Source organism: Castor canadensis, chromosome 10 (genome assembly GCF_047511655.1).
Source record: "Castor canadensis chromosome 10, mCasCan1.hap1v2, whole genome shotgun sequence".
Taxonomy (NCBI): domain Eukaryota; kingdom Metazoa; phylum Chordata; class Mammalia; order Rodentia; family Castoridae; genus Castor; species Castor canadensis.
The window spans coordinates 129343358-129415446 of NC_133395.1; positions in this window are offsets into that span (position 1 = coordinate 129343358).

The following is a 72089-nucleotide window of genomic DNA, read 5'->3' on the forward strand; positions in this document are numbered from 1 at the left end:
CTCTTGTTGCTGGGAATTGGAAGGTGAACACATTTTAGCCAAAGGCATAGGTTAGATCAGGATCAGCCCACTCCAGCAGTGAGAGTCCTTTCTGCCAATACAGAAGGCTCTAGAGCTCTCTTTGTAGCAAAAGTTCCTCACTGCCTGGTAACCAAGGCCCTCTGTTGTCCCATCTTCTAAAAACACTACCAGTGTCTTCTGCCACTTTTCTCTCTGAAGCAGTCAGCTCTGGGCTTTGGAAGAGTGTCCAAGCCTTCTCTCCCTCTCTTTTTGGCTCACTCTCTCTCTCTTCTTCCCCCCCTTCTTTTCCCTCTCCCTCTTCTCCTCCCTGCCTACCTCCTTCCGTTGTTCATCCATGTACAGGATTAGGTGAACTTCATGCTTCACTCCATCATCCCCACTTGGCACTTTCAGAAGAAAGAGCTTTCTCTCCTCTGGCACTCAGATGAAACAAAGAGGATTCTGGCAGCCTGCACTGGGTGCCTCAGAGCCCTGTCAGGGACTGGAGAATGGGACACTAATATTGGCAGGTCCTCCATCCCATGGCCACCTATGGCCAGAAGAGAAGCAGAGGAGCTTGGCCTAGCAAATCACACCTGGACCTCAACAGCAGCAAGCGATGACCCTAAGAAAGACAAGGGAAAATTGCAGGCTCATGTATAAAAGGGGAAGGAATGTTGATGGAAGGAACAGCAAATGTTCACCTTAGGATCCTCAGAAAAACAAGATGAAAGCCTGTCTCGTGCCTACTCTCACACACTCTGAACGAACCTGCAGGTGCCGCTGACCTTGCCAGCAGTGTCTGTGACAGCACCTTGCCACAAGTCTCAGCCATTATAGCAACTCATTCCAGACAGTTGCCCTTGAACTAGAAATCCACGCTCTGAGAAGGCAGGAAAGCCCTGTTTCTCCAACTCTCAAATCTACTTGCTTTATTAGAAAGGGGTTTTTCAAGTTTCCTAGCAAGAATGCATTACCCTTAAAATAAAACAAAAATAAACAAAAAACCCCAGCATCATGATGGCTTTCCCATGTCTGGAGCATGTACTGCTGACATCAGCCCTCTTCCCCTACAGTGTGGAGGGAACATTTGCACAACATGTATTCTGCTGCCAGCTGAGTCAAAAGTCATGCTAGTCTGTCTGTCTCTCTCTGTGTCTACCCCTCTTTCTCCCTCTTTTGATGTGTGGCCCCTGGACCAGTTGCACCCACATCTCTGGGAAAGTATTTGAAATGCATAGTTCCTTGGCAGATGCATGAATCTGAAAGAGGATGGGGCTCTGACAAGCCCTGCAGGAGCCCGGGATGTGCTCAAGTTCACTGCCTCCTGCCTCCTCCCTTACCTCAGAACTGTGCACACTGCTGCTTCCTCTTATTTCGCCACCATTTAGACAATGAATTTCATACTCAAGTTGGCCCTACACAGACCTTAGCAATCTCACCTTCTGAACTTATTTCCTATTAATGTGTTCACTGTTCATTTATTTATTGGGCACTTAACAATGACCCAAGCCCTATGGAAGGGCCCTAATATACATTGTGTATCAGTCTGCTCTGCTCAGACTGCAGTAACAAAATGCCACAGGCTGGTGGCTAAAAGAAGAGACATTTATTTTCTCATCTTTCTATAGGTGTGAAGCCTAAGATCAAGGTGCTGGCTGAGTTAGATTCTGGGGAAGGCCCTCTTCTTGGATTGCAGATAGCTGTCTTCTTGCTTTGTCCTTACATGTTAGAGGCAGCTCTCTCCCCTTCTTCCTTTCCTTATGATACCACTAATCCTACCCAGGGATTAGCCCTCCCCCATGGCCTCATCTAACCCTAACTCCCTCTCATGGGCTCTGTCCTCAAATTATCACCTTGGTGGTTAGGTTTTCAGCATAGGAATTTTGGCCAGGACACAATTCAGCTTATTAGCACGCTGACTCACATTAACTTTTCAACAAGCTGAGAGATAAATATTGAGCCTGTTGACAGATGAGGAAATGGAGGCATCACATCACTTTGTAGTTTCTCCTGTGGACGGCTCAGCCTCTCTCTAGACACATGTGTGTCCTCCCTGCCTGATGCCTTGCTCACTTAGCCCCTTCCTGGTTCAACTTCCTGTTCCCTCTGTTCGTGTAAAGGCTGGAGTCCCAGAAAACAGTAGTCTTCACCTGCTTCCTGACCCAGAATCCTCTCCTCTCCTCCTCTGCCCTCTCCTCTCCTCCCCTCCCCTTTCTCCTCTCCCTCTCCTCTTATTGCCAGGGATTCTTTTTTCATCTCCTTCCTCTTCCCTTATTCCCAGACTCCTTCTCTCCCCCCCATTCCCTTGCCTTACCTGCACAGCACCCAGCTCCCCACCATTCCTTCCAATCACTCAGTGGTAATCCCGATGAACCACTGTTGAGAACAAAGACTGGTCGAGCTTCCAAACATTTTAGAAACATCCACACACTCTAGCAAAGGCTTCCCAAGATGCCCAAAATCTTATCTGGAAAGAACTGGAGACCCAGAGTCAGCAAACTGAAACTCAAGGGTGAAAAGGTTATTTGGTCACTAGTCATCAAATCCTTTTCTAACTCTTACTACTACCACCCTGTCTGAGTTTTAGGGAAAGCAGGATCAAATGAGGCGATGTCAGGAAAGGAGGGGTCCCAAGGAATAATAGAGATACCGTCACACTCCCAGTGCTAAGCTCTGATGTCAGTGTGACAATGGGGTCTTGTGCAGAGCAGGGGTATCACAGTCCCTTGGGGACCTTGGAAACGCATTGCTTCTGTCCCCGCTCCTTCACTTGGATTCAGGAGGACCAGGAAGCTCCCACATGCTACTGGGCCAGGCACCACACTTGGAGAACCACAGATCTAAGAGACCTCTTTATGGTTCTCAGAGGTTTTGGGGTAGATGAGCACGTTTCACTGAGGTGTTCTGGCTAGCAGGAAACCCATGTAAATACAGTTTAGAAAGTAAGGCATTTCAGGGAGTCTTGAAGTAGAGACTCCATGGAGTTATCAGCAAATGATGGATGGTCACAAGGATCAGCCTCTTCCCATCTTCATCCTTCTGCCCTGACATTCTCATAGTATTGACTTTGCTCTTGGGCTTGCCTCTTCATTACTCCAAAATGGCTGCTGCTGTTCCAGGTATCACATATGATCCCAATAAACATCTGCCCTGAAGAAGAGATGGAGTTTTTTTTTTTCTCTTTTTCCATGTGTCTCTTTGTATTTGGGAGAACCATCTCTCTTAGAGACCTCTAGCCAACATCCCATTAAGTCTCATTGGCTATGGTAGTCACATGCCCATAGCTGCTGGCAAGGGTAAGGGAATTCCCACACTCAGATGAGGCCATGCAACACCCCCTCCTAGGGCCTGGGAATGCTGGTTGTTGGCACATAGAGTAGTAAACCCTTGAACTTGACCAGGCTCTGCCAGCCATAAGGAAAATGGTAAGAGATCCTGAGGGGAGGCAGGTGACTGTGAGCAACAGTCATCCCCCTTCTCCTTCCTTCAGGAAACAAGAGACATAGGAGGCAGATGGGATGGAAGTAGCAGGCAGGGCTCCTGGCACATGGTGTGTGCTTTTCATAGCAGCCATCCCTCCCTCCTAACGGCACCCAGTTTTCCTTTGGGGAGCCACTCACCCACATGTGGGGCAGTCTTGGTGGGCTGACCTTTCCCATCCTCCTAGACTGGTAAGCTGAGACAATCTTTTCTTTCTTTTTTTTTGGCAGTACCGGGGTTTGAACTCAGGGCCTCACACTTGCTAGGCAGATGCTCTACCACTTGAACCACTCTGCCAGTCCTGTTTTGTGTTTTTGGTTTTTTTTGAGATAGAGTCTCTGCAAACTATTTGCCCAGGAGGCTGATCTCTGCCTCCTGAGTAGCTAGGATACAGGTGTCAGCCACCAGTGCCTGGCCTAGGTTGAGGCTCTCTGGCATCAACTTTGAGCAATACAAAAGGAGCAAACACGTGGGGACAGGAAGCATCCTCTGCTCTCTGATCACAGGGAACAGGTGTCCCTCTTCCCAGTCCTCCTCGTCTCCTCCCTCAGCTCCAAGCCTGTGTCAGCTGGACACTGGCCACGCTCCCACTTGACTAACCCTGGGGTAAGCAACATCTCACTCATTTTATAGACCAGAAAAATGGAAGTTCTGAGGCATTAAAGGTCCCAGAGCTAGTAACTGGTAGATTCTGGATTTGAACTCACACCCATCAGATTTTGAGGCTGGTCCACAACAAGAGAAACTGACCCTCCCAGCCAGCACTGTGAGCGGCTGAAGGGTCCTCACCATCCCTTTCTCTTTCTACCTGCCCAGGAGTCTCAGTACCACCTACCTGTCTAACTGGGCTTTTCACAGTCTTCCCAAACACACACCTGTTGCCTTTGCCTTTTGGCCTCTTTCTCTCCTTTGCTGATATCAACCAGGCTTTTCCGTGTCTCTGGAGTCAACTCAGCAGCAGATGTCCCCTCTCCTTCAAGGGACAGACATGTCCAAAGGTGGGCACAGGTAGGTCTTTCTTCCAGAGCTCAGGGGGAGGGGCACCCGTGTAGCTGGGGTGGAGGATAGGTGTCTGTCGGGCACTCAGCCGGCAATAGGAGGCAAGTGATCGTCACAAGGGCCCTCAAGGACACTGCTTAGAGACAGTCTGTGCAGAATTTGGAGAGAAAATACCCTGATGACAGTATTAGAACTCCTGGACCTAGCCATACCTAAACACCTCATTTCTGAACTTCAGTTTTGCTTAAGTCTGAATTGAGTTTTATGACCTGTAATCAAAAAAGTGTTAGTGTTTCTTAACCATTTTTAAAAATTATCATTCCCTTAGGAAGACATTTTAGACCTTTCACATTTAACATTTTGCCATGAAATGTTAGTACAACACACTCTATCAGTTCACAAACTATATCTGTATCTGTGCTTTGTAATAAAAAGAGAAAGACGTTTTGCTCCCTGCTTTGGGTGTTTTGCCTGCTTTGGGTGACACTGTCCCCAACGAGACTACATGATCTTGATTCATGATGGTGGTCTTTGGTGACCCGTGCCTCTGCTATTTACACCTTCACGTTTGTTTGCTCAGGGCCACCCTATAAAAGCAGTGGAACAGGTGGAGGAGAAGATGTGGGGCTTCTCAGGCAACTCCTGCTTCACTGTCACCTTGGATCCCCGTCCAAAGGAACCACTGAACACCCATCAGGACAATGCAGCAGCCTCTGAGGCTGGGGCCCTTCTGCAATAGCATCAGCAGTCTGCCGGTCGGTAAGGATGACCTTGGATGTGGATCTCTAGCCCAGGGAAGCCTGTAGAGGACAGCAGCATTTGGTGACATCTGACAGCCTCCTCCAGAAAGATCCAGAGTCGGCCTCCCACCAGGACCTCTACCGTGAGAGATTATAAATGATTACAGTTGTTCAAGGAGAGGAGCTCTGTCAGGATTTGTTAAGCCGCAGCAGATGACTGATATCTTGATGTAAGCTCTCTTTTCCTCCCCAGAATGTAAAAGGGAGGGCCCTTTGTGGGGACTGCACAGTACAGGTGGAATAACAAGCAACCAAGTTTAGAATATTTGAGATTATTTGAACATAGCACAAAGTACATAGCAATAAATATTAACTCAGGCAGTGCTACGTGAATCCAAGACGCCTTTGTCATTCTTTGCTCCAGGTGAGGCATTGTGTGAAATACTTCCTACATCAGCTTCCTGGGGCTGCTGTGACAAAGTGCCACACTCTGAGTGACTTACAATAGCAGACATGTATTCACTCTCAGTTCTGGAGACGGGAAGTCGGAAAGCAGGGTGTTGGCAGGGCCGGACTCCCTCAGAAGGCTCTGGGGAGAATCTGTTCCAGGCCTTTCTCTTGACCAATGGCATTGTGGACAATAGTGCTGCTCCCTGGCCTGTCCATGTGTCTCTCCTGTCTCTGCCAGGACCCCATGCTCCCCTGAGTGTCTGCATCATTTTCCTTCAGTGCACATCTGTCTCTCATCCTTCATCCTCTAATCCTCATTAGATTAGGACCCGCCCTAATGGCCTCATTTTAACTAAAGCTTATCTGCAAAGACCCTATTTCCCAACATGGCCACACTCAGAAGCACCGAGGGTTAGGACTTGAACAGCTTGGTGGGGGGCACAGATCAGCCAACTGCTTAGAGGTGACTGGAAATGACTCCTGTCCTTTTGGAAAAGAAACTCCAGTGCGGAGTGCAGCCACAGATTCAGAAATGACCAGCCTGGCAAGGGTGGGCATGGTGTGGGAGCTTCCTGGGCAAAGTGACCATGGCAGTGGTCTGCAAAGGAGTGGCATTGATTGTGGGGTGGGGCATTCCAGTATTGGTTGAATAGCTTTCCAGATGGAACCAGAGTGAGTCAAAGCATGAAGGCAAATGTACTCCTCAGGGAGGAGGGGCTGCTGTAAGGGGCAGAGGGAGACCTGGCTGAGAGGCTGCGGTGGGGTTGAGAGGTATGGGCAGCTGGGAGGAATCGGCATTAGATGCTGGGAACAGACACATCAGTGCCTGAGGTGAGGTGCCGGGGTCATGCAGGGGAGTTCAGTAGCTGGCAGCTGTCTCTGGGTGAGGTAGCCCAAGGGAAGTCCCCCAGAGATGGGTGCAGGTGTGAGCTTTCAGCTGCCAGTGCAGGCAGCAGCTGGGAAACAGAGAAAAAGAGCCCATGGGACCGGGGTGGGGCCCCAAAAGGGAAAATCCAGGTGAGCAGGTCTTGGCTGCAGTGGAAAAAATGTGAGAGAGAGCTAGAGCTAAGTCTGGGCTGCAGAAGCGGGTTGGGGTTCACCCAGATAAAGGACATTTATGCCCCTGGGAGCAGGTGGGATGCCCAAGACAGAGCAGGGAGAGTTCCAAATGCAGAGCCCGGGAGAAAGCCAAATTAAAGCAGCTCAGTGGGCCTGAACTTGTTTAATTGGGTGTCTTCAATCACTGGATAATTGCCACCCAGGGTGAAAGCCAGTGCCTTGGGGAGTTTCAATTTAACTTGTCCCCAAATCTCTGACATGCATTAGGGACTGAGAAAAATGAGTCCCAGTTCTCCCACATGGCTGCAGTTCACTTTAATAGTGCAGTCCTCATCAAAACAGTGAGCAGCGTGGGTTCCGAGTTCAGAGTTCAGAGTTCAGACTCTGGGGTCTGGTGCTGAGATCTGGGTTTCAACCCCATCATTTATTTAACTGAGAGCCCCTGACCCACTGGCTTAGTGCTTAAATCTCAGTTTTCTCATCTGTAAAGTGGGAAGAATGACACCTGCCTAGAAGACTTGTTCAGAAGATATCACAGGCAAGTGACGACGACAATGCTGTGCTCTTAGTAAGGGCTCATTTACTAATGAAATGGTCACATTTAGGGAGGGTGGAGGTTGTATTTTTACTCAGGCAGGACCTTGGGGGTCTCTCACATCACCTCCACAGAGGTAAAGAGTTCTGGAGGCACACTGCCTGAGTTCAAATCCTGACTGTGCTGCTTGTTAAACACCTCTAAGACCCCGTGCCTTAGTTTCCTCATCTGTAAAGTGGCAGTGTAAATTGTACCCATGACTCTTGTGGGGTTATTACGCAGATTAAATGTACTACCTGGTGCCTGTTGTGTATAGTGTGCCAGAGAGATGCTGATAATAAGAATTTAGTTCTCCCTTGCCTCCTCCGTCTAAGTTCACACCAACAAGGGCCAAGTTCACCAGAAAATTAGGGGTTACTGAAGACACCGTGTGGCAAACTGGAGAGTGGATGAAGGGGAGCCTACTTCCCCATTCCCATCTATCAGATGGCCTTGGGAACTCTGAGCTCTCAGCAGGGAGTCTAGCTTCCCTTACCATATTTTTGAGGCAGGCCATATAATCTCGAGTCATGCAATCCAGATTCGGAGTAACTGCCAGTGACGAGAAATACAGAGACAGAACCAAAAGTCATCTTTGAAGTGAGGTGAAGAGGTGATGGTCTGAGACTGCTGTGACCTCATGGCCTCATTCCATGACGGGCAGCTGTGCTGGAGCTCCAGCCCCTTGCTGGCCTGTCTTCAGTCTCAGCTTTCTGCTCCAACTTTTGCTAGCAGCCATCTCCGGGCCCTGTTTTTAAAGCTTTGTTCCTGTCCTTGCACTTTCCAGATCTTTCTTTCCATCATCCTTCAAAGCCACCGCACACGTCTCAGAGTGGGATTGGCAGAAGTGACTGTCATTAGAGGGCTATTCGGAGGAAGAGCTGAGGATGAAGCCAGAATTCCCTTTAGCTCCTCTTGAGGGAGGTGGGAGGTAGCTACATGTCATCATCTCAGATCACCGTCTCTTTCGCATGGGCACCAGCTATAGAGTCTTTCTTAGGTGGCCCCCAAAAGCCACATGTCTTTCTGCCTTAGGACCTTTGCTTACGCAGCTCACTCTGCCTGGAACGTTCCTCTCCCATTCCTGCTTTGGATGGTTACCTCTCATTCTTAAGTCGCATCACTGTCTCCTCTGCAGAAAGCCTTTTGTAAAGGGTGTATCTAAGTTGCCCATCCCTCTCTTGGTTGTCAATCTGCTGTCCCGTGGGGGTTTTTCTTTGTTTTCCACTCATGGAATTTATCATAACCTCCTTAAATTCCAAGCTCCATGAAAACAGAGACTACACAGAAGTACCCCCAGGACTGGGCACTTAGTGGTGTTCCCAATCCATAGTTCTGAATAAACAAACTGAATAATTGTGTTCAACCTCTCCAATTCACTGAAGGCTGAAGATTCTTTATCCAAAATGCTCCAGACAGGCAGTGTTTCGGATTTCAGACTTTTTTGGATTCTAGAATATTTACATTTGCAGGGACAGCACCAAAGTCTATGCACAAAATTCAGTGATGCACCTTACACACATAGCCTAACCGTAATTTCATACAGTGTGTTTAGCACACCTGCATTTTGAAGGTTACTTATCACATGAGGCCAGGTATAGAATGTTCCACTTGTGTCAAAATGCTCAATTTTGGAGCATTTAACTTTTAGGATTTTCAGATTAGGAATGTCATCCTAAAGTAACTTTGTGACCTAAGATAACTACTTAACTACTCTGGGCTTGTATTTGCCTCTAAGGGGTCAGAGATTTGCTCTGGCCTCCCGCAGACCAGCCTCTCAGGTGACCACAAACCCATCAAAACGTTGTTATTGACAAATACTAGCTGAGCCCTAGTAGCTGGGAGTCTGTAGAGATTAACCTGTGGCTATGAGGGAGGGCACATTTGTGAATCTATTATCTCTTGTTGATTTTTCTCCCTTCTTAACCCAACCCTGATCCATGGTAATTTGGGAGCAGCACACCCAAAGAACCAGGCAGTAAATGAATGATGAACTTGTCCTCACCTCCCATCACTACCCAGGTGGCTGGCTTAACAGAGAGCATCACTGGTCCACTCTGTCATAATCTGTGCTGTGCATCCTGCTGTCCTGCCACAGTCTGCATGGGAAACCTCACCTGGCCATCGTCTCAAAAAAGGAAATGAATATTTGCAAGCTATGCATCAGACAAAGTACTGATAACTAGAATATACAGGGAGCTCAAAAAACTAAACTCCCCCCAAATCAATGAACCAATAAAGAAGTGGGCAACTGAACTAAACAGAACTTTCTCAAAGGAAGAAGTGCAAATGCCCAAAAGATATATGAAAAAATGCTCACCATCCCTGGCCATAAAGGAAATGCAAATCAAAACCATACTAAGATTCCACCTCACCCCTGTTGGAATAGCCATCATCAAAAACACCACCAACAACAAATGTTGGCGAGGATGTGGGGAAAAAGGAACCCTAATCCACTGCTGGTGGGAATGCAAGCTGGTGCAACCAAGCTGGAAAACAGTATGGAGGCCTCTTCAAAATCTAAACATAGATCTGCCAAATGATCCAGCAATAGGTGGATCAAACAATGTATACACATGTAAGCAAATGTAAAATGGTAAAAAAAAAAAAAGGAAACCAAAAGGCTCAAAACTCCTAGGAATATACCCAAAGGAATATGATTCAGATTATTCCAGAGGCACCTGCACACCCATGTTTATTGCAGCACTATTCACAATAGCCAAGTTATGGAAACAGCCAAGATGCCCCACCACTGACGAATGGATTAAGAAAATGTGGTATTTATACACAATGGAATTTTATGCAGCCATGAAGAAGAACGAAATGTTATCATTCACTGGTAAATGGATGGAATTGGAGAACATCATTCTGAGTGAGGTTAACCAGGCTCAGAAGCCCAAAAATCGCATGTTCTCCCTCATATGTGGACTTTAGACTTAAAACAAATGCAGTAATATCATTGAACATGGGTCACACGCTAAGGGGAGAACATGCACAGGGGGAATAGGGAAAGGGAAGGAAACCTGACACTTGAATGTGGTTGATGTGCTCACTGTACAGGAGTGGATAATAGTAATCTTAAACTGGCAGAGGCCACTATGGGAAGGGGACCTGGAAGCAGTGAACAGGTCTGGTAGAGATGAACCAATGCGGGTTGCAATACACAAGTGCATGGAAGCAACGCTAGGAATCTTTCTGTATAGCTATCTTTATCTCAAACTAGCAAAAATGCTATGTTTTTGTCATTATCTCTTATGTTTTCCCTTCAACAAAATCAGAGAACAAGAGGGCAGAACAGTTTCCACCTGGAAGCTGGTGGGGGAGGTGGAGGGAGGAGGGAGGTGGCACAAACAATGTATACACATGTAAGTAAATGTAAAAACTATAAAATAAATAAATAAATACGGAAACCAAAAGGCTCAGAGGCCAGATCTCCCTCCTGCCACTTCCACCTTCAAACAGAGGTAAAACAACTCATGCCCCCAGCTCAACTAGCTCCAGCTTGGCTATTATTTCACTGACAAAGTGCCTGCTTTTCACATTGACACCTGCATTTGCAAATCAGTCACAGCTGGTGGCTAGGCACTTTTCTGCCTTGTTACTAGTGGGGAGTATGTTCCTGCCTTGTGGCTGATATGAAGACAGGAATGCAGGGACCAGCACAAACCATCTTGCATTCTAACACTTGAATTTAATCTGGCTTCTTGCATGTCTCCCTCCTTCCTCTCCCATCCATGTGTCCCCACACCAACTGCACTTGGCCAGGGCTTGGGAATGCATGGCTATGTTCTTCATTTATTTTAAAGGAACAGAAGATCAATATACTAGATAGATCCTGTGTGCACCTTGTTAAATGTATCTCAATTTCATCCCATCCAGGGGGTGGCACCTTCTGTCTGTCTGTATCCCTGCAGCATCCACACAAAAAGAATGTCCTAGATCAGCGATGTCTAGGAGAAATTTTGGAAGTGATTGAAATACTCTGTATCTACCCTGTACAATGCAATGACCAGTAGCCACATGAGGCCACTTAGCACTAGAAATGTGGTCAGTGCTACTGAAGAGTTGGAGTTTTAATTTAATTTAAATCTAAGCCACCTCATGGAGTCAGTGGCTATAGTTTGGTTCCAAAGCACTGCTTTTCAACAGGAATTACCTTGAAATGCCAATTCTGCTGGGTAGGCCTGGGGCAGGCATGGGGTTCTGCATCTCTGCCCAGCTTCCAGGGAAGCCGGTACTACTGATCCCAGGCCCACCCCCTGAGCATGGGGCTGGGAGCACCCAGACTTGATCATGAATCGGGCTCCCCTGGACAGCTTTAAAAGCTTCCCTGACACTTGGGTCCCACCCAAAAGATTGATGTAGTTGGTCAGGGCGTAGCCTGGACACAGATTTTTACCCTGTCCCCAGGTGATTCTAACAGGCAGCTTTGCCACCCACACTATGCTGCAAATGACCTAGTTATGGCTTTCTAAAATAACCCATCATCCCAGAGAGCAGAGCACTGGCTTTATGTAATCACTGAAAGGATCTTGCTGGTTCATGGCCAGCTCTTCAGGGAGGTTAGACTGACTGTGCCCCCCCCCCCAAAAAAAACCAGATGGGAGACACAATTTTGACAGTCCACTAAGACATGATCCAGAGACAGGGCAGGATTGCATGTGCAGAGCTGGGAGGTCTAGGAATAACTTGGGATACAGTCAGCCTGTATCTGCTCTCTCCATCCTGGTCTCTAACCAGGATTCTAAGTCACCACGAGGCTCTAAATGTGCCAGCCCTACCTCCTCCTCCTCCTCCTGGAGACTGAAGCAGAAGGGGGTTAAGACCCTAGGTTGGAGTCAAAGTACCTGGGCTTGAATTCCAATTCTGCTGTTCATTATACTTCTGTCTTGTGCAAATTGGATTTCATTGTCTGTAACATGGAAATAAGCATAATAACTTCTCCCAGAGCTATGTAAAGACTGGACTATTGTCGCACTCTGTGGGCAGGTCTAAGTGTCAGCTGGTATTGTTACTCCCACCCACATCCCTATCCCATCCTCTGTGCTTGACTCCTACTAAACTGCTAGTTCCTTAATGCAGCATGTTCCCGTTCACCCCAGGACATTTGCACATGCTAAGACCTCCTACATGGAATTATCACCTTCTCCTTTAAACCTAGTTAAGGCCTCCCAATCTTCCAGAGATGTGCCCAACTGTCCCTTCTCCTGGGAAGCCTTTTGTTTCTAATCCTTCTCAGCCTGTGTTTAACGGCACTTGATGCAGTTTACCATTTGTTCATTCAATAAACATTATTTGAGTGCCTACTATATGCTCTGGGAATACTGCAGATCACAAGTAAAGACTTTAAGAAAAAGAAAAATTCTTATAGGCTGACTATAAGCAGGAACTATGCCAGAGAGATCAAGCATGGAAATACTGACAAAGCAGGTAGCCAAGATGGTCATCAATGACAAATGATGATTGGGAAAAGACCCAGAGGAAGTCATGTAGACACCCAGGCAGAGGGAAACAGCAAGGGCAAAGGCAAAACTGCAGCACCACTGTTTGTCAGGCTTAATCTCTAACTCACCACCATAAATTATAAACTCCACAGCAGTGGGCAGGAGCCCCACCTCTTCGTTCTCAGCACCCTGCTGCTTGGCCCACAGCAGGTCCTCCACTCACATGTACCCAACTGCCTCACCGGCTATTCTGGGGTCTCCGGAGAGCATGAATTGGGGTTGGGGAAGTGGTCATACCCACTCAAGTTTGCACCCCACTGCATCTTTCACCTGTTGGAAATGCCTGGTCAGAAGGAAAATCTCTGAAACCAGGAGTTCTTCTTTTCTCTCTCTTATTTCCCTCAAATGTTCTGCCCTTCCCCCCAGCAGCTCACTCACACTGGAGAGGATTGGGATTGGGCAGCAGGAACACAAAACAAAGCAGAGCCCTTGTTCAGATTTCAGCTTCCAGAATAGGTGCTCGAAGCCCATTTCCGAGAATTCAGTGGTCACGAAAGACAGTGCTTCTGATGTATGAAATTGGTGTGTGTAAAAGGAAAACATTTAATAGCTTTATAGAAATGGTCTTTCTTCCTTCCTCCAAATCAAAAGCAAAGCTGAGAAGGGGGAGGGCATAGACTTACCTGCAAGAAATAGATTTGACAGTGAGCACACACTGTGGGAAGGCAGATGGAGAGGGAGGAGAGGTGGAGGAGCTGCCGAGGTGGGGTTGAGGGGTCCTTCAGCACTGAAGGGTGATGGGGACCTCTGGATCAGTCAGGGGGTCCCTGGCATTGTAGTGAGGAGCCCACTAGCAGAGGTGTGCTTCCTGAGGGTGGAAGGAACCCTCAGGGAAGGGAAGACCCCTGGAAAGCCCTTACATCTGATTGGGACAGCTGTGAGAAACCAGAGCTATTGCTTGAGTATGGCACTGAGGCAGAGAGGAGCAAGGATGAGACGCTCCCCTTCCTCCTCTCCACCTGCCAAGCACCTACTGTGTAGCAGATCTTTGGGGGTATCCTACACAACGACCCCTAGGACCACCTCTGAGGTCAGCTGAGGTTTTTTAAGAGCTCAGGTCAGCAAACAGCAGCCATCCCTAGTGCCCCCCCTTTCTGCACAGCCCAGAAATGAAGGGCTGTTAGAGGCTCCTGGGCAGTTTGTGCCCCTGCCACTGGAGCTGATGGACCAGTGTCCAAGGGACTACCCAGGGCCACTTGGAACCCATCTCAGGAGCTGAGGAGAGGCTTCCACTTAGACTACACACTATTCAACTCATCTTCTCTTCTGTTCTGTCCCTGTCCCCGTCACTTTGGTTGCAGAGACCAGTTCTGCTATGTTTGAGCTCTCTGTGGGCTGACTCTTAAATCAATTTGAGGGAAAAGATGTTTACTGAGGAATCCAAGGGCTGTGGAGGAGAGAAGGGAAGGGGAGGGGAGGGGAGGGGAGGGGAGGGGAGGGGAGGGGAGGGGAGGGGAGGGGAGGGGAGGGAGGGGAGGATGGATATCCAGGCCTGGAGAGAAGCTGTGAGAGATGTAGATTCTGCAAGCCTAGGGCAGTCCCATGGGAGCTACTTACACATCCTGAGGGTCCCCTGTCAGACTGAAAGGCCAGGCCTTTGCCACCCCACCCCCACCTGCTGGGTCTTTGGGAGCAGACACAGGTGAAGATACCACTGGTGGAGGGCATAGCCTCAGGAGACCCAGCAGCTCTGTGCAGCTGAGGCACAGCCTGAAGAGCTCACCCTCCCATCTCCCCAAGAAACAGACTGCCCTCCATCCTGATCCGAAGATGGGCTTTGGGGGAGGCATTGCAGGACCCTGCCTGAGCAGGCAGAAAGAGTTGAAAACAGGTCTTGGGATGGGGACAGAGACCAGCACACCCATCCAACAAGTACAGCTCATAGCAGGTACTGGGGAGGCCTGTGGGGGTCCAGTGCACATTGACCAAGTTCTCCCACTCGAACACTGCCTTCCTATGCACAGGGCGCATCTGTACGACCACTTCCCTTTCCCCACTCCCAGCTCCTGGAATGCTCAGAGGATGTTGCAAGGAAGCAGGCGAGGGGAGAGGCGTTTCTGCCCTTGCTCAGAAAGAACAGTTCCTGCTTCACACCTGTCCTCAAATGCCACCAGCCCTACAGGGGAGTGAAATCTATTTCCATTTAAGGACTGTCCCCCTCTATCATTCCGAACATCACACAGAAGAAAGTGTTTTCTCAGTGGGAGTCGGCTATGACTTCCGGCACTACCCTTTGAACTCAGGTAACAATGGAGAAAATGTGATTCAGGAAAATTAGGGGAGGTACCCATTGTCACACAGCCAAAGCCTGACAGAGACATTGTGACTGACTTGTATGTACATAGATAGCACTCAGAAGCACTACCTCCGGAAGTTCTCTGCCTGCATCTTTCCCCATTAGACCCCTCCAGGGCAGAGCAGGCTGGTGGCTTTCCAGTTTCCATGCCAGGCCCTGAGCCAAGCTGGATTTTCTTCACTTCATAAGCTCATCCGTCCTGTCTTCAATCACGCAGTAACAACCCTGCCTTGTTCATCACCGCCTCCCTCTTGTGCCTTCTCTAATTTCTCTCCATGTCTTTTATGATGAGCCACTGCACAGGGGTGATTAACAGTCCCCACTCTCATCTGCCTACCATTTAAAAAAAAAAAAAGGGAGAATTCAATTGGACGGAGCGCTCCGGGAGCCCGTCTGTGACTTCGGCCTCTCTCTTTTACCCAGTGTGGCATCACGCTGGGTTCTAATGGCTTCCTAATGGGCAACTTAATCTGCCATTAAACCCACTCACCAAGCATCCCTGGCTGGACTTCTGGGCTGCGGTCTGCTGGCTGAATCGTGGTGGCACCCCAGCCTCACACTGGAACCCAAATGCTGCTGGGAACCAATAAGTACCAAAGATGGGGCATGCTGCTGGGGTGGGTTGGGGGTCTCTGGCACCCTACCTGAGGAGCAGCCCCCTGCTCGGCTCCCCTGATGGTGGACTTGTGGGGATGTTAGGCCCACAGGTCAATTTTCAACTCGAGCTAGAAATGCAAGATTGGATTATACCACCCCTCCTTTGAAGATGTCAGCATCTATTTAAAAACATTTCTTTTTAAACACCAGGCAGGCCAAATAAAACATGTCAGCTGGAAGTTTTGGTCCCCACCATCCATCGGTTCCTTCTGGAGAGACACAGAGACTCCCCACCGTGTCGTTCCCTGCCCGAGAGATTTTCTCAGTTCTGCTCAGCATGGATAAGAAAATAATAAATCGGTCATTTCACTATCCAATTAGCAGCTGCTGTACTTCCTTTCTGTTCCCCTTCCCCCAGGGAAAAAACCAAATCAGAAAATCCTGCCCTGTTTTGCTATGGATCAAACCAGCGATGTCACCACCCCTTTGCAGCCCGCTGGGGTTTGAGAGGAGACAGGCACCTGCTCTGCCTCATACTGAGCCCCTATTACCTCGGGGTCCTGAGTGACAAGTCATGGCCACCACAAGCTGTGGATTCCCCCAGTTGGCTTTGCAAGAAGGGGCACCCTGAGTGTGCAGAGGCCAAGCTGGTGAGCCTGGGGGAGGGGCAGGCTGAGGGTACATTGTCATGGCAACCTGCAGCTTCCAGAGCCATTCATCCCTTGCATACCTTCTGGACTGGGCTCCAGGGCTTGCTTTGATGGCCTGTCCTCAGGTCTGCTCAAAAATCACAGCAAGTCAGTTTCCCCGTCTGTAAAATGGAGATGGTAGTTGCATTTACCTTGACACTGGCGAGTAAGTCAGCACACGTAGGATGTCCACAGTGGTTCATGGCATGGGGCCTGTCCTACGTAAGCATTAGGTGTGATGTAATCACCATCTTAGTCATTTTGGGAGGAGCACCTTCTGCCCCTTAGCTCTGAGAGATGGAAGGTCATCATTGGCTCTCTCCCAAAGAGAGCACTGTCCCCACAATGCCAGACTTCTCATGCCTTTTAACACTCTCAGCTGAGATTCCATCCAAATCTCAAAACCCAGCTCACTTATCACTTTCTCCTTCACACAGGCACAGTGATCTTCGCCTTCCTTTAAACTTAAACGACATTGGCACGTCCACTAGAGTACTTATCACAGCTCGCCTTAGACCGTAGCTACGTGTGGACATGTCTTATCTCCCTGGAGACAGTGACCTCATCTTGTTCCCTCTATCTACTGTAGCACTGTGTCCTCAACATAATAGGTGTTAAGTCAATATTTGTTAAAGATACGTTAAGTGAATAAATGAATTAGACTCCCTGCAAGAACAGAGAAATTCAGCCGGAGTAAGTTGGAAGTTCCAAAGATCTTTCCTGCTAAGGAAACCGGAGGAGCAATCAGTAATACTAAGAAACACCAATGATAGTTACAGAGGGGCAGCTGTACGCAGGGTGCTGCTCTGAACTACATGGAATGGTTTCTAGAGTCTTCCCAACTGTCTTGTGCAATTTGCTCTCATCTATCATCTCATGCTTCTACCCAGGTAGGCTGAGGTTCAGGTGCCTGGGTAATGTCCCCAAAGACCTACTGTGAGTCACTGGCTGAGGCAGGGTTGGAATCAAGCAAAGTGGTTTCCACTGAAGCTGACCACAAGAGATATTTGAGTGCAAAATAGCTAATTTGGAACATGGAACGTGGACTCACAGACCCTTGGTAGGGGATGGAAGGGAAGAAAGCCCAGTAAAGACCATTTGTGAGCAGGTTGCCTCTCCTCACTCCTGCTGGGGACCGTGGGGAGGCTCTGTAGCACATGGCTCAGAGTCACGCCCCAAAGGCAAAGATGCTTGGGTCAGGGTATTCACCGCTGGGCTCTTCTCCCTGACTGTGCATAGGCTGAGCACGAATATGTGCCCCAAGAGGGCCCCAGTCAGAGCAGCAGGTGTGTGCAGCGAGCAGCTGCTGTCGCATGTGGCAAGTCAATGAGTATCATTGAATGGGACCAGGCACCAACATCCTCGGCACCAGGACAGCCTAGTGGGAATCAGGCGTTCTCAGGAACACCGATCTAGGGGTCTCTGAGTCAACCCTAAGGTGATGCCCTTTCCACCAGGCTGCAGGCCAGCTCCACTCATGAACAGTTCCCAGTGCTCACTCTTTTGGGTGTTCCTGTCTTGGCCGTGACCCTTTCCTCCTCCATGGACGTTTTAGCCCATTCTGCTTTTTCCTGTGATTACTCTATGTCCCCGCAATGCTACTTCATGCTTCTTAAAACACACACACATCACAGATGTCATGTGTGTGACATCATGTGTGTTTGCCTCCATTTGGGAGGAAAGAATGGGGAGCCTGGCCCAGGGTCACCTGAGTGACTGGCGACAGAGCAGGAGCCAGACCAGGCTTGAGCATCCACTGTCAGGAATCAATTTTGTCTTATTTTCATCTATTTATATTTAGGATGAAAGTATTCATCCATCAGCCTGTTGACCGGAAATGAGCTCCCGCTGGTGAATTAAAGGAATGTAAGACCTGTGGATTGGCATAAGCTTCCGAGAGAAGTGTTGTGTAGACATGAAGCAGGGCAACTTCCCAATGCGATACCCAGCACATGGCCACATGGGAATAGTCAGCAAGCAGTCAGGAAGGACCGGCATGACCTTTCTGGCATGACCTTTCCCCTGGTGCCTTCCCAGACAGACAGCAGGGACCAGAAGTGAAGAACACAGGCTTGGTTGGCAAACAGGCTTGGGTCCAAGTCCCAGCTGGGTCAGTGGTGAGGACTTCGGATGAGTAATTAAGGCACTCTGGGTTTTGATTTTCTCACTAACAGAATGGATATAAACAATAATAGCTACCCCCTAGAGTCCCTGTGGGCATTAAATGGAGTGTGTGCACATAACAGTTGGCACAATGCCCAGATACAAGCCCATCCAAGACAGTGTGGCTAAGGTCCAAAGCCTCAGTTCTTTTGGGGGATGACAGAGTTGTCGCTAAAGAAGTTTGAGGAGCTGAGGGTTAGCTAGTCTCTACCTGACCTCGCTTCTGAATTTTGCAGACAGGGACTGCAGCACACATAAGGTTTGTCATTTCCTAGCGTGCCATCGAGCAAGTACAAGAACAGTTCACGTGACCAATTTTGTTGCACCCACCCTTTCACATGAAAATGTTCATGCATGGGAGAATTAAGTGATTTTTATTTCACTTTTTTGGTCGTGCTGGGGTTTGAACTCAGGGACTTGTACTTGTTAGGCAGTTGTTCTGCCACTTGAGTTCTTTTTTTGCTTTAGTTATTTTTAAAGTAGGGTTTTGAGTTTTTGCCTAGGACCAGCCTCAGACCACAATCCTCCCGCCTAGCTGGGATGACAGATGCGTGACCACGCCTGGCTTATTTGTTGAGACATGGTCTTACTAACTTTTTGCCTGGATGGTCTTGAATAGAATAGTGACCCTCCCAATCTCTGTTTCTTGAGTAGCTGGGATTATAGGGGTGAGCCAGTGTGCCTGGACCTTAAGTGATTTTTACCTAGTAGTTTTCTTAGAATAAAATCTGCAGAGGTTTCTGGATTTTAATATCCTCTTCCTGAAAGCAGGTGGCAAGTGTCTCAAAGGTTTAAGCCAATTCATACTTGATGAACACCTTTAATTTCATCACTGAGAGCTCATCACTAATATTCATCGAGCTGGTGTACAAGCCAATACACACACCGCTCTAACGTTATGAAGGCTAATTAGCAAAGCTCTAATTATTACTCAAGATGTGGAAAGTACAGGACATGCAGCAGTCACTCTAGAACAATCTTTCTGGCCTCTCTTGGACCATTCATTCTTGACTGGGCTGCTCAGCATTACTGGGTGGTAGAGTCAGCAAACACAACGTCCACTAGCCAGGCTGTAGGACTTGAAAGAAGATCAGAGCCATCTTAAACCCAGAATAGAGTGGCCTACAGTGACGGTAGCTCGTTAGCTTTGAATGGGACCATCCACACCGCCATCTGCCTAACCCTGACTCTCCAACGTGACCTGTTTTTCATGAAGCAGAGGCCAAAATGGTGAAAACTGAGCAATTGTGCAACCTCCACTCGATGAGCTCTTGCAAAGGTTTAGACAAAGGAGGTCTACATTTCCTCAGTGACATGAAAGCCATAAGACAGGGACGTGGGTGGGAGTTACCATGACCCCCACAAGAGATGAGAAGACAGCCCTCAGTACCTGATGGCACGGCTGTCGTGTCCTAGCCAAGGTCACGCCCCTTCCATGGGCATTGCATCAATGACTGATGGACTTGGGGGTGCAAAGTCCCCCACCACGGATGGCTCTGAAGACTCCCAGCAAAAGTCTCCCTGCAAGTGGGCGGAGAGCGTCTCTGTGCCTGCATTAGAGCTCAGCTCTGCACAGTATGACTTTCTTCCCTTCCCCAGAGGGTGATCAATCCCAAGAGAATGACCCAGTAAACCTCCTCACCAATCTCAGCCTTCCGGTCAGCTTCCTGGCAAGCCAACAAGCAAAAGGAGCTGAAGGGGGAGGGAAAATTTCTCCTCCACCTGTTAGTCCCTGACTCTAATAATTTAGCCTGATGAATAACGCATGAAGACAGGTTTACAGGAGAAAAGCATGCCAATTCATTTCATGTATTACGTGACACAGGAGGCTTTAATGAGGACTGGAGATCTGAAGAAATGGCGAAACTTGAGTGGATTTGGGAGTTTGGGCTTTTTTATTTTGGGGGTACTGGGTATTGAACTCAGAGCCTTGGACTTGCTGCTCAAGTGCTCTTACCACTTGCTCTTTGGCTTTTAGTTTGTTTTTCAGGTACAATCTCACACTTTTGCCCAGGCTGGCCTCAGACTGTGATCCTCCTACTTCTGCCTCCTGAATAGCTGGGATTATAGGTATGAACCATGACACCAGGCCCCTTGAATGTTTTTATACTGGGTGTGGTGAAGAGTGGAAGGTTGGGGAAAAATGTGACAGTACAAAAGGATACAAGCTAGCAGGTGTCGTGGCTTGTGTGTGTAAAATCTCAGCATTCAGGAGGCTGAGGCAGGAGGATCGTGAGTTCGAGGCCAACCTGTCCACAGAACAAGACCCTGCCTCAAAACACAACAAGAACAAACAAACAAAAGGGTATGAGCAAGGAGCAGTAAACTGGGAGGAAACTCAGCAAGGCTTCTCCATTCGGATTTTTCTTGGAGTCCCTGTCTTTGGAGATATGGATGCTCCTTTCCTCTGAAGTGTAGGAAATTCATTTCTCACCTGAGGACCTTAGGACCTGCTTCAGGGAAGCAGCTTAAAATAATTGAAAAACACGCCAACATATTTGGGGATGGCACGTTCCCAAACCCCCATCAAGTTGCAGCACAATTTATGCTATTCAGAATTCTGATCTGGGGCTCACAGGGGAGGGAAGACTGGGATTCTGACTATCTCAGTGGAAGTGTCAGGACCACGTTGGAAGCCAGTCCCCCAGGGCTTGGCACACAGGGGGCGGGGTGGGGGGTGTTGGGGTAGGGAGAGGGCTCTACCTTCCCAAGCTTCTGCCAGTTAATGGTTGGGGGATGCCAGATTCACACTTCAAGACACCTGAGCTCTCTCCTTGCCAGACTTCTTTCAAATCTCTTTCAAGAAACAAAGGGCTCCGGAGCAAGGCTTCAATTTCAAGTGGATTCGGAGCTGCCCAGAGGAAGCAGGGTGTGGTGTGCAGAGCTGCACAGATCACTGATCCAAGCCCGTTCCTGTCACACGAGGGAACCACAACCCAGAATGCAGCAGAGGTGAGTCTGAGGTCCAAAAGCCTTATGGTGGAGTTGGAGCAGAACCCATATCTCCCAGCTTGGTCTTGAATGTTCTAATTTACCCAGCTCTGTTGTGAGGGAACAGGAGTGGGGAAGGGTATGGGAGAGGGGTACACAGACATTCACAGATCCACTGGCCTGGGGCAAAGGGTCCTTCATGGTAACAACAATAGCCACCTTATTGAGCAGGTGACAGGAGCAGGTGACAGGCTTATTGACGACAGAGCTAGGCTCCAACCTCATGAGATCCTCACAACAATCCAATAAAGATGGAAGATATTATGTCTACTTTATAGAAGAGCAATCAGAGAGGCAAATTCATTTGCTTTGTGATACCCAGCTAGCAGGTGGTAGGATTGAACAGCAGGTCAAGTTCACACCAGGGTTCTCTCTTCCCAGTGTAATTTAAAGCCCCTTGGTCTCTTTGTAACTCCCCAGAAACTTTAATTTCTTTGTGTGGTCTTTTACCCCTCCTTTCCCTTTCAAAGCAACAAGAGGGAGTCAGGCATGGTGGCACATGCCAGGAATCTCACCTACTTAGGAGATAGAGATCAGTGGGATTGTGGTTTGAGGCTAGCCCAGGCAAAAGTTAGTGAGAACCTATTGCAAAACCAAGCAGGGTGATGGTATATACCTGTAGTCCCAGCTACTCAGGAGATGGGGGGGTAGAAGGATCATGGTCCAAAGCTGACCAGGCAAAATCACGAGACCCTATCTGAAAAAACAAATGAAAGCAAAAGGGACTGGGGACATGGCTCAAGTAAGAGTACTTGCTAGCACATGCGAGGCCCTGACTCCAGTCCCCAGTACAAGAGGAAAATTGTTTGTCTTGCAAATAAGCAAATGTTTAGGATTTGTGGGCCCAGAACAAGGGGAAGCCCTTGGCATCAAAATGGCCTGGGTCCTGACTCTATCACTTGGTAGATATATCCTATCTGAGCCTCTAGTTTCTTAGCATTTTGCTAAGTAGAAGATTTGTGGTTATGAATCCTTCTAACCTGCTGGAGAAAAAGCTAGTCAAACTTAGAGATCTTGCAGGCCATTCTGCTCCCAAGCCCTCACAGGCAGAGTCAGGAGGATGGATGATCTCAGGGCTGACCATTAATACAGGGCGAGGAGGAGTAATGCAGGGACCAGGCAGCTAACATCCAAAATAGTCAACCAACCAATGGCCCTGGACCTTGGCACTCAGTTTCCTGATCTGTACAGTGGGAATGAAGGTGACAGAACCTGCCTCCTGGGGACGTTGTTGGACCTGAATGAGAGAGCACATGGGAAGGGTCACACCTGGAAAAATCCAAGGTGATCAATGAATTGCACTTACTGCAGTTTTATGACGGTCCCAGGGCCAGTGCCTTGAAGTCCTGATAGTGTCGATAATCATGCCAGGCTACAGTCCAGAAGGACAACCTAGACTAGCGATTCTCAGGCTTTCCTGTGCACCAGACCCACGTAGAAGCAGAGAGGGCTTCATGGATACCTGTCCACACATGGCGCCATGCCTCAAGGGCCCCATGCTTGTTTCTGCTGTACTGCCACCATCTGCAAAGTCCTAATCACTTCTCAACAATAGACCCTGTGTTTGCATTTTCACTGGTCTCTGCTCTTTAGTCAGTCTTGTGTGGAGAGTACATTATGACCCAGAAACTGGGCCAACTGCAGAACTCTGACTCCGTAGGTCTGAAGTGTGGCCCACAAATGTGCTGTTCTGATTGAGTTCCCAGGCCACATTGGTGCTGCTGTGAAAACCGTGAACTCTGCAGACGTTGGCTGTGCCTCAGAATTACCCAGAGAAGGGAAAAGAGGTAACGTGCCTGGGTCTCCCTCACCCCATTGAATGAATTGCTCAGAGCCGTCCTACCTTCCGTGTGGCTTCAATGCCTGCAGCTGATTCAAAGGCAAGGTAGGATTGTGACCCACTAGGTGACTGCTTCCCTCAGCAAAGGAAGCCCTGGGCAGTGCTGCTGTAAGCACAAACTCCCAGGCCCACCCGAAACCCAGCAACTTCCATGAGGGAGGTAGGGGGCCGGCATGCCACAATTCTCAATTTTTATTATGCATAGAAAACATCTGGGGTGTATGCAGCAGGAACTGATTCTGGAGGTCTGGGGTGGGGCTCAAGAATGCACCTGTTCCCCTGGAATGCAGATGTTGTGGTTCCTGAACCCCACAATCTGAGAAGCCTGGGTCTGGACTAGAGAAATAAGGGGGCCACACAGGACTTAATGGTGCTATCCCCAATCATCCTGTGTGAGAAGACACTGGAGAAAAGTTAATGAGAGGCTGGTGCCGGTGGCTCATGCCCGTAATCCTAGCTACTCACGAGGCAGAGATTAGGAGGATCACGGTTCGAAGCCAGCCTAGGCAAATAGTTTGTGAGACTCTACATTGAAAAAAAAAAATCACAAAAAAGGGCCGGTGGAGTGGCTCAAGGTATAGCCCCTGAGTTCAAGCTCCAATACTAAAAAAAAAAAAAAAGGAAAATTAAGGAGCTCAACTGCTGTCAATGCATGAAATATTCATTTCCCCTCCATGAAGCCATAGGTCAGAAGTTGTTCTCAGAGTGGAGTCTGAAAAGCTCCAGGCAGTGTATCAATGAGGCTTTCAAATGCAGACATAAGATTTAAAAGGCTGGTACTTGTTCCTCGAGGAGTCCTTGGGTCAGCTTGTAGGAACATGAGCCAGAGAAGGGATTTCTGTTCCTGTTTCTGTCCCAGGATGACTGTGAGACTCTAGTCAAAGCCTGTTCTCCTCACTCAGCCTCCTCTGCACAGTTCGGAGACTGGCACAACGCCTGCCTATCCCCTTCCCGGCTGTGCAAGAGTTAAGGCGAAAGATGCCAAACTGGTATTTTGCTTATGTCAAGCAGAAATCACCTGAAGAACTGTGACTGCCTAAAGGGCCACAAAGCCTCTTTCCCTAGATGCAGTAAGCCACAGAGATTCTTCCGGGAGGGATTTGCTTCACATTCCAAGGCTAGAAAGCATCCTGAACCACCAGAGACCCGTGAATGGGACTGAGGAGAGCCTGAAAAAACAAACTCTGAAGTCCCCCTTATATTCCACGAGCTTCTCCATCTACCGACCCCATAGACCTTAGACATCCTACAATTTCCTACCTCAGTCCACATACCTATCTGCCATCATTCCTTCACAAATGTGTTGTGCTTTGTCTAAAAAAGTATTAACACATCATGCTCCCGTCATTTCTCTTGGACATGTCAAATTAGTAACATTTGGATGTTTTTCTCTTGTTTATCAGCTCTTGGATTAAGTGGGTTCCTAGATCCAGCCAAAGATCCCACTAAGGAGGCAGAAGGGATCTCTTTTCCCCCTACTCCTGCTTTTGGGCATCTCAACATGAAGGCCTTTTGGATATAATTCTATACCAACTATTGTTATTTTTGTATATGGGCAGGTTCTTACCCTTTTCCCAAGCAAAATGACATCTTCCAGGTGAACCAAGAGGTGTGTCTAGATGCTTCCCTCCAAATCACCCCCACACTTCGGTGAGCTCTCCAGAAACTCACTGGCTGATGAGTAGGAAGGATAAATGGGGAAGAGACGAGAGGATGGAAGGCAAGTGAGTGGTGCAGGGACTAGACTCTTTCAGAGAACTCTCTGGAATGTGGAACCCCAGGGAACTTCCACAGGAGGAATGAAGAGAGAGGACCAGGTGAGGAGCAGGAGCACCTCATAACCAGAGAAACGATATTTAAGGGTCTGCAAGGATCCAGGTAGGACACAATACTGGAACAGACCATTACAGCATCTTTAGAGCCACAAAGCACCTAAACCCATCCATATCTTCAGGGAAACTGAGGCTCTGCATGAGGGAATGAAGCATCTTTCCATCACACACAGTCACATTGCAGGCAGAAACAACAGTCCCAAGGTAGCCTGGCGCATAGTCTAGGTTGGAGATGACTTTCACAACTGAAACGACAAGCCCCCCCACACACCTGTAGGCAGAATTGTCACCAGCAAACCTCCCTCACCGAACACTGTCATAAATTAATCTTTAATTTCCACCACTGTGTCTGTGGTGCAGCTAATCACGACCACTAATTGCCACGACAGGCTTCTCCCTTCTCTTTTTATGTTTCTATATTAGCCTGTTTAGGATGCTTTGTGTCTGTTTATTTTATGGCCGGAAATACTTTTAATAGCCTAGTAAATTGAAAATGGACTTTACTGCCATCTGACTTCACTGGAGTTTTACAGCCGTTCAATTAATGCTATCAGTAATCTTCTTTCATAATTAGGCAGTTAGTAGCTTCATCAGGTGCTGCTGTTAACTAAATTAATCTCAGCAACCACCTAATCGTATTTTTGGGGGGCTCCAAATAGGAACCTCACCAGCGTGGAGGCTGCCATGATGGAGTGGCACGATTAGTTGGCTGTAAATACTGACTGCAAATATATGGTTTATTATGGCGATAACAGGCGTTTGAGGCTGACATAAATCCACCCGTTCCTGCTGACAGAGGAGGAATGGTTGGTCTCTGTTGCTAGGAAATAGTTAGTTCCCTGGTCTCACATGTTTCATTGCCTCCTCCCAGCAGCTTGATGGGTTCTCTACATCCCAGAGCGAAGGGAGAAAGTATCAAATCCAAATCCCCTGCAGCCCAAGTTCAAGTGCATCCACTCCGCGTGAGATGATGCCTGGGGTAAAAGGCACCAGGGGAGGAGGGAAGCCACACGGGAGTGGCAGTGATGATGTAAGGCCTGGCTTTTAATGTCTGAAAACAATCACAATCTCTCATATGCCCAAGATTTTCTGCCAACTGTTGTACTTTGAAAGGAGACAGATTGTTTAAGTGTGTGAGGATTTGGCAACTGATATCATCTAACCCAAGTGGCCCTGTGTCCATATATTTACAGCAATTAAATCCCCCAAATATATTTCAGAATTGAACATGAAATTAAGTTCCTTTCAAAAATGATAAATGTTCCTTGTTAGAAATAGTGCAACCACCCAAATATTTCCCGACTAACTCACTACATAAAGCAGACACATGGAAATGAAACTTGGGTAGCTTATCCACAAATGTCCAGAGAGTAGATTCTAACACTGACTGTTGCTGCTATTCCCTCTTAAAAAACCCACGTGACTGCCAGCTTTCTACACCTTCTTAAACTGACAAAACTTGAACTTGACTGAGTCTTAGGCTCTTGAGACATCAAGAGGTGCTCAGTAGAGACTTTACAAAGTATCTTGTGGGAAGAAAGAAAGCATATAGACCTGTTTGGGCTGAAGCGGAGGTGGTTTTGCCAACTTACATCAGGAAGTCCATACTAAAGAAGGAAAATGAGACCTGAATTAAGATAACCACCCCACCCACTAGCTGCGTGACTCTAGACAGCTTGTTTACCCTCTCTGGGTCTGTTTCCTCCCTTGTAACATGGGGTTGGTCTTTCTTCATGGAATTACTAGGAGATTAAAGGAAACAGCAGATAGAAAACACTTGCCACAGTGAGTGATCACCGCAGAACTGTAGTAAATGTTGGCTTCATTTCTTCCTTCCCTCCTCCTTGCCTGAAATACCCTGAGCAGACTTCACTCCCTTCCATTCAGTTCAGCAAATGCCACATTCTGCAGAAGACACCCAAATAAAGTCCCCTTAGCAAAATGCTTTCCATCTACTGGAATTCTTATTTCTCCAAAAATGGCATAGCTGGGAAGAAATGAAGTCTTGGCTCCAGTCTGTAAGAGCTCCATGAAACTCCCATCTTTGAACCTCCCTGATCTGTCCCCTGAAAGGCAGACATAACAATGTCACTAAAGTAAATAAGAGCAGAAATCAGCCCTGTGGTGGAGGGGACTGCAAAGAAAGTGGTGTAAACTGGAAGCCACTTGCTGACATTTATACAGTCCTCAAAGAAGTAAGAGATGATGATGGACACAACTTTTTCCCCACCAGAGCACCGAGTACCAGTGGTTGTGTAAAATCACCTTCCGGTCTCCACGGAGGTGTGGGTGACCGACAGCCAAAACCCCTGCTCATTCCTATGAAACTCAGGAAGATCAGGAGGGCACAGGAGTGCAGGGGATGGTGAGGCAACCCAGATAGTGGCTGGGATCTGTGCATAAAGGGCTCTGTGAGTCCCTCTCAGCGGTCAGACTTTATTCCAAGGCAACAGAAAATCACTGAAGAGCTAGTGGTGGGCAGCTGACCAGGTCAGAAGATAGGATACAGCGGGATGTAAGAGTGCAGAATTCAGCTGTGGATGGAGAAAATGCACCAGTCCTCTTGGGTAAGCGCCTGCTGCATGAAGCAGGTAACAGCTGAATGCCTTGGCAAGACCAGGCAGCTCAGGACTTGGGGTGAACAGCCTGTAACAGCACTCGCCTGCATCAGTTGCCCTGAGCAATGAGGCTGTGTATGTATAATTTATGTACCTGTTTGAACTCTGGGCTTGCAAATAAATTTAGTTCCTGGCCAACAGCCTGAGCACGTGTGTTGGCTGGAGGGCTGCCACGGAGGACAAGCAGGGTGGAAATTGAGAACAGGTGACATCCTGTGCGACTCTTGGAGTCAAGTCATCACCCATCACTAGCCCACCTCCACTCCTTCTGCCATCTCACTCAACCTTGGGAAGCTGACACCAGGCCAACTAAGGCCCCTTTCCAGTTACTCTTTCTTTTCTCCAAGGTCACATTTACACACTGTGTGAACTTGGGCAGACTAATCCCTCTGCAGCCCAGTTTCTTCCCCGTGAAATGGAATGATGCAACTACCCTATATTTCAGGGCTGTGCCAAGCTTAAATAACCCAATAAACAGCAGTGTGCTGAACCTGTTCTGGGATGTGCCTCATTAGGTGATTCTGCTGTGTGGCATCCAGAGGCACTTGCAGAAACCTGGACAGTGTGGCCTACTGCCAACCTAGACTCTATGGTGGTACCTATGTGGCACCCCCTACTGCTTCCAGGGCCAAATGACAAATGAGACAACAGGAGATTAAAACACCCACCATCGAGAGATTCCCAAACACAAGATGTCTGAGGCTGCTGCTGCCTTAACACGGCATGTTGTTTTTTAGTGAACTGCTTCTTAAATGAGTAGAATACGCACAAATAACAATAAAAGCAGTCTAGTAAATACATAGTCATGGTCACTGTCATCATTACGCACTGTATGTAATTAGGGCACTGGCAGCACCAGTTGGACCACAAATACAGGAGTGATGTTTTGTGTCACCTTACAAGAGTTATGAAGTTACTTGGACATGTGAGATTTCCAGCGTTACAATACTCTTACAGGACCACCATCACCAGTCATTGGCTGGACCATTGCTGTGCTGTGTGGGACTGTATGTGTAAAGACCTCACCACATGGCACGACACTGAGTACTTATTGGGGATTACCTGCTGTGACTCTTACTACCACACCAGCTTACTGCAACCACTGCACCCTGCTTGTTCAATTATCACTAAGTGCCTACCTTGTCTGAGTTAGTTTTTGGGGATCCAGAGATAAATGACATACAATCTTGGTTCTTCAGAGCACCCCCCCGTATTTGCATTTTTAAACTGGAGTCTTAAAAGAATTTAACCCAAAAACAGAGGAGAAATTTGAGAACGTCTTGCATCTTGGTAAAGCCAAGGAATATGTTGTATAAGAAGACCTTTAGGCAGAAAATTGCTGGGGTTTTTTTTCAGTTCCTTGAATCCCAGGAATTTCAATTTATTCCCCCAACAACCCAATGAGATTAGATCTATTCTTGGCAGTCCTGTTTTATAGACCGGGGAAAAAATAATTGCTCTTAGTTACACAACTAATTGGGGCTGAGGTAGGATTTGAACCTGTTATCCAACTACTGAGCTCAAGCTCCAAACCACTGGGTGTTACACTGTCTCCCAGGGTAATAAATGTGGGTACAAGGCAAGTGAGCTGGCATAAATTGCAGCAAGACTAATTAAGGAAGGTATTTTTGAGAGCAGGGACTAAGACAAATGGGAGAAGGTCAGCCAGGGAAAATGGAGACACCGTCCCTACATTTAATGTATTTTGTCTAGAGGCAAGAATTCAATTAAGCAATTTCTCAATGTATAATACCAACTGAAAACCCATTGGACACATGCCATTCTGCTTTTGGGGCCGTGGAGTTCCAATGTGTTACTTACCACCTTTGACTGGACTTGGAAGTCTTATAGCACTGGACACTGTCCAGCCAGATGCCAAAGGAATGACCCCCTGGGCAGCTCTGACCATCGGGTGAGCTTTAAAACATCAACCGTACGTTGGTAGTGAAGAAGGTGGTTAAATCCCATACCCGAGGGATTCCGGATGGTTTCAGCTAGGGGCAGTTCTGCCTCCCCAGGAATGCTGGGAAATGTATGCAGGTGATTATGGTTGGCCCAGTGCCCACTAGCATTAGTGGGCAAGCCAGGGCTGCTGAACATCCTGTAATGCAGGGGATAGGCTCCCTCCAAATACTTTTGGCAACACTGTTCGCTCCTGTCTCTTTCCTCTTTCATTTTCCCATGTCCCAGATGGGCTTTCTGAGGGTGTCTTCTGACTAAACCACAGTAATGTGTCACCTAATGACAGGGACATGTTCTGAGAAAGGCATCATTAGGTGATTTTATAGTACAAACATCACAGGGTGTACTTACACAACTAAAACAGCTATGATACCCCAAGGTGACATCCTCTCATGGGCCTAAGGTCACATATGCGGTCCGTCTTTAGGGAAACACTGCTGCGTGGTGCATGATTTATAATCAAATCCTACTCTTCAGTGCTTTTGGGAGAATACAAACTAAGGCAGGAATGGGGGTCTCAGAAATGCTTCTGCCCACTCTACTGTCTGGAGAGGCCTCTGCCATTACAGAGATGTGCTTTTTACGCTAGTTTTAGGGTTCATTCAGTTTTTTATCTTTCGGCAGTACTGGGGTTTAAATTCAGGGTTTCATACTTGTTTGGCAGACACTTTACCACTTGAGCTATACTGCTGGCATGGGTTCATACACTTTTGAAAGCATTTACCTGAGAAGCGATGGCAAGAAGGGTACACATGGGCAAGAATCCCGTTATGAGAGAAAGAAGGAAGGAGCTGGAAAAGGCTGGGAGGGCTGTCAGACCGCAATACAGGTTGATTCCTGTGAGAAGGAGAGAGGGAAGGAAGGTGGGGAGAAGTGTGCTAGAACCTTCTAAAACTAAGACCGGTTCAACAAGGCCAAGCACCAAAGTCAGCCATCAAAGGAGTCCACATCTCCCAGGAAAGGGTTTGCCTCCACCACTGGCCAAGCACAGCCTACAGGAAACACAGCTCTGGTACATTTACAGAGATGGGTATCAGAGTGCAGTAGCAGTGACCTTGGCCAATGACAATCCTGTAGTCTACAGGGCACATTCTCAGGCTGCCACACGTTATTCAGGAATCCCACATCCTAAGAACTTTTTTTTTTTGAGATGGCATCTTAGTGTGTTGCCCAAGCTCATGTGAGCTCCTGCCTCAGCCTCCTGGGTAGCTGGAATTGCAGGGGTATGCAGAACGAAGACACTCTGTCACCTTTCTGAGCCTTAGAAAGATTGTTGTGGGGCTCAACTAAGAGCACTAACAGAAACGAGTACCTTAAAAATACAGTGTGTGGTCAGGGCCAGTGGGCTTCTGTGGCCTCCATGCTCCTGATCTGCGGGCATGAGGCAGGCAGGGTCCCGTGGCTCTGATGCTTTCTACAAGCCATGAAGTGAAGCATATTCTAAGTGCGGTAAAACTCCAATATATAGCTTTCTTTTTTTAACTGTTGTTGGGTTTTTTTTTTTTTTTTTTTGGTGGTAATGGGGTTTGAACTCGGGGCCTCATGCTTGCTAGGCAAGCACTCAACAACTTGAGCCAAGTTCCAGTCCTTTTGCTTTTAGTTTGTTTTGCAGATAAGGTCTTGCACTAATTTTGCCCAGGCTGGCCTCATACCATGATCTTCCAACCACCAACACATGAGTAACTGGGATTACATCTGTGCCTCACCACACCCAGCAGTAAATTTCTGTTGTTGTTTTAACTAGCACTGATATGCATATCCAAGTAAACCTGACCAGATTCATTTCTAAGCCATTAAAAGTGATTAAAATCTCATCTTCAAGAAGCTATTTCAGAGATCCCTGATATCTTTCTCTGCACCTCCTTAGAAATGGAGTTGCCAGTGTTTGCTAACAGTATGCAGGGGACATTAGTAGAGAGCTGTGAGGAGCCTCCTTCCTATGGGGACCTTTGTGCATCCTAACTGCTGAGCACTTCTCATTTTCAAACCTAATCAGAGTCCAGATCATGGCCTGGAAACCTGCAACCCATGGTCCAAATTCGGCCTGTTGCTGGCTTTTATAAATAAAATTTTGTTGGAATGCGGCCCCACCTATTTATTTTCATGATGTCTATTGCTTACATGTATGTCTATGTTTTTTACAACAGCAGAGCTGAGTAACTGCAATGGAGACTGTATGGTCCACAAAATGTTTATATCTAATCCCTCAAGAAAAAGTGAACTGAATCTAGCACAATGGGGGAGGGACAGAAGAAACAAACATATGCTTAAAAGATGACTTACCTCTCTAGCCAGCCACTGAGGCTGGTGTGCAATGTGAGGAAGCTGAGGCTGAAGTGGCTTGCTCACACAGCCAGTAAGCCATGGAGCTGGGACTTGAACTCATGTCTCCCCCTCTACAAGCCCAGACTTTTTCCAGCTCAGGGGTGTTCCTGACATAATTTCTCACTCCTGTTGGGACAGTTAATTTTATGTGCCAACTTGTCTGGGCTATAAGATACCCAGATATCTGGCATTATTTCTGGGTATGTCTGGGAAGGTGCTTTTGGAAGAGATTAGAATTGAATCAACAGATGAGTAGAGCAGATGGCCCCCACTGATGTGAGTGGGCACTGTGCAATCTGTTGAGGACCTAAATAGAACAAAAGGTGGAGAAAGGTTGGGTTCACTCAATGCCCATCTGCTGAGCTGGGACATTGGTCTCCCCCTGCCTTGAGCATCCCCCAGTTCTCAGGTCTTCAGATTCCCCCTAGGATCCGGACCTCAACTCCCTACCCTCTCAGGCCTTTGGGCCACCACACCAGCCTTCCTGGCTTGCAAGTGGCAGATGGTGGGATTTCTCAGTCTCCATAAAGTATGAGCCAATATCTTTTAGTAAATTTTTTTATCATATATGATATGGTTATTATACACAAGCAAGATACATATCCTATTAGTTCTGTTCCTCTGGAGAACACTGACTAACACACTAACCAAATAATAATATTCTTTAATATGGAAGTTTTCTGAATTTTATACAAAATTTGAATGATGGCACCTTCTCTAGGAAAGTGACTGCTGTATAAACTGGGCTCCAAGGTACGTGGTCAGTTCTGTGATCTAATGAAGTCAACCCCACAGAGAGCTTGTGTAGGAATGCAGAACCCACCAATAAAGATTTCATCCTGTCACTGGGGCTGTCTACAAAGAGGAAGTAAGTGAAGTCTGATTTACAAGTCCTCCCCTCTCCTTCTGACAGCTCCTGAACATCCCTTGGCTTCTGTTTCCTTGTCTGTAGAATGGGAACAATTAGAGCACCTTTCTCATGGCATTGGTCTGAGTTCAAATGAGAATCTACACAAAGCTTTGCGCTGCACCTAGGACACAGCAGGTGCTTGGAAAATGCCATCATGCCATCACCTGAGCTGCCCCAGATCATGCCCACCTGGGCTTTCTTTTTATTACACAGTCTCCAGTGTTTTCTCTTCCGAAGCAAAACTTCTCTGTCCCATCCTGCAAGCTCTAATGTGTTCTCTGCAGTTGGTCCCCAGGGAGTGGGAAGGAGCTGAATGGACACAATTGTCTCTGAAGGTACACTATACCATCCCCAGGGGAAACAGGTAATCACAGACACAAGCCTGAAAGTTCCGCCATTCTTCAAAACCACAGAGTTCCAAAGACAACATATACTCTTTCCATTCCACCTGCTCCCTGTGCCCCAGGCCCCAGTGACCTGAGCCGCTCACCTTAGGCTTGATCCCCCCCTGCACCTGTTCACACTGCACCTCCCGTCCCACACTGCCTCTCTTCTCCACCCCCTCCCCCCATTTCCACAGCCTCAAGTCATAGCACCCTCAGAGTCCACTTTACAACTACCCACCCGCCTCCCGTTCCTCTTCTCTCCAGTGTTCCTGACCCATCTAAGGCCAGGCCACTTCCTATGCAGACAGACACCTCCCATGGTGGTCCACGATCGAACTGCAGGCACCCCAGAGAGGCACCCAGGTTCCCTCCCTGACCACACTTAACTCCTTCCTGTGTGGTCAGGGTTGGTTTCCCTGTTGAGGACTAGCCATGGGCACTGGCCAACTGGACGGGAAGTCAGATGTGCCTGGAGTGAACATCTGAGGATCTGGTTCAGGGGAAGGTCTGATGGGGACACCTAGGGACCTCACCCAGCTCTCACATGGGTCACTGCTTTCTATCAGCCAGGCGAGCACATTTCCACACCTGTAGCCAGACAAAAGAATTTGTTGTTCCCCAACATGCCCTCCAAATTTCAGTAGGCATGTCTGAAATCCAGCCAGTGGGTCCTCCAAAATTTCTAATCAGAGCTGCTTGGGAACAATGTGGCAGGAGGGCAAGGAAGGAAGGAGCAACTTAGAAGTGAGACTACCGAGGAACTCATTATTTTTACTTAGGTTGTATAGTCATTAGAATTGCTGAAGGAGGCTTAGGTGACAGAAATTATGGGGGAATTAAAAATCTCTTTCCTGAACCAAACCTCCTCCAGGTACAACTTAGATCTACATCAATGATTACATATTTATCAAAGGAACTAAATAGTGATGGAAACAATAGCCACATTCAAATACAGAGAAAACTGGCATTCAGTTTGTAGAAACATCCAACTCTTTGCCTTGCTGCTCAAAAGGAAGACACCACAGAGCATACTCCAATGTTCTCGGCCCCTATCCCTGAAACTATGGTAAGGGATTCTAATTAAAAAGTGATTTGTAGCCAAGTGCCGGTGGCTCACGGCTGTAATCCTAGCTACTCAGGAGGCAGAGATCAGGAGGATCGAGGCTCGAAGACGGACCGGGCAAATAGTTCGTGAGACCCTATGTCGAAAACTAACACAAAAAGGGCTGGTGGAGTGGCTCATGCTGTAGGCCCTGAGTTCAAAGCCCAGTACCACAAAAATAAAAAAAATGTGATTTCTATCCTGGTGGTGGAGACTATGGATGAGATTTAGCTAAGTTCAAACCAGAGCAAAGGTACTGAGTAAGGGAATCTTTAAGGCCATCACAAGTCCAACAGCTGGAAGAAATTTTACACTCTCTCTAATTAAGGTAGATGCTTTGCTTTGCTTTTCTTCTGGAATTCCTTCAGGAATGACCTCAGGGAGAATGACATCAGTGAGCATCATCCTGGGGGCCAAAAGTTCTTCCTCTAGCATGACCCCAGAAGCACATCTAGAACTGATCAGTGGAGACTGGGGACCTTCATCTGCTGGCCACATTTTAACCCTGAGAGAGAGGAAAGGTGAGCTATGATGATTTTGAAAGGCGAAATCTGAGGCAAGTCATAAACGCATGTGATAACCAGTTCCCAGACCTGAATTTGGAAGATCTCCAAGGAAACTTCTCTCCAGAGCATCAAAGGAAGCCAAGAGAGATTACAACATCTGGGACCACTGGTGAGCATTTGAAGGTGATGACTGTTGAAGCAAGTGATTTACTGGTGACCTGTGGAGAGGCAGAGCTGAGCAGAGAAGGGGGCGGACGTGGCAAGAAGAAGGAGCCAGTAAAGGCTGCTGGTATAAGTCATAGCTGGCTTCCAGCCAAGACCAAGTAAAAGCAACTGGTCAAGAGGGTGGGACACCTGGGGTGTCCCCCTGCTTTTCTGTCATTTTTTCTGTCACTGCTTTTCTGTGTGATCTTGAATTATACAAGAGGCCATGCTGGACCTAGCTGTTTTCCTTGACAGTGTGTGTGGGAGACATGAAGTCAGCAGTTACATCTCAAACAGGGACCAGGCTGGAAATATCAATGTGAGAAGCAGATTGGATGAGCAGCAGGGAGCACGGGTGGCCATGACTGATCAAAGAAGGTCGGCTCCTGGCTGAAGGCTTCCAAGTGCATTGCAGTCAAGGCACCTCTACGAATACCATACCTCTGGGCTGACATGGCCTGCAGACTGACTGTTTACACCCACAGACTGGAAGGTGCCCAGGGCAACACCTAAGCTTTTGGTGCTGTGATTCAAAAATAGGTCAAGTATAGATACAGTTCACCCCTAAGTACAAAGGCAGTGGGGTTACAGAATGTTTACATTAAGATCTGGGGTGCGAGGATCTGGGATAGACCCTCTGCTCTGTCACTAACGAGCGACATGATCAGTGTTGGTTCTTCCAAAACTCCACAACCTTGAAAACCAAAAGATTTTCTGTAGACTTACAGAAAGTTTCATTTGGTGGCAAAACTGACCTGCACTGTTCAGAGAGACCATTGATGACACAGAGGTGGCGTGGTGATGATGTTTTCTGCAAAGGGTCAGAGGGTAAGTATTTTAGGCTTTGCAGGCCATGCAGTCTCTGTCACAAGGACTCAACTGTACCACTCTAGCAGCCACAATGAGTGGCTGTGGCTCTGTCTCCTGTTCCTGCTTTGCAAAATCAAGTGCAATTGGCCCCTAGGCTGAGCTGCTGACCCCTGACTATTTGCATGGAATCATCTCTACATTTTGCTGCAGAAATAGTACAGATGAATGATTTTGACCCCTCTGTGGTTGTGGCAGGCAGAAGAAGCAGCCACACAGGTGTTCATATCCCATTCCCTGAAACCTACGAATGTGTGACCTGACGTGGCACATGGGGCTTTGCGGATGTGATTACATTTCAGACATTGAGACGCAGAGGCTCTGCATGATCCAGGTGGGCCCTTGGGTGCAGAGAGCAGAGATGCAGGAAGGATAGGGGCACAGGTAATGTGAGAGGACAGGAGCAGAGGTCGAAGAGGATGATTTGGAAATACCATACTGCTGGCTTTGAAGGCAGAGGTGGAGAGTGAGCTGAGGACCACAGGTATCTCTAGAAGCTAGAAAAGGCAAGGAGACATCCTCCCCTGGACCCTCCGGAAGGGACCCAGCCCCACCAACCTTGACTTTAGGCTTTCTGCCCTCTAGATAATAAATTTGTGTTGTGTTAAGCCATCATCTTTGTGTTGATTTATCACAGTAGGCACAGAAAAAGAATGTGAGGTGTACTCAACAGTACACACACTAAATTTCCTACCCCAAATCCAAAATTTATGACTTGGAAAACTCTTCCTATTGGCTTATAGATTTATAGCTGTGAGATTTTGAGCAAGTTCTTTCAGTTCCTTAAATCTCAGTTTCCCCATCTATGAAGTGGGTCTACTTTGTATCTTCCCTCAAAGGTCACTGTAGAGACCATGGCATTCCTCCCAAGTCCTCCTTTTAGGAAGGGCTTGGTGTCTGGTGTCCATACTGTAGGGGCAGTCAGCCCCCAGGGGAGGTCTCAGCTGCAGAAAGGCTTGGAAGGAGGGGAAGATGGCTACATGATCAAGGCAGTTATGGATAGAGGCCTGCCATTCTAAAAAGCTGGGTGAGAGTCATGATTTCTAGTTATCAGCAAATATTTTACTCTAAACTTCTAAAATTGTGGAATCAGGGTGGATATTTCAAGATAATTTTGGCTAAAGTCACAGCAAATACTCAGTCTTCCCATATCTGGGTGGAGTTGAGGACTACACTAAAATTTTTAAATGCAGTATGCTTTACTAATTCTAGAAATCCAAAATACAAGTTAGCCATGGGCTAACTGATCGTGACAGTAATCTCTGAAACCTTCCTTCGAAGTTCTTTCTCTCGGGTGTTTTGTCACAGTGACAGAAAGCCAATGCACACATCTGAGATGCTACCCATTTGGATCTCCTCCTAGTTTCCCTGGGTTCTGTGTTCTCATTGGCTGGACCAACTGGGAGCACCTGCAAGAGGGTTCCTGAGGGAGGGAGGAGAAGCCAGGCAGGACAGCGATTTCCCCAGCTTCCTCCCTGAGGGCTGCCTTTGGTGGGTGGCAACCTTTCTGTTCACACAGCTAGAAAAATAGTAATGCCAGGAATTAAACCTGGACTGCATGAGTGCAAACTCTGACTTTAATAACCACTATGCATGCTCAGATCTGGTGATGACTGTCAAATCTCAAGGTTTCCAGGCAGCTCAGCACATCACTGGATTATTTTCAGAGACTGCCCCCCACCCCCGCCCCACACAACAGTAAGCACCATACAAGCTGTGTGTGTCACACGCAGCTTAGTAGCTGGTCTACACCTGATGAGGGTGACCTGCCTCATTGCTGGCAATTTTCTGTCGTACCCACTCCAAGCAGCCTCTCTTCAGAGGCTAAAAAAGTTTTGCAGCTGTGAGGTTTGTAAGTGGTGGCTGGTGTGAGTAGGCGGAAAGGAGCCAGAGAGAGGGAGGTGGAGGAATGAGAAAGGTCTAGTCAGGCAGGCCAGGCTTAAATATCAAATCACTCTTGGCCACACTTTGGTCATCAGTCCGAGAGTGGCAGACACACACACATGGTGACTGCTGACCTTTGAAATCTGCTTTTACAGACAGGATCCCGGCTCTGCCCAACACAGTGCAAGGCTGATTTGCACTAGAGAATGGAATTTGTGTCTGCAAAATTAGAACAACCAGAGACCTTTTATCTTTAAACCAGTGTCCTGTGAGTCCTTGCTTCTCTTGCTGTTGTCATAGATCTTTGTGGCCTCAGGTTCCTTTTTCAAAACCTCCTTGACTGTCTTGCTCGTACACATGACCTTTCAACTCCATTTAGTAAGTTTCTAAATCCACCCATCCCACTGGGATCTGGGATGGCACCATGTCAGTTTTCCTGTTAATTTCAGTGAGACCCACTGTCCCTGTTCAACTCTGGCTTACCCAAGCAAAGAAGAACTTATCGAAAGGTTGTCAGGGGTTGGAAAATGTGTGGGAGAACTGCACAATTCACAGGGACTAGATTTGGGCTGGACAGGACCCAAGGCAGCTTCCCAGTGCCAAGGATGCAGGACAACAGCCATTGCCCGGAGCCTGTGACAGTCTGACATATTTGTCACTGGCCTCTCCATGGAACACTTCTACCCCAACTGTCTTCTTGGACAACCCAGGGCTCCATAGTGCCCAGCAGGCACTGGGTGACTCAGCTGAAGTCTGATCCTCCCTTTGCCACCTCTTTCCACCCCTCCACCTCCCCTACAAGCAGAATGGCTTTCTCAGTAGGAAGTGGTCATCAGGAGGTGCCCTCTGCGCCCAGCCACACCCCCTCAGGCCATCATGGAAGTCACATCTAAGTGACTTATCTCTCTGGCCAGCGAGCTACCCTTAACCAATGGGAGTCAGGACTTGGAAGATCACCAGCCCAGCTTTCTTGTTCTTCAGGAAGAAATTCTGATTTGTCCCATCCAGTCTTTCAGCAGGTCCTCTGAGCCACTGAGCCACTACCCACAGTGGGCATCTGTTGATCCATGCCCACACAGGATACCGGCTTTCTCCTCTCCATTAGCACTTGCCTCCGGGCTTTGGGCAACCTTGTGCCACGTCAACCACTCACACCCAATTCCTGTCTCAGAACTTGCAGTAGATGAACTCATACTCAAACGTCTTAACCAAGCTCCACAAAAAGGGGGAGGGTCAAGTTCCTAACAGGAAAATGGGCTGCTGTAAGGTAAAGGGAAGTGCTGGTCAACATCACAAATGACAAATAATCACCACATCCATTAGCAACCATAGCCAAAAATATATATATATTTGGCAGTAGTGAGGTTTGAACTCAGGGCTTTGTGCTTGCTAGGCAGGTAGGTGTTCTACCACTTAAGCCACCACCACCAGTCCTTTTTGCTTTAGTTTGTTTTTCAGATATGGTCTCGTGCTTTAACCTGGGTCAGCCTCAGACCACAATCCTCCTATCCCCTTCTCCCAAGTAGCTGGGATTACAGGTGTGCACCACCATGCCTGGCTGCCCAGTTTTAAAAAAATTATTTCTAAAAGAGGAAAAAATGATGGATGTTCCCTACTAAAAGCTCTTATTTTGTGACTTTGTTTCGAACTGGACAGAATAAGATTGTCTTATTACTTCTTTTAGAAGTACATCTGCATTGTGACACTTTGCCCCATTTTGGGCAGCAGCTCAAAATGGTGATCATTTGCTGCCCTACAGTTTCTGTGGGTCAGGAATTTGGGAGCTGCTTCCTGGGGTGGCCCTGACCTGGAGTGATTTGTGAGGCTGCAGTCAAGGTGTCTGCAGGCTGAGGCTCTGCCTCTGAGCTGCGCTCTTGTGGCAGTGGGCAGAAGCCTTACGCATGGGCCTCCCTCTAGGACTACATGGTGTGATGGCCACTGAGGGGAACAAGAGCACGGATGCAGCAGCGTCTTTTGTGACCTCACTTCTGGAGTCACCTTATTCACTGCTGTGGAGTCCAGCTGGCCACACAACTGAATTCTAAGTGGGAGCGGACAACAGAAGACCAGAGAATCAGGAGGGGGAGATGCCGGGGGTCCTTTCAGAGGCTGGCATTTTCTTCTACTTCACTTCCTTATATTTTAGATGCCTTTGTGGATCAGACCCATCAATGAACAATTTTACTGTGGGGGACCCTCATCCCATGTCCAGCTGGTCCACAACTCACAACTAATCACCTCAGGTAACATCTCTGCCAACTTGTTTTGTGGATTCCTTGTCTTCTGCTTGCAATTCAAGTCTAGAGTCTAAGACTCCCCAGGTCGCCAGAGTTAGAACCAAACCGTGCCTTGCTCTGGGGGAGACTTGTGTCTGGACAGGCCACCCCTCCCTGCCAGCTCTCCACCTCCTCCTCCGTAGAGATCAGAGGCTAAACTCCAGCATGGGGTAAACAAGCAAGGGGAAATTCCTCTGAAAGCCCACCAGAACCTAATAAAAACAGAGCCATATGCCACACAACCCAACCCGGAAATTCCAGCTTAACATAAAAAAAACATAAAATACCATCCTGGATGTGCCAAGGTTTTATAAGGAAGATGAGTGACCATGCCAATCTAAATAAGAGGGACGGCCAAGTGGGGGCAGGTGCCAAGAACTGCCCTTCCTCCACCCAGCCATAAATTCAGTGTCGGGAAGGCCTGTGGGGGAAGGCAGGGACATTGGCTTGGGGTGGGATGTGTGCACAAGGTAGATTGTACTGACCCTAAAAACAGACTGTAATAGGGACATTTCTCATGGTGACAAATAAAAATTACAGAAGTATTTGGAAAAACACTGGAATTTATACAACAGCAGCCTCGTAAGCATTGATTTAAAGAGTGCGTCATTTCTCTGCAAATTTGTGACATAAATATTCTGATTCTGATGACAAATGGCGTCACACAGCTCCTCCAGATGTGTTCATTGTTTCTGTTCTGACTCCCTAGCTCAGTGACTGGCAGTTGTAACCGTATGACTGTTTGGGCCAAAAAACTAATTGCGGGTGGCAACCCCGACATTTCCCATTCACATACTCACGCAGACTTCTAAGCATTGTCAAGGGTTCTTTATTCCATATCTTGTGTGCTTTCTACCCATCTCTCCACCTCCACCACCCCACTTGAGCTCCTTGCTAGAAAGCTATGTCACCGCAGAAAGCACCACAGCTTTCCCTGCTTTTACCTGTGTCATACCAGGAACTGACAGAACACATTAAATGGTGCCGGGTGTGGTGACTCATGCCTCTAATCCTAGCAATTTGGGAGATCAGGAGGATTACAGTTTGAGGCCAGCCTGGGCAAACACTTTGAGAGACCCCATCTCCAAAATGGACTGGCAGTGTGGCTCAACTGGTAGAGCACCTGCTTTGCAAGCATGAAGCCCTCAGTTCAAACCCCAGTCCAACCAAAAAAAAAAAGTATAAATGGGTTTGTTAGCAATTTAGATCTAATGTGAAATTCCTCAAACTGAAGACCTTAGGGTTCTTCATTCTTCTACTGTGTGGCTGCAGTCCTAAGGTCACCTGATGGTTCAAAATGACTGCTAGAGCTCCAGCCATTCTATCTTCATTACAGCTAGCAAGAAGTTGAAGTTGGTCCTGCTCCTTCAGTCCTCAGAATTGCACACACAAATCTTTACAGTGCACCATTCATGACCTTACCTGGAAGAAAGGGGTCTGGGAAATTTAGTCTCTATTCCAGTCACGTGTCCCACCAAAATAAAGAGTGTAAGTACTAAGTGAGAAGGATGAAGAAAGTTGGTCCCCACAGGTAGATTCTGCTCCTCCTTTCACAGCCACCTTCGCCAGAACCTGTTTTCTATATGCCCTTTGAGGACATGCTTCTGGATACCCCAAAGGGCCAAGGGTTTTTATTTATTTACTTATTTTTTAAAATTTGAAAATATATATTATTGAATACAAAGGTGATATCACCAAAATTTATGGAAATGAACTGACAGCTGTGCTTACAGAGAAGTTTAAAGCTTGCCAGACATACGCCCAACCCAAGCACCTGCAATCCAAAATGGTACGGAGTTTGTTTTATGGTAGGCTGCGAAGTTATGACAGAGCTTTCATGAGTGTGATATTATCAAGTTGGTGCCTTCCCCATTCACCTTGGCTGCTGTGGAGAGCAGAGTGTCAGTTGCCTGACACTCCAGGACAGCAACAGGGGTGTGCTGAGATGCACTGAACTTGAGCCATGGTGTGGGTTTGGAGCCAGCAGGACTTGCTGGGAATTGGTAAACTGAGGCAGGGTTGGGCAGGATGACATGCCATTCACTGGGACGGCTGGCTGGGAGGAATGAACCAACACAGGGAACTCAAAGTTCTTTTCCGGATGCGTCGGCTGTGCCCAGAAGGCCTCAGGGAGGCAGCGGACAGGTGAATCCAGTCCGCGAGAGCGGGGCCACGGGTGGAGATGTGTTCTGTGTGGATTCATGAGCACAAGGATGATCTAGAAAGTTATAGACTTGGTGGGGAGGAACCCATGAAGGGTGCAGATGAACGAAGAGGAGGACAGCGAGAGAGATGAGGCTAAACACAAAACCTTGATGCAGTCCTGTACACACCAACTCAGGGACCAACAACAAGGACACACATCCCTGCCACCTCAGCTCCCTCATCTGTAAGATGATAACATGCCCAGAAAAGTGCTGGAGCCCCTTATAATGCTTTATAAGTGGAAGACAGTCCTGAACATCAAAACATAAGCACTGGCTGGGCACAGTGGCTCACACCTGTAATCCTAGCTACTTGGGAGGCTGAGGTTGGGAGGACTGGGATCCAGGCCAGCCCATGGAATAAAGTGAGACTTTATCTAAATTTAAACCCAAGTGCTAGAGCGCCTGCCTAGCAAGTATGAGGCCCCGAGTTCAAATCCCAGGACTACCAAACAAAAAAATAAAATAAAACCCTAAGTACTTAGGAACAACTGATCACCTTTATTGAGCCCACTGGGATGTTTTACAGCCAGCTTTATGAAAACAAGTTGTTTCTTGGCTGTGTTTAACATAACTCTGCTCTCTCCCTATCAGTTTATGTGTTCAGGCACAGTCCATGAAACACGGTATAAATGTAAGAATTGCTGTTCAAAGTGTTCGTAAAACCTCCTTCATCACTCTCTTGTTTTACGTAACAGATAATATACGAAAATGCTCTAGAGACAAGATTTGGAAGAGAAACATCTAAGAGCAGAGGGAAAAGGAACTCTCTCTCTCCTTGAGCACTGGGCCACCAAATTAAATTTTTTTTTCTTGCATGCCATAATAAAAACAAGAAAAAGGAAACTAACCAGCATTTTTTGAGATACTGTAATTATTACTGTACATTTCATTTCATTTGACTTGTTTCCAACTCTGATATGAGGTGGGCGTTACTATTTGCATGTGACAGTGGGGGAAACTGAGGCCCAGAGAGCTTGAGCAACCCCAAGCTGGACAGTGCTGCAGCAGGCGCATAACAGGATTAGGTGGGGCCTGGGGACCTGCCTTGCCTCCCTAATCACAATGCGGGTGGCCTCTCTGCTCTGTGACTCTCCTATCGCTGCCTGCAGGGAGGGCTTATAGGTTTATATTGCCCTGGCACCCATTCTGAACACAAGTGGACTCTCCCACCCCAGACACAGGTGCAGTCACCCTTGACATGATGTCCTGAGCCTTGACACAATTGATCCCCTGTCCACCTTACACAGCAGCCTCCTAGCAACCACCTTCCCGTGGTGATAATCACACACGGCCTGCTTGGCTGGTGGCGTGTCCCACACTCTGCACAGCCTGCAGGTCCACCACAGGGAGCACCTGGAACTCAGGCTTGATTTTTTAAACCCACCAATTAAAACTCCCCATGGGAAACCTGTCTGCACCTCATCCTGATCCCAATTCAGGGCCATCTCTCTGTCACTGCCTTCTGGGATCCATGTGTGTGGCCTCCAGGGGTGTCATGTATCCCTCGGGTCTGTGAGTTCTCAGCCCTTAAACTTTCACGCTGTCGTTGTGTCACAGAAGTTAAACCCCAAATCTGACCCCTGACAGTGAGGCCACCCTGAAGGGACCCACACAGGTGGATCCTTCTCTGGTCTCTTCTGTCCAGCTTCTGGGGGTTGCTGTGGACAGGAGCTTCTAGCTAAGCTGATAGAGAAACTGGAAGGGCTTCAAACTAAACAGCACTGTGACACTTTACCATACCCAAGTGACTTAAAACAATGCTCCTCTGTTATCATACAGGTCCGCAGCTCACAAGTTCCAAGGTGTGAGTCAAGTTCGGTGGCCTGTAATCTCAGCTACTTGGGGGGCAGAGATGGGGAGGATCACAGTACAGTCAAGCCAGGGCAAAACCCATTAAAAAAAATAAATATGGTGAAAAAGGACTGGAGATATGGGTCAAGTGATGGAGCACCTGCCTGGCAAGTGCAAGGCCCTGAGTTCAAACCCCAGTCCCTCCAAAAGGAAAAAAATAGAAGTTCCAAGGCAAGTCCCGTGGGTTCAGTGAAGATATAGGTCAGGCTGTTTCCTTCTGGAGGCCTGGGGAGACTCCATCTCTGCTTTCCGGCATCTGAAGTCTGTCCACGCTCCTTGGCTCATGGCTTCCTTCCAATAGTCAAGTCACTTTGTCCTTATCCAAATTTGCCCCTCCTGCCTGTATTTCATAAGGTCCCTGTGATGACACCAGGCCCATGGGGTAGTCTCTCCAACTCAAGATCCCCCACGTAATCACTTCACAGTCCCTTTTGCAGTGACAGGACGCGTACTGTCAGGTTCTGGACCAGATGTAGACAGTTGGGGGTCGTTGCTCTGTCCAGCACACCCATCTAATGTGCCCGCCATGTGCACGTCTTTGCTCGGAAGAAGAAGTGTGCTGAAGTGTACTGAGGTCTGCGTGCAGCGGCAGGTCCCTTTGCGGGCCTTTCTCCACCTGTGTCTGTTGTTGCACAGTATTTGGGACAGAGGAAACATGGCTCCCGAGCAGAGTAGGAACCCGTGCCTCCCAACAAACTGGCCGCTCCCACCCATTTACCTTCTTCAGGCTGGGGGCTGGGGGCAGGGAGAAATGCAGTGGGCACCCTGCCACTCTGCACATGAGGCTGGATTGTCCCCTTCAAAACAGCTGTCCCCACCCCCATGTCGTCATCTGGAGACCATGAACCTGAGAGGGGAAAGCAAGCCCAGAGCAGGCTGGTGGGGTGCAGGCAACTTTTGATGGAGGCCCTTTGTGGTCTGACTCACTCTTCCAGCCACCGCCCCCTCCCCCCACTTCCCAGTAATGAGGCCCAGCTGCAGCCACAGCCAGCGATAATCAGGCGGTCCTCACCGGCCCTGCTCTGTCACGCTCCTGTCTTCCCACATGAGCCTCCCACCTCTGGACTCCTGTGCCCGCTGAGAACTGACCTCTCTTTGCAGGTGGCCAGGGTACCATGTCCTTCAACAACCTGGGGGGCTGTCTTCTGGGTTCCAAATTTGTTCATGCCCAATTTGAGACAGGAATCCTTCAGCTCCAAGTGCCCAAACCCAGCAGCGACTGACTGACTCAGGGAGCTGACATTCGAGAGTAGGAGAGTAGGTATGGCTGCATCCAGGATCTCAAATAACACTAGCAGGTCTGTTCATTTCCCCTCTCCCTCCCCACCCCGCCATCCTCTTCTACATGCTCTCTTCTGTGCATTTGGGGACAGTGACTGCAAGCTGTACTCAATGCCAGCTTAGCAAACCCAAGACAAAACAGGGCCCTCTCTCTCAACACACAAATGCCAGTCCTAGGGAGCAATCATTTGCCCTGTTACCTTCTGCTGTCACTGAACCTTTCTTTGGTCAAGAACAGTGAAGGAGGCTCATTGGCCACCCTGGGTCATGGACCCAACCTTGCATTGAGGGTACAGGGCACTCAAATCAGCTCCAATGGGCTCCACAGCATGAGAGGGGATCCCCAAAGAGACATGGTGAGCTGGCCGAAATCACAAATACACAGTGTTCCACAGCTGGGGTAGCACCCATCACCTTGTCTTTCTTTTATCTGTCTATACAAGTAGCTACTGGCAATAATCCCCTCTGGCTCTATTACCACAGAACTCAACAAACACTGACCAAATGCCTACTGTGTGCCAGGCACTGTGTCTTCCTTCTCACTTCAGCACCCCACAACCAAGATGGAAGAAGTGAGGACACACAAGCTGAGGACACACCATTGACTTAACAATAAAGGTAAAATTTGAACCCAGAGCCATTCGTGGCTAAAGACTAGAGTGTCCTCCTACCTCCTGTGAGCTTTGTGAGGTCAGGGAGTGAGTCTCATTCACCTTTGTACCTCCTCCAGCAGCTAGCTTGTTGCCAGACACTCGGCAGGTGCTCAGTAAATGTTGGTTTGAACATGGGAGTGAAGGAAAGAATGCCACTTGTGGGGAAGTGACTGTCTCTGCCTGAGATATTCAGAAAACAGACGCAGTCAGTCAAGTCCCTGTGGTCCCCCAAGATCAGCTTGCAGAGGAGCCTGAGGAGGGATTGGGAGAGAAGAAAGGAGGGGTGGTAATAGGCTGTGTCTGGGTGTTTTTGGTTTTTTTGGTAGGACTGGGGTTTGAACTCAGGGTTTCACACTTGCAAAGCAGGTTTTCTACTGCTTGAGTCATGTCTTCAGTCCATTTTGCTCTGGCATTTTTAGAGATGGGGTCTCTTAAAAATTACTTGCCCAGGCTGGCGTTGAATCATGATCCTCCCAATCTCAGCCCCCCAATAGCTAGGATAACAGGTATGAGCCACTGGCATCCACTGTCTTGGTTTTACTGAGTGTTTTACTTCTTCTGGGTGGCATGGTGTTATGGATTGAATTGTGCCCTCCCCATTCCTGAGGAAGTCCTGCCCCCTGTACCCTAGAGTGTAACTGTATTTGGAGACAGGGTCTTTATAGAAGTAATCAACTTGACATGGGGCTTTTGGGGTGGGGCTGGGGGTTTCAATCCAGGATGTCTGGTATCCCTAGAAAGGTGGGACATTTGGACAGGGGACTACAATATGAAGACCCAGGGGACAGACATCCATTTACAAGCCAAGGAGCGAGGCCTGGGACAAGTCCTTCCCTCATGGCCCCAGAAGGAACCAGGCCTGCTGACAGCTGGACATTGGACTGACAGCCTCCAGAACTGTGAGCCAACACATGCTTATGTGAGTCAGCCCAGCTCTTTGCTGGAACTTTGTTACAGATGGGAGCTCTAACAAGCTAATACACACAGGCGTGAGACGTTTGCACACAACCGCACGTGGACGTGTCTTTCATTTAGAAAGAAGCCTGTAATGAAACGATGCTAGACATTTTAACACATTAATCTGCCAAAATTCACTTATCATGGTCATGCTCCCCTCCCCATTAAATAAAAGGGCCTCATTTAAAGGAAGTACAAGCCACACACCCCCTGTCTCCCAGCTTTCATGAAAGGTTCACTCAGGAAACGGCCATGTGATGTCCGCATGCTTTCACTTGGAAGAGGCCCGGCTGCAGCATAGAAGCAAAGCAGAAGTGGAAAAGTCGCCATGAGCGCCTTTGCCTGCTTCTCACAGTTAGCCTGCCCAGAGCCGAGGGGCAGCCAGCCGTATCAGAATGCTAGGACCAAGGGATCCCAGCACCTGGAACTTCCAGTGCTGGGACCAGGACATACAGGTCAGACCAAATGGTTGGTCTCTCTGGGTCCCTTTGCAGGATGGTGGGCAGGTCCCAGGACAGGCTGTGGCATGGGCAGCCTGTGCTAGGGCCTGCTTCAGAGCTAGCAAGCTATTACCTCTCTGAGTCTCAGCTTCCTTAGCTTGAAGATGGGCTAATAAGAATGATATTTCCAAGCTGGGGTTGGGGTTCAAATAATAGAGTACCTGCCTAGCAAGTACGAGGGCCTGAGTTCAAACCCCAGTACCAGAAAAAAAAAAAAGAAGAAGAAGAAGAAGGCTGTTTCCAGGTAGGGCATGGTAGTATATGCCTGTAATCCCAGCTATTCTGAAGGCATAGGCAGGAGGATTGCAGTTCTAGGCCAACCCAGGCAAAAGCTCAAGACCCCATCTGAAAAATAACTAAAACAAAAAAGGCTGGGGACGTGGCTGAAGTGGTAGAGCACCCGCCTAGCAAGCATAAGACCCGGAGTTCAAAACCTCAATACCGCAAATTAAAAAAAAAAATTCTCTCATGAAAGTGTGAGGAGTGAGGCAGGACTCCCAGCCTCTCCCTCGCTGCTGCCCAGCAGAACCAGGCTGAGCAGAACCAGCCTCATGTTCAAGGCTTTCTGTGGCAGAGTGGCCAGCTTACCCAGGACAAAGCACAGGCCAGGCAGCAGACAGCTAATGTCACCAAGAGCAGCCTTCTACCAACCAGACTCAGAAGCAGTGGACTGGCGTTCCAACATCTGTGACCTTCAGGGACATTTCTGAGAGGCATCCTGTGTGCCTCTCAGAGGACCACTGTAGCTGGCCCTGGTGTCCAGAGCAGCCGGCTAGAAAAGCCCCTTTACTGCCCATCCCTCTCCCAACCTTTCCCTCCACTCCCACCCCTAGAGTCACCTCCCACAGAAATCCTCTGCACCCAAACCCATGCTTCAGACTAGAGGATTAAACACCACAACTGGGCATAGCAAATCCCAAATAGACATTTCAAAAACATCCTCTGTCATTGTCACTTGTCTGGAATCTAGAGTTCACCTGTGCTGAGAAAGCTGGCTTTTCAGGAGGGCCATCTCAGGGACCTAGATGTCCCCAAGGGGGTTAATACACTTTTAGTAATAGCCTTGAAAATGGACTGAGGCCACCCAAAGATTGATGTCATTAAGCCTACATGTGTTCAAAATTGAAAGTGCCTGCAAGGGCTTGAGGCATTTCATCAGAATTGGATGACAATGTGTCACCCAGTTGTGACCCCCTCTTCCCTCACTGGTTTTTATCCTCAACCCAAGGAGGAAAGCAGGAGAAAAAAAGTCTACAAAATGACACAGTGCTGTGACTTTCCAGGGCAGGAAAGGGGAGATATCGTTCCTTTCCTGTGTTCATTTAGCTTTTTATACAAAAAGCTAGAGGCCCATGACATTGGAACAAGAATGGTTCTGAGATCGGCAACGGGCAAGGCTTGTGACATTAACTGAAGACTGAAGGGCACAGTGAGTTGAAAATGTCGTTAGGAAGGTTTCCCATGACTGTTCTGGAATCAGAATGGTTGCAAAAGGCATGACAATGGTGTCCCCAACATGGCCATTGAATTTCAAGCCCTTTGCCCTAAGTATTTGTGCTCAACGGCTCTCTGGGTACCAGTCAGGGGTGTCATCAGTGCAAGGGCTGGACCTGAGGCGTAGCTCGTGGTGTTGATCAAAGGTAGCTATGTGGGGCTCCCTAAAGCCACTGACAGAGAGTCTGCTCCGCATGGGGTCAGGAGCCCAGGAGAGCTCACCAAGGGGTCATCTGTTTCACGAGTCTTAAAAGACATAGGTGCAGAGTAATGAAGAACAGAGGGATCAGAATCCTCTAACTCTTCTGCAGATTTAAAGCCCCCAAGGATCTTGTTAAATGTCCATCCCGACCCGGTGGGCTTGGGACAGGGCTGAGAGTCTGTGCCCAGCTCCCAGGCTGTGCAGACGGCTCACAGACCACACTCAGAGCAGCGAGCAGAGGGGAGCTGTAACACCCAGGTCTAGGCAGAAGTTTGGTTCCCTGCTGGAAGTTGTCAAAGCCAAGAAGGGAGAGACAGAAGAGGAGGGGGCCCGGAGTGACCATCTGTAACTACTTCTACTCGAAATGTGCCTCGTATCTCCAGATATCATTAGGATTTCTGTGCTGAAAGAGCCTTTAATTAAACAGGACCACTTCCTAAGGAAACTGTCAGCACCCAGCACCTGGGAACAGCCCCACAAGGGTCCCTGGGCAGCAATTTCTCCCCTTCCTTCATTCTCCCCAAATGTCGGCTCCAAAACAACTTCAGAGGAATCGGCTACCAACAAAGTCCTCTCAAGTGCAGTCACATGGAGGAGTCCCAGCCCAGGCTATAAATCTGAGCCATTTTTATTTTTGCAATAGCTGCTCTGGGGAATGCCCCACCCACCCTGGTCCTGCTTCCACGGGGGTCAAAGGCTTCCTTAGCCAACCTTTATCTCATTCAAAACTCTTGTCACCTGCAATCATTTGAACAGCTCCGAAGGCCCAGCCTTACTCCTAAAGCCTGACTCTCCAGGCTTAAAATCCACCTTGCCCTTTCACAGGGAGGGGCCACAAGAGGTCTCTGAAGGTGATGTCCCCAGCGCTGGGCGATAGGAAGGGAGAAGAAACACAGGCTCCTCTTCTCCTCTGGCCTCAGCCCAGGGCTGAGCTGTTTCCTCTCCATCCTTGACTCTGGGCTCTCTGTGGCACAATTCCCAAAGGCTCATTCTTAGTAAGGCCCATGTGTGGGACGTGAACTTTGCTCCTGCAGAAGCCAGAGTCAGTGATTTGGTTCCTAACAAACAGAATGTGCAGAGGTTACACTTTGTGACCTCTGAGCTAGGTTAGGAACTGTGGTCCAAATTCCCACCTGGCTCCGTCTCTTGGGACACCAGCCCTGGGGACCTGCCAACATGCTATAAAGAAGCCAAGCATGATAAGACATGTAGATTTGTTAAGCAACAGCCCCAGCGTAGATCCCAGCCAACAGCCAGCATGCAAGAGGGACCCTGAACTGCACCCAGCTCCTGGCCTTGGAGTCACTCTAGCTATGACATGCCATCAGAGAGGCACTGTGCTCACTGAGAACTGCCAGTTCTTTGGGAACCCAGTGGGGGTCTCCCTGCTACTGGCATCTGGTCCAGGTTCAACTCCTCTTTTCCCAACCCTGAGGTCTTAGGGCCACTTGCTTTTGGGTTTCTTGCTGGTAAGATGAAAGCAGCCTGGTTAGTCACCTTTGCTGGTGTCCCCTGACATGCAGAAAAATTATATAGCCACACCCAATCCATAGAAGGGTCTGCAGGCTGCTGCGCCCCTCCTAAGGTCATCATTTCTTCTCCTCTATTGTCCCTTCCCCCTTTCTCCATATCCAGGAACTCCTAGATTTGAGCTGGACAAAGAGGTCATCACCATGCAAAGAAAAAAGAAGGTGCCACTCTGCGCTGCTCCACACTCTCCAAGGAGACCACTCCCCTCTCCTCCGGGCTTCTCTTCTGTCCTTGCAAGGACAGGAGAGAGGGTGCTGGTGCCAGAAGGGACCCTGCTAAGGCATCACCACCCACAAACCCAGCATCTATCAGTTCTCAGAATTTGAACAGAGGAGTACTTTCCCCATGGCTGCTGTGAATCCTGCACAGAGTGGTCCTTGCACAAGTCCGGGGCAGGGTCTGCAGACTTGCACTGCTAAGCCAGACAGTAAATAGTTCAGGATTGGCAGACACGTGAGGTCCATCTGGGCTGCACAGCACTGCGGCATTGGCAAGGGCGTAGCCACAGACGGCATGAGCAGGTGTTGCTACTTCAGTAGCTCTGAATTTACTAGAGGTGAAAGAGAGCAGCTTTGGCCCAAGGACGGGGGTTTGCCATCCTTCACCCTGGGGACCCCACTCTCAAAGATCCACACAGCCCTAAGCTGACGCCCTCCTGAGCACTGTCAGCTCTTTAGGTTTCAGTTTGGGGAAAACAGGGATGAGGTTCCCAATTCCATCCCTGAGGAGAATTTCCAAAGAGGCAGTAGAATCCTCTATGAGGAGTCTAGAATGTTCCTTTCCCCTAGGGAAATTTTTGGGTGCACTCCTCCTTCATTCATTGAAAAGGAACATTTTGAGCGCCAGCCTTCTGTCCTTCGATGGGCCCAGTGCAGGGAATAAAATTGAGAACAAGGTAATTATGGCTCTGGTCTCTGTGGAACTTGAAGAATGGTGGGGAGACTGGACTTGAACAAATTATTCCACCCAACATGGGTCTCATGGAAGGGCAACCTTGGGAGCCACGGAGCTCTCACAGGGGAGCTAGGCCTCGCTGAGGGGTCAGAAGGAAGCTGAGCTCCAAAGGATGAAAAGTTGGTAGCCAGGCAAACAGCTGGGGGACACATGTGTCAGGCCGTGTTCATGGATGCACACAGCATCGTGATGGAGGGCGAGACCACAAACCTCATCGTAAGACCGAGTTTCTTCCTGGTCTGCCTTTGACCTTGGGTAGATCTGCAAGCCTCAGACCTCTGGCATCTCTCGTTGAGCCCATATAGCTCTACAACCTGGTTGCAAGAATTTAAAAGCTTTTGAATAGTTGCCAAAATTAGAAAGTCAAGAAGTTTCAAATGAATTCTGTATTTCCTGCTGGTCTTTAAAAATCCTGGCCCCTGGGTCCAAATCCTGCCTGGCAACTGTTGGCTTGGAGCTCCTGTCAGCTGTCCCCTTAGACAGGCACAGGTTAATAATTTTTTGTTCCTGCCCCCATCACTCCCAGGCCAGATTTACCCCCTGACATTATCCATCCGACTGAGGGAGGCAACTGAGTTTGGGACTTTCTATCCCAGGCGAATCTCATCCTCCAGAAAGAAGTGGTTTACATATCCTCCGAAACTAAATGGGCCCCGTGATAGAGATGAATGATGCCATCCAGAAAACAGGTCACCAGAGCCAGACCAGCTGAATCCCTGGGTCTGTGCCCCTAACTCCAACACGTGCTGATAACCGAGGGGGGAAAAGAGGCTTTTTCTTGCTGAGTCAGGACTCTTCCTTTCCAGAGAATTAACTCAGCCACATGTGGCTAGTCCTCAAGGCAACTTTGACAGTACGTCCCAAAGAATTGCAGATCCAAATGATACTGAAATGTGTTGTAGGAACAGCCTGAATGTTGGAGACATTGGGTGTCGTAGGTTTGTTTCCCCAGAGGCTGAGCCTGAGCTGAGGACCCAGGTGGGAAAGACTGAGCTAGGCAAAGAAAACTTCAGGCTGGTCTCAGCTCTAAGGACACCTCAGAGTTTGTCCAGTGAGGACAACATATTGGTCACTGGTCAAGGGTTGTCCTCAGGGGAAGTAAATTTCTGGACACTTTCTGCTCTGCTTGAGGGTACATTAGCCAGAAGGGAGTTCTGAAAGCTTGATGAAAGCAGAGGTGGGACAGAAATTATGGGGAGAAGGGATCTGAGGTGATCTGTGGAGGCCTGCCATTACTGGCTACCTCGGGAAATTCTAAATGACTTACAAGGTTGAAAATGTTTCTTGTTTGCAGGGCTTTTCAGAGCCTTTCATGTGATCCTTACATTCTATGGAGAGGAACAGGATATGCAGCTACTCCTCAGCCCATCCAACTGTGAGAATGAATCTCTTTCCTTTTTTTTTTTCTGGAATGCCTACAGATCTCAGTTGGGAACTTGTGCTCTTTAGGGCCTCAATGAAGAGAAGAGGAAAGTGGAAGGGATTTCTTTTGGCTCTAGCTAAACTCTGCCCTGAAGCTCTTCGAAATCTAAGCAGAGGGCTGGGGAATGCGGCTCAGGGGTTGAGTACATGCTTAGCGTAAGTGAGGCCATGAGCTGGGCCATCCCCAGCACCAAAGAAGGAAGAAAGAAGGGAGGGAAAGAAAGCGGACCAATCCCGTCAGACTTGACAGACTGGACACCAGGCATTTCCAGTACCCTGCTACTTCTTGGATGCTCAGTGTATGAATCCCATAGAACTGACAGTCCAGCACCCTTCCTACAGAGCCAGGGGCCTCCACAGCCCCTGGGCAGCCCTTTCAAACTTCTACCTCTTAAATATTTCTACCTCCTTCCCTGACTTCCAGACCCAGTCTCCTTGGCTGATCTTTCCAGTGAAATCATGCAGTTTTCAGGTATGTGGAAGGTTAGCATGCATGACTCCACTTTGATTTTTAGTCTGGTCTGTTAGGGCCCAGTGCATGAGCTTAATGTCAAACAAGGGCTTCCTCTAATGTTTATTTGCTATTACCTTTGTCATTAATGGAATTAATTTAATAATAAGTTTCTATAATTTAGTATTTAATATTTGTATTTAACAACCAGCTCACAAAATTTCTGAAAATTTAACCATTACCTCTTGCAAGTTGGTATACCTGATCCTAGCACACTATGACAGGGACCCTGTTGAACCCTGCTCTGGAGATGGGAGAAGCACACTGGTCCCTCTTTCCCTAGCAAAATACACAGTTACAAAACTTCCCCAAATTCTTGGAGGCTTTTAAGATATGCAAAGTGCTTCATGGAGTTTGGAGGGGCCCTGATTCCCTCCTGCACTGAGAGTGTCTTGGAAGCTGGAAGGAAGGAGGTAGGAGAGGGTGAGCATTGTTGGGGCAGGGGAAGGTTCACAGATGCTTCTCTTCTCCCCACCCTCAACCTCTGCCACCCCTGCCTGGGTCACAGACTGGCAAGGGCATCAGACCCACAGGCTCAGGGGAAGCCTGCATCCCTGTCAACTCCGAGCTCTAAATCTCACTCTGTAACGATTGGGCCCACCCTGCTGGGACTATCTTATCAGACGCTAGTGACAGTCACAGAGAGCCAGGAGAGGAAACGCAGGTGTCTTATCTCCCTTCCCTGTATCCGGCGAGCTCTCTACTCTTGGTGAAGGACAGAGTACGGTGTCACTGCATTTGCTCAGGAAGAAGAGAGAATAAGGTCAATGCCCTTAGAGTCCTTAGAGGGTCACAGGACCAGCAGGACACAGGGAAGAAGAAAGTCTCCCTGTTTTAGAACGGTTTGCATATTCTGTCCCTCCGAGGTAGATGCAAGTATCATCCTTGCTGTACAAAGGGAAGAAAAGAAACTGAGGAATTGAACTTGCTTGAGGGCTAACTGTGATAGAGCAAGACACAATGCAAGTCTACCAGATGCAATGAGTGAGCTTCTGTCATTGTCCTTATGTTTAATCCTCTCACCAGCCACTGTCCCACTACAGACGGGGAGACTTGACTCTCAGAGACTCAGGACAGGCAGCCAGGACTCCACAGTCCTATCCTGACCCAAGTGAATTCCCACTAGAGGGCTGCATCCTGTCAGAGGCAGTGCCTTTATTTCTGTGTGGACGAAAGGAAGAGGAGGCAGAAGAGAAGCGACAGGCAAGGCTAGGGCGGGCAGCTAGAAGAATCACCATCAAAGGGCTGCAAGGGTGTGAGCAGGCATCCACATATGGCCGGCTCTTGCTAGTGCGCTGAAAGGGAGGGCAGAAAGCAGAGCCCTGCAGCTGAGTTCCCTGGATTTTAGGGAGGAGCCCACAGAAAGCTTCTCCCCTTATTCTCATGGCAACTAGGCCCAGCCCCTCCCACTAGGAATTGGCCTGGTGGATGGGGAGGAATGTCAGAGGCGGTGACACTGGTTGCCATCACCATCACTGTCTTCCATTATCCAGCTGGTACCCAGTGGTAACCATGGCAACAGGCCCCATAGGTGCTGTCATTGAAGAAGATGTTTATTCTATCTAGTGGGTGGGACTCAGTGACAGCCATGGCACAGCAGAGGCCACCCCCATGGAGATAACTCCATGCCCACGTGGCCTGTCTTGGTCCCCACCTCTTACTCCTGGCTTCCTTGGGCCAAACACCAGTTCTAACATGTGGGCAAACTTGAGCAAGTTGGCTAACTCCTCTGAGCCATGGACTGTTCACAGGAACCATTTGATGGTGATGATAATGACATTATGCAAAGAATGGGCTGTGTGACTCATTGCTGTGTGTTGGTCGTCAGCCCATTTGACTGAGACAAGTGACTCTCCTCCTGGCCTATGTCCTCACCTACAGAAGCTCTCCACAGCTTCCTCGCCTTCCTTGGTATTTGCCAACAAGTCAAAGCACCAATCTGTGTCCTCATCCTTTCTGCTTCTAGTCCTCGATACCTGGAGTGTGGCCCACCTCTCAGCAGCAGTGCCACATCTGGAGTTCTGTGGGAACGTAGACTCTTAGGCCTCACCTCAGACTGACTGAGTTAGTGCCTACAGGTGACATCTGTGCCCCTTCCAGCTAAAGAATCACATTCTCAGCAGTCACCCACTGGCCTCCCTCATCAGACATGTCTCCTGGTCCCGAGTGGGTTCCCTGTGCTGCTTACCTTCCCACTGCCCTCACCTCCACACTCCGCAACCGTGGGCCCAGGCCTTGCATGATCAGTGCACTGCACGTGTGGGATTCTGTTGATGGCACCCACAGAGATGTACCTGGAGCCTCTGCTGTGTCAGGTCACCCCACACCCTGCTTCCGAGCAGCAGGCAGCGAGAGCCTGGCAGGCCTCCCAGCTGGGTTCTCTACCTCTGTCCTCCTCCTCTCTCTGCCTCATACATCCCCATGAACACATTTTCTACTCCAGCGTCCTGCTGGGTGATGGCCCAGCAGCCACTTACCCCCTGTGGCTGCTGACCTTGGAACGTGCTCCTTAAAACTGAGATAAACTGGATGTGCAAAGCACACACTGGATGTCAAGAGCTCAGTAGAAAAAAAGGAGGCTTAAATATCTCAGCAATGATGTCTAAACACCAACTCCATGCTAAATTACCACAGATATATTAAGCAAAATATTTAAGCAATTAATTTCATGTGTTTTTTTTTTAAATGTGGCTACTAGAGTCTTCTAAATGATATTTGTGTCTTGCATTAAAGTTCTACTGGCCTGCCCTGGTCTGGCAGACAGTGTGAACATAAAGAACACGGGTACCAATTGCCTGGGTTACCCTGTCATGTATTAAATTGTAAAGGACCTTATCCAACACAATGGCAACAGAGGTATTGCAAAAGGGGAGAGGGATCGGAGCTCAACTCCAAGCCCAGCAAGGATGAGGGGAGACTTTACAACCAGCCACAGAACAAATTGATCAGTAGTCAGAAACTTACGAAGAGGAGGCAGGGGGCTGGAGCACCTGCTTTGCAAGTGGGAAGCCCTGAGTTCAAACCCCAATCAAAAAAAGAAGAAGAGACAGACAAGGTAGGGAATTCTTGTTAAAATGACTTGTCATGTGCTCTTGCTGAAGGTTAAGGACTCACCAAAGCAGGTGAAGAGCTTGATCAGATATCAAGAGAGAGCTAAACTGACTTGGCAAGGTCTGGGCTGGACAGGATGAGGGCCAAAGTCAAGGCCTAGTGAAAAAGAGGACTCAGAGGAACCTGTTAAAGTCTAGCCAAGGAGAAGGTTTGTGAGTTCAATTCCTGACTCTGGAACTATCCAGCTGAGTGGATTTGCTGACACTGGTCACTCCGTGTGTGTCTCAGCTCCCTCATTGAGGGAGCAGAGTCACCAAGTATGCACTCTTGGGCTGCTGCGAGGCTCTGCTGGGAATGTCTGCTGAGCACCTGGCATTTTGCCCAGCTTGTCATTGGCACCCAGTAAGTGTGAGCATTTGTTATTACCTTTCTTCCCCTCCCCCCACCCAGCCCATGGCCCCATGCGTACTAGGCTGCAGGTATTTAGGGAGACTGATTCTGAGACCTGCAGGATCCCTGGATTTGGAGCACTGGAAGCAAGGACACTTCTGGCTTCTTCTTCTTCTTCTTTTTTTTTTTAATCTTTTATTCATATGTGCATACAATGTTTGGGTCATTCTCCCCCTTCCCCTTGCCCCCTCCCTCTTCCCACTTCTGGCTTCTTGATTCACCCACCTTCAAAGACTCGTGGCACCTGTGCCTTGCTCCTACTGCAAGGTGATGGTTATTTCTGTATTCTTTGAAACTATCCAGCTACATAACCATTTCACCAAGAAACAAAACTTCTGTTACAACGTGAGTTCCACAAAGCTAGACTGCTGTGGTCGTCCCCGCCACTCCCCAGATGGAAGACCCACTCCACTCCATGGCTTAGAGATGTATGACATCCAAGTTCATGTCTAAGGGTCATGACCTTTTGGATCCTTCCAAAATCCCAGGAACAGCAGAGTTAGTTTGTGGATGCTAAGGTGTGGGTGGATGTTAGCTAGCTCTTCTCTCTTCTCTCCCATCTCTCTCACAATTCAAAATCTGTAGTGACTCCAAGGAGAGCAAATTGTAAGAGAACATTGGTGGCAGGCAGACATGACAGGCCTGGACTACTGGCCACCGTTGGGCCCTGACATTCATCATTGCTGGAAACGGGACGGGCATCTCAGGTCCAGCAAGGACATTTAGAATTCTCCAGTGACAGGAGAATTTCATTCCTTTGCCAGCAAAGCAATCTCATCCCATCAGAACTAAAAACACATCAACACAAAGACAGCTGAGTGTGAGCCCCAGTCTCACCTGGGCAAAGATATCTGGGCACCCAGATAGATATTTTGGTGAGTGTTCTGGCTCTTATCTCTGGAAAAATGTTTTTTTCTGAGAGATTTTGTGCCCAGCAGAGACCTCGGGCAAACCAAAGATGGTGAAGAAGCATCTCTTTGGTCCTCTGGCCCCACCTTTCCGGACTTCTAACACCTTCGCTCAGGTAGCCAGAACCTTCACGTGCCTGGTTCCCTGATTATAATGCAATGAGACTCACCCAGGATGGCCATTCAAAATGTAGCTTCCAAGGGCTGGAGCAAGTGCTAGAGTGCTTGCCTAGCAAGCATGAGGCCCTGAGTTCAAACTCCAGTACTGCCAAAAAAACAAAACAAAACTACAACAAAATGCAGGTTTCAGGGTCTGAGCCTCGGGTATAGAAAGCTAGCTACCACCCAGGGATCTGCAATTAAATTTTTACAAGATCCAGGTGAGTTGGTAATTCTAGCAAGTCTTCCCTCTCCCCCCACCATGGCCCCTGCAGAGCCAAGGAGACCCATCTGTACATAGTGTCATGTGTGCCGAGCACCCTCTGCTCTGCATCCCTGGAGCAGGTGGTCTGATGTCCGCAGAGGAAGTTTCTATCTTCCCTGGCCACCAGCAGGTTCCTGCCCAGGCCAGCAAGAAGGAGAGTTTGAGCGTGCACTTGTTTCTGGTGTGAGAAATTCATTTTGACTGTGCTTCTTCTACTGTGGTGATAGGACCGAGTCAGCCACCATCCCTGGCTGTATCCCATTCCTTAGCCCTTGGCAAGATTAACTGCTCGGGGGCCACCTGGAAAGCTTTCATTTTGATGCCAATGTCACACAGTGCCCCAAATTCCACAGTCAGATCCTCAGGGAAGGCGTGGAGCCCTGCAGTTGGCTTCCTAAACGCTCCCTGGGCAAGTCCAACGGGAGGCAGAGTTAATGACATTTCTGCTAGGTTTTCTACCCTGGCTGCACACTGGACTCCCCAAGGGAGACTTGCAAATTCTGATGATGTCTGGGTCCTGCCCCCAGAGAATCGTAATTAATTAGCTCATCGCTCTTCCAAGCACTGGAGTGTTCTTCGAATCTTGCTCAGTCCAGACACACTGTCTCAACCCTTGCCATCCCTGGGAGAAGGTCCCTGCACAAACTCCTCCTGGAGTTGTAAGCATAGACATCGTCAGTCTCCTTTGGGGTCCAGGAGTGGAAGTTTGTCATGCCCAAGAACAGGTAGTTCCGGTGTTCAGGCAGGGATCCAGGTGTGATGGTTGACAAATGGGGCTATGGTCAGCCTGGGTGCAAACCTCCCAGCTCAATGGCTTGCAAATCCTGCAAAGTGTGTTTCCCCGAACAGCAGCAGCACAGGGGACCTTGTCAGAAATGTAAATCTTCCAGTGCTACTCAGGCCTACCAGACATGGACAAGGTGCCTGTGCACACATGTTCAAGTCTGAGAAGTGCTCCTTCAGGGTACATGGGAAACTCCTAAGAAGCTGTGGAGCCCAGCCACTCAGGAGGTGGAGATCAAGTGCATTGTGATCTAGGCCAGCCTAGGCAAAAGAATGAGACCCTATCTGAAAATTAACTAAAGCAAAAAGAGCTGGGGGGAGTGGCTCAAGAGGTAGAGTGCCTGCTTAGCAAGCACAAGGCCCTGAGTTCTGAGTTCAAAATCCCAGTACCATAAAAAATTAAAAATAAAAAACCAGCTCTGTCAAATGGAAGACACCTACCGTCAACCACAGTCCCTGTAGAAGCCTAGAGTGTGAGGTCCCCCAGAATAAAAATGGCACCAGGACCCCACTTTGAAAACCCTGTACTACACATGACCTTATATCCCAAGGTCTGCAAGAACCATCTTCTCTCCCAAGCTCACAGCTCCACTCAGAAGCTTCTGGAATATCAAACTCTGGCCAATTTCCTAGAAAACAGGCTGCACCAAGCCACAGGAGGTGCAGGGCAAAACCTCATCCCAGCAACGGGGTTCCCTTGTGTTTGTGCAAAGAGCTTCCCAAAACTTCTAGGAAGATGCAACACCTCCCAGACTGTGCCGGGCTGGACACACATTTGTTGGTAATGACTCTCCTGGCCTCACATATCCAGATGTGTCCCAAAGAGGATGTTAGCTTCCCTTCGTCTCCTTGATGGCGCCTTTTACAATTGCAGAGGGTCCTACTCACCATGTTCACCCTCTGATCTGTAAGTGCTTCTCCCCACCCAGTCTTGGCAGCTCCCATATTTATGGAGGAGGGTTCACTGGCAGGGGCTGGCCCTGGCCCAGTGTCCTCTGAGCACAGTGGGCACAGGCTGGCAGCTGATGAAGAAATAGGGCCACTCTGTCACCTGCTCAAACTTCCAGAGTGTCTGGCCCCTGGTGTTCCACTGCTGTCACCTTTGAGGGGGGTCTCGTCTTTTCATTTGCTTCTCTGGCAGCCATGCTAAGGGAGACCCAGCTGCAGAGCTATTTGAGAGACAATAGCTGCTCAGTTCCATCCCGATTTGTCTCAGGGAGCATTTGTTATGAATCCTCTGAGCCTGTTAACCCCAGGACCTGGGAGATGGCATCTCCCCAGGGGTGAATTACCTTTCTTTCCAGACATGTTTGCTCACTTACCACTCTATTCATAAAAGCAGCCCTATTTTGGTGCTGTTTTCCAGAAGTGAAGGGAAAGAGCCCACCCCAGTCCTGTCCATAATGGGCACACAGCTGAGGAAGCATGGCTGGCCACACTCTGGAGAGACAGCTGACATCGACTGTGCAGTTACTCTGGATACCATGCTAAGGGCTTTGTGTAAATCACTGTCTGATCCTCACCACCAGCCTGGGTCCTGGGTGGAGTCATACATCTTGTTTTGCACAGGGGAGAGCTGAAGCACAGAGAAGTCGAACGACTTGCTCAAGAGTGCTCAGCGTGTAAGAAGTAGAGCTGGGATTTGAACCCAGGTCTCTGCTCATTGAAGCCAGCTGTCTCACTTGGCAGGCTAAGCTCCAACCCATAATCCATTCCCGCTTGGACTGGGGATGGGATGGACCATTTGGGTCACAGGAAGAAGAGTTCCCTGACCCCTGGTCCTTACTACAGCACTGCTTATAGACAAAAGTGCTATGTCTAACAATTTTTAATGGGTGCTGATTTTAATCTGAGGTTTATTTTTAGTTGTCCATGCTGTTTTATTCATGTGGATGAAGGGTCAGAAAATTTTACTAACATTGCCAGGCTCTTGAGTTGAGATCTACTCAACACTCTTTTGTATGCGGGAGGATGAGAACTGGGCTCGTACAGGCTTTGGGTGGCTCTTTTCTGAAAATCATTGAAGACAGAAGTGAGTCATCTCCCCAGTTTGATTTCTGATTGTTTGGAGTTGGTTGAGGCCTCACATAACAAAACTAAAATACCATCACTTAGCACACACCTGATGCCCTATGCAAGGCTCTATGCTTTAACACAATGGTTTACCAGGGGAATTTTAGAAAAACACAATGCCTAAGCTGAACCCCAGAAGACCAATTGTGTCAGAATCTCTGGGGTGACACCCAGGCACCAGTATTTTTCAAAGCTCTCCAGTTTATTCCCATGTATAATATTGTTGAGAAGCAAGGCTCTAATATACAGCAAGTCCTAACAGTCCCCTAATGATGTGGTGACATAACAAAACTGAGGCTCCTTCCATCTTTCTGTGCTTCCATTCTTAGTATCTGACACTCACTGTCAAGGTCACCATGTGGTCCAATATAGTTGCTGCAGCTCCGACCATAATATCTGGATTCCAGATGAGAGGAAGGCAGAAGGTAGGGAAGGTCCAAAAGAGGGAATGCCTCACTGCTGTGCACTGAACTGCACCCCCCACTAAATTCATATGTTGAAGTACTAAGCTCCAAAATGACTGTAGTTGGAGATAGAGATGTTAGAAGAACATGAGGTCACAGGATCGACTTCTATTCTGACAGAACTGGTGGTCTTGTTAGAAGAGGAGAAGATCTCCTGTCTTCCTCCATGACCACACAGTGATAGGCAGACCAGGAGCTGACCATAACTTGAATGTCCAGCCTCCAGCACTGTCACATGGATGTCTGAGGCTTGAGTCCCCAGTCCGTGCTGCTCTGTGACAGCAGCTGGCCTAACCAAGGCAGCTGCTAAGCCCGCAGCCTCCCATCTCGTGTCTCAAAGCTGCAGCCGCCAGAGCACAGTCACACGGCCACCCTGATTGCAGAAGTGTTCACTGGGCTGTGACCACCTCTGATGTAAGTGGGGTTCTGTGACAAAGCAGGAGAGAGAAGGGCCTGGTGGGTGCCACCTGCAGCCTCTTGGCCAAGGTCACGGTGAACAAGGGGTGGTGAGAAGGAGAGAAAGGAGTGCCTGGAGAGCTTTCCAGAGCAGGCCTGGGAGCACAGGACAGACAGACGGAAGGCAGGATTCCCGGGTGTTGCAGGGAGGCCCCATGCAGAGTCCAGCTGTGGAAGAACAGCCTGTCCCTGAGCCTGGCCTTGGGGTGACAGACACGCTTGCACACAGGTCACCAGACAAGCACAGTGACGGAGCTACTTGGAAGCCCCTTTTGGGCAGTCTCAGCAGGGCTCAGTCAAGTCTGGGAAATGGGAGGCTCATGGGCCTCCAGCCTCGCCTAGCAACACAGAGTCAGAGCCTGTGCTGATCTGCAAGTGAATATTTGAGGGTTTCCTACATGGTGCCTGCAGAGTCCAGCACCAGACAAACAGGCAGGGTGTCTGCTCTCACAGGCCTTGATTCCACACGTGGAGGCAGACGGCAAGTAGTGAGATGTAGGGCTTTGATTTGGACAAGGCTTGGCGAACTGTGACTTTCATTTTGGAAAATGAAGTTGCACCGAGCCCGGGCGTTACCATATGTGACTTCTTGTGCACAAAAGTCAAGTTGAGCCACCGCTCAGAGACTGTGTGCCTGGCAAGGCTGAGCACAGCAACTCTCTGGCCTTTGCAGGAAAGGTGTGTGACCCACGGCCATGGGATGTGTGCTGGAGGCAGAGAGGCTGAGGGGTATTTTAGAGTGTCACTGGCAGACTGGACATGGGGCGAGGGAAGGACAGGGTTCAGCGTGGCACTTTCGGCTTTGGTGGATAGCAATGACATTTATTAAGATAAACAGATCCTGTTAGGGCAGGAAAACCAAGAAGTCTCTTCTGGCCATGCTATGTGGAAATGTCCAGTGTCACAAGGGCAAGGAGAGCAGAGCCCAGGGCACCTTCCTATATAGACAGCCATTCGGATTGGATCACTCAGTGATTGGTCAGTAAGGGACCCTTTTTGGGCAGAGGACAGGATCACTGCGAGAGCCAAGACCCAGGTGACAGGCATGAAGATATTCTTAGCCCTGCCAAGCTCAGAGAGTAAGACAGCAGGAATACGTGAACAGGAGCCTTGGATGTGACCACGGGGGCAGCCATGGCCAGGTGACATTCACACCCCTTCACTAACCAGCAGAATTAACACTGGCATTATGTTTACCATCACTTCAACAGTATGGGTTGAAAGACTGTGGGCTCCACTTTCACCCCCTAAGTGTCTGCTTCCCTGGTCTGTCTCAGATCGCTACATTACGTGCTGCTTTAAGTCACATCGCCTGAGGTCACGTGTAAGACACAGTAAGGTCACTCACCCATCTGGATACCAAGCTGGAACCCTCAGAATTTCATTCATTTAGTCATTCATTCATTCACTCACTCATTTTCTCTCCCCTCCTCCCTCTCTCTTCCCCTTCCTCTCTCTCCCCCCCATCCCTCCCTCTCTCTCTTCCTCTGTTATTTCCATAAAATGTCTCCCAAATCACCACCTTCATCCTTCCAGCCTGGACCAGACAACAGCTTCCTAACTGGTCTCCTACTTGGTGTGGTCGGCCCTCACATGGTCCCAGGGGGAAAGTCTGAAGGCATACATCTCATTGCAACGGGCAGCGGTGGTTTTGTCTGCCAAGAACCACAGCCCCCTTTCCCTGGGACATTGTTCAGTCCCTCTCCCCCAAAGTAGGCTTCTGATGGGGCCACTGGCCTTGTCCTCTGGCCCTGGTCTGAGCTGATCTGAGAGTTCCCACCTCCCAGCCTCAGGCAAGCAAGAGGTGCCCTTGCCTGACTGGTTCGCTATTCCAGGTGACAGAGCTGACCATGGGATTGCACTGATGGCTCACTCTTGTAATCCAAGCTACTCAGGAGGCAGACATCAGGAGGATTGTGGTTTGAAGCCAGACCATGAAAATAGTTTTCAAGACCCTATCTCAAAAATACGCAACACACACACACACACACACACACACAAGGGCTGATGGGAGTGGCTTAAGTGGTAGAGTGCCTGCCTAGCAAGCATGAGGCCCTGAGTTCAAACCCCAGTACCCCACCAAAAAAAAACAAGGAGGACTAATGCCCTGGCAGGGGACACAGTCTTGCAAAGGCATGGTGGTAGCAGGGTGCACGAAGCACACCAGGCATGACAGGAGGTCCATACCATAGGATGGGAATAAAGGGAGCCACAGAAAGCCAGCTGAGCAACCCCTAGCAACTGCAACCTCATTCTCGTCCCAGACCAGTGCTGACCAGCCCCATTTACGCATGCTCACCCTCCTACATCATGAGGCTCACAGGAGTGGTAGCCAGGGTGGCCTATGGGGAAACAAGGAACTTTTCTGATGTCCTGCACCAGTGTGTGAGAAGGGATAGAAAGAGAGACAGGAAGGAGGAAAATGGTCCATGGGGAAAAGTGACAACAGACTGACCAGCAGCCGATGTGGCTGCTTGGTTGGGAGTTAAAAGTTGGCTTGTCCGAAAGTTTGTGGCTGACCTCTTTGCCCCACCAAGGCCACAGCTGATGTTTGCATTACCCAGTGCTCCTTTGAGATGGACGGAATTAATGTGGACCCCACAGGCATCCTCTGAAGAACCAAACAAGTGTGGCTGTGAGTTCAAATACACACCAGGGAGGACATGATAGCTCACACCTGTAATCCTAGCTACTTGGGCAGCAGAAGTAGGAGAATTGTAGTGAAAGGCAAGACCCCATCTCCCTTGCGTGCCTGTAATCCAGCTACACAGGAGGTGGAGGTAGGGTGTTTGAGGTCTGAGCCTGGTACCAAGTAAAAAGCGTGAGACCCTATCTGAAAAAAAACTAAAGCAAAAAGGGCTGGGGGTGTGGTTCAAGCAGTAGAGTGCCTGCTTAGCAAGCACCAGGGGCCTACATTCAAACACTAGTACAACCAAAAAGAAAAAAAAAAAATTCACATAGCACTGAGGGGACCAGGGACAGGGCTGGGGTCAGGGCACCCAAGCCACTGGCTAGCAAAGATGGCTACTGGGGTGCAGCCCCAGGCTGGCTCTGCCCCGTGCAAGTTCCTGGCTCCTCTTCCTGTCTCTTCTGTTGCTTTTCTACATGGCTGGATTTATTTTCAAAACAATTTATAGTTACATTAAATATTAAAGGCACTTTGCAGGTGGTGTTTACTGTTTGAAAAGTTAACAAATGTATGTTGTGCTGTACAAAACAGTGAAATCCAATTTGGAGTGCTGATGGCTTGGGCTGGGTGGTAGCAACATGACAGTTATTTCCATATTTTAATGAGGCAGCTTCTACAGAGCAGCCCTGCTCTGTGATTGGATGAGAGGATCACACATCTACAGACTGACCCTGCTTTGTGATTGGAGGAGCGGGAAGCCAGTGCTGGTGCCCTGGATGGAGATACGTTGAGCAAAGTCCTTTTGCAGAGGCCAGGGTCCATGGCCAAACAAAGCCCAGGACCGGATGGTAACCTACCTTGTGATAATTTTATAATGCCATTTTATTATAGGGCCTGCACCATGTGCCGAGGGCTGTGATGACTGTTCCGTAGTGCTCTTCCAACACTTCTACAAATACGTCTGGAGAACCCACACTGTAACAGGCAGTGTGCTGAGCGAAGCCCAATTCCTGCCCTTTTGGAGCTGAAGGCAGATAAGAAGTCAACTCAAAAACATGATAGCTGTACACTGCTATTATTACCTGGAAAGAATAATGCATAGACATGGAGTGCCAAGAGACAGGGTTGGAGAAGAAAGGTCACCCTGAAGAGTTGCCATTTAAGCTGAAGCCTAAAAAACAGCAGAGGTCAGCTTGGGGAAGAGCCAAGGGACAGCCATTCCAGACAGATAGAACAATGTGTGCAAAGGCCCTGGGGCAGTAAAGAATTTGGTGGTGTGTAGGAACTGTTGTGTAGTCAATGTCACCTTACAGCCTGAGGACAGAGGCAAGGGTAGGTGATTATAAACCATTTTATAGACAAGAAACTCACAGTGTAGAGGGGGCAATGTGTCCAACTGAGGTCCCACAGAGAGCAAATGCACACTTTCTGATTTGGTCTAGGGTGAGCCTGGTATTTGTATTTCTAATGAGCCAGTGAGTAATGCTATCGGGGCTGATATGTAGCCCACCCGTGAGACACTGTGGTTTAAAGAACAGTAGAAGAGCTAGATCTGCCCTCCCACCACTTAGTCTGTGCCAGGTATTTTGTCTGTCCCCATACAGATATGTGAGTGTACTTGTTTATTACAAATATTGGATTTACAGAGCAACTCTTTGAGATGATATTATCTGCATATCTGTGTTTCTACAGATGGAGAAACTGAAGCACGGAGAGTTAAACTTTGCCTGAGTTTCCACAGCCAGCTCATGGCCAAGCAGGGATTTGAGTCCAGGCACTCGGGCTCCCCGGGCTGCCATCCTGCCTCCCCAAGGGAAGCATTTCTGGTTTCTGTGTCTTTGATACAATTCAGGACAGTAGTGAAAAAAAGTGTCACAGTTAACGCTGAAGACTGCTGTTACCCCAGGCCCCCAAGCACTGGCTCTGCCTATTCTGCTTTACTTCGTCCAGGCTTCTTCTCTGCTCTTGCTCTCTTTCCCTGACTAGACAAACATTATAAGGAACACATGTCCCCTGCTCCTTCTGCCCAATGGTGTTGTCACAGCCTTCTGGAGAGAGCCAGTCGCAGCTGCTTCTCTGTGGGTGGATAGTGAATGTGACATAGGTGCATTCCTCATGCCCTCACCAGGCTGCAACATGGCTGATGCTGATGGAGCAACCTGTGAGGGCTAGGCACTGGGGGAGGGCTTTTCAGACCCTCACATCCATGCCACCAGGAGGGGCAGATGGAGAAATTGCAGCTCACAGAGGCAAAGAAAATTGCAGGTGTTAGACACCTGCGGTCCCAGCTACTTGGGAGGTGGAGGTAGGAGGATCTCGGTCTGAGGCCAGCCAAGGCAAAAGCACAAGACCCCATCTGAAAGGCAAAGTAAAAAGCAAAAGGGCTGGGGGTGTGGCTCGAGTGGTGGAGCACCTGCCTAGCAATTTCATGGCCCTGAGTTCAAACCCAAACCCAAGTACTGACAAAAGAAGGGGAAGGGAAGGGAAGGACAGGAATAAAAAAAAAAATTGCTCTAGATCTTGTAGTTCTCAAGGGGTGGTGTGGGGATTTGGTCCCACAGGAGGCCTGGACCCGAGCCTTATCTTTACAAACTCCCTGGCCCCTCAGGGCCATCTGTGAGGTGAGGCTCACAGGGCCCAAGCCCAGGGCTGCACAGCAGATATCGGAGGACCTCAGGACCCAAGGCCAGTGGCAACAGAATAAGCAGACTCCAGAAAGAGCAGATAAGGAAGGAATGAATCATTCAGCTGCCCACATCCATCCTCTAACAGATAGGGAAACGCCCCCAGATGGGAACTAATTCCTCTCCTTTTTAAAAAATTTTTTATTAGGATATATTCATTATACAGGAAGGGATTCATAGTGACAATTCTGATTAGACTTACACTGTACATTATTTACGTCACCCCCATCTCTCCCCTCAACCTTTGGGTAGATGCCCAGGAGTGGTATCATTGGATCATATGGCAGTTCTATCTCTAGTTTTTTGAGGAATCTCCATACCACTTTCCATAGTGGTTGTACTAACTTGCATTCCTACCAGTAGCATATAAGGGTTCCTGTTTCACCACATCCTCGCCAGCATTTGTTGTTGTTATTACCCTTGATTATGGCCATTCTAACTGAGGTGAGATGATATCTAAATGCTGTTTTGATTTGCATCTGTTTTATAACCAGGGAAGTTGAGTACTTCTTCATGTATTTACTGGCCATTTGTACCTCTTTCTTTGAGAATTTCCTGTTTAATTCATGTGCCCATTTCTTCACTGGGGTGTTGATTCTTTGGGGACTGAGTTTTTTGATATTAGTCCCTTATCGGATGAGTAGCTGGCAAAGATTTTCTTCCATTCTGTGACTGTCTCTTGAGTGTGGTGACTGTTTCCTTTGTTGCACAGAAGCTCTTTAGTTTGATGCAGTCCCATTTGTTCATTGTTTCTCTTAGATGCTGAGCCTTTTGAGTTCTGTTTAGGAAGTTGTTCCCTATACCTATCTGTTCCAGTGTATTTCCTACTGTGTCCTGGAGTTGTTCCAAAGTTTCAGGCCTTATTTTAAGGTCTTTGATCCACTTTGAGTTGATTTTGGTACAGGGTGAAAGATAGGGATCTAGTTTCAGTCTTCTGCATGTGGATATCCAGTTTTCCCAGCAGCATCTGTTGAAGGGGCTGTCTTTTCTTCATCATGTGTTTTGGGCTCCTTTGTTGAGATCAGTTGGCTATGGATGTGTGGGTTTATGTCTGGATCTTCTATTCTGAGCCACTGGTCTTCCTGTCTGTTTTTGTACCAGTACCTCCCATGCTATTTTTATTGCTACGACTCTGTAGTGTAGTTGGAAGTTGGGTATTGTGACACCTCCAGCATTGGACTTTTTGCTCATCTTTGAAAAGGGTAACAAGATTGACACACCCTTAGCCAACATGACAAAATGGAGGAGGGAAAAGACCCAAATTAATAAAATCAGAGATGAAAAAGGGGACATAACCACAAATACTAACAAAATCCAGAGAATCATTAGAGGGTACTTTGAAAACTTACATTCAAGTAAACTGGAAAATCTAGATGAAATGGATAAATTCCTAGATGCATATAACCAACCAAAATTGAATCAATTCAATATTAAACACCTAAATAGTCCTATTACATGTAATAAAATTGAAGCAGTAATAAAGAGTCTCCCTTCAAAGAAGAGCCCAGGACCTGATGGATTCATGGCCAAATCCTTTAAAGAATTAACACCAATATTCCTCAAACTTTTTCAGGAAATATAAAGGGAAGGAACACTACCAAACTCATTCTATAAAGCCAAAATTACACTCATTCCGAAACCCAATAGAGACGTAACCAGAAAAGAGAATTATAGACCAATATCTTTAATGAATACAGATGCAAAGATTCTCAACATAACACTGGCAAACAGAATTCAATAACACATCAAAAAGCTCATACACCATAACCAAGTCAGTTTCATTCCAGAGATGCAAGGATGGAGCAACATACGTAAATCCATAAACGTAATACAGCATATAAACAGAAGCAAGGACAAAAACCACATGATCCTCTCAACAGATACAGAAAAAACCTTTGACAAAATCCAGCACCCTTTCATGATAAAAGCTCTGAAGAAACTAGGAATAGAAGGAATGTTCCTTAACATAATAAAGGCAATACATGACAAACCTAGAGCCAATATCATACAAAATGGAGAACAACTGAAATTGTTCCCATTAAAATCAGGAAGAGCTGTCTGCTTTCTCCACTCCTATTCAATGCAGTTTTGGAATTCCTAGCCAAAGCAATAAGACAAGAGCAAGGAAAAAAAAAAAAAGGATCCAAATAGGGAAGGAAGAGGTCAAACTATCCCTATTTGCAGATAACATGATCCTATACCTAAGAGACCCTAAAAACTCTACCAAAAAACTATTAGAAATCATATACTCTTTCGGCAAAGTAGCAGGATACAAAATTAACCTACAGAAATCAGTAGCTTTTCTACATACCAACAACGAAAAGACTAAGGAAGAAATCAGGGAAACAATTCCATTTACAATAGTCTCAAAAACAACAAAGTTCCTTGGAATAAATTTAATGAAAGAAACCAAAGATTTTTTTAATGAAAACTACAAACCACTGAAGAGAGAAACCAAAGAAGACTTCAGAAGAAGGAAAGGCTTTCCGTGCTCATGGATCGGTAGAATCAACATTGTGAAAATGGCCATACTACCAAAAGCAATCTACATGTTCAATCCCTGTCAAAATTCCAGTGACATTCTGCACAGAAATAATTCCTTTTCTTTATAAAACACAACCCAGCCTTTCTCCACCTTGGCACTGTTGGCCTTCTGGGGCTGGACAATTCTTTGCTATGAGGGCTATCATCAGCACTGGAGGATGTCTTGTGGCACCCCTAGAAGTGTCAGTAACACCACCCCCCAGGGTTGTAAGAAGCAACCACAGTTTCAAACATGACTCATGGTGGGGGGAGAGCTCTTGAAGACCCCTGCATTCTTTTGGTCAGACCACCTGCTTGCTTAAAATCCTCCCAGTTTCCCGCACAAAGGCCAACTCCTTTACTAGGACTAAAAAGCCTTCAGTGATCCAGCCCTGCCAATTTAATCCTCTCACCTCGATTATAGGCAGCACCTCCGGCCCCACCACCCCTGGGTAGAAAACAATAGCTGGCAAATACAGAATCCTCCCTCTGTGCCACGCGGTGTACTGAGACATGAGGATGACCGTCGAAATGTCACAACTTAAATATCACGACTTAGAAAACAGAGGTTTCTAGAGCCTAAGGAACGGGTGCAGGGCTACACCGTTAGCCCTAGCAGATCTCAAGTTTGAATCCTGAAGTTCTGCCCTGCGCCTCCTTCCTGGCTAGGTTGGAAGCTAACAGGCCACGAAAACTGTGCCTCTCTGGTGTTCCTCTGGCTCTGCAGAGCCTGCCACCTCTTCCCCAAAAAGAAGCCCCTCCTGGCTTCTCCCCACCCTTGACTCCCTCTGCCCTCCCTGCTCCCAGACACCAGGGCCTGTTCCCTTCCTCAACACCCCATCCTGACACTTGGCACCCATTCAGGCTCATAGCTTCCGCCCCACCCTCCCTGCAGGGCTGTCTTAACTCAGGATCTTTTGCTTGACAAAAATGAACTCCCTGGAGCTAATGTCAATAAAGGAAAAGCAAGAATCCATCCAGAGTCCTCTCAATGAAGACTGGAAATTCTCCAGGGCTTGGGGCTGGAAAGCCAGCAGGAGCCAAAGTAGCTCTTCCCCTGCTTTCTCTATAGGCTCCCAGGACCACTTATTTCCTTTTCTACTTCATTCTCTTGCTTTTCACAGCAAATCAGCTCCCCAGCACTCTGTGTGCATGTTAGCGCATGTGGTCTAAATGACTGGCTTGCATGGCCACCGCCACTATCCCAAAGTGAGCAACCCTAGCTAGTACCTGTGCAGCTGCAAGGTTAGCTCCATGGAGCTGCTGAATTTGTAAATCTGTCTCCTAAGCCTGGTCACTGGGAGGGAAATCCCAGTGGCCTCATGTGGTCAGAGGGTCCACAGGCTTTGGCCTAGAGGGCAGGAGTCCCACACAGACCACACAGCAGGGCTGGGGACAAGGGAAGAAATGATTGGCAAAGGATGGAAAATCCATGGCACAGGCCACAATGGGCCTGGGGTCTCTGGGTGACCCAGGTGTCCCCTGCATTTAGGGTACATCCTCTCCTCCCCAAGAGAGCCCGTGTCATTCCATTCTTGCTGGTGGTGCCAGAAATGTCCACACCAAGGGCGAGGGAGGCCCAAAGAGGATGCCCTACAGTCTCTCAATGCCTTTGTTTCTCCTCTCTGACTTATGGTGCCCAGGTGGGGAATGTGGCACAAATGTTTGAGCAGCTCAGAGCAGAGCAGGACAAGATACAAAAAGGCTCAAATGGCCGGTCTGGGATGAGCCTCCCAGTCATGTTCCAGGCCTCCACTCCCCTCTGGTCACAGGTTTCCCACTAACAGCAGCAGGGGCAGTGGGGTGAGGAGGACCAGACAGAGCA